General features: G+C 42.8%; 2 protein-coding genes and 1 pseudogene across 2 annotated transcripts; 2 read left to right on the top strand and 1 right to left on the bottom strand.

Moving 5' to 3' along the window:
- Positions 1 to 2,654: 2,654 nt before the first annotated feature.
- On the bottom strand, positions 2,655 to 5,468 carry LOC123084632 (cysteine-rich receptor-like protein kinase 10). The gene is made up of 3 exons (XM_044506124.1): positions 4,607 to 5,468; positions 4,055 to 4,090; positions 2,655 to 3,715 (listed from the first exon to the last, which is right to left on the bottom strand). The coding sequence occupies exons 1-3, from the start codon at positions 5,466 to 5,468 to the stop codon at positions 2,655 to 2,657; spliced, it is 1,959 nt and encodes a 652-aa protein (XP_044362059.1).
- A 4,743-nt stretch (positions 5,469 to 10,211) lies between these two features.
- On the top strand, positions 10,212 to 12,226 carry LOC123083672 (putative disease resistance protein RGA3). The gene is made up of 2 exons (XM_044505643.1): positions 10,212 to 10,526; positions 11,000 to 12,226. The coding sequence occupies exons 1-2, from the start codon at positions 10,212 to 10,214 to the stop codon at positions 11,996 to 11,998; spliced, it is 1,314 nt and encodes a 437-aa protein (XP_044361578.1). The 3' UTR covers positions 11,999 to 12,226.
- A 4,949-nt stretch (positions 12,227 to 17,175) lies between these two features.
- On the top strand, positions 17,176 to 18,230 carry LOC123084631 (putative disease resistance protein RGA3; annotated as a pseudogene).
- Positions 18,231 to 60,948: the final 42,718 nt, after the last annotated feature.

Raw genomic sequence — 60,948 nt, 5'->3', positions numbered from 1 at the left:
CCCTTAGCATTTTTGTGGTGTCCAGATTCACATCGAAGTGTTGTATACCTAAAATGAACTTTCCGAAAATATTCTTTTGAAGAGGTATTAGTTCAGTGAGTTATAGTGCAATAAACTCAAATGGAGCATATAGTGATATAGTGTTACCATTGATCAAGCAATGGGACTTACACATGAAGACCAAACGTAACTAGCACAACCATCACACAAATTTGAATATGTCAGACCCGATGACGAAGGCTCTACCACGAGCAAAACATGAGCAACACCGGATGGCCATATGTGTTAGAGAAACCATGTAGCTAGATTATTCACTCTAGTGTAAGTGGGTGACTATCCGAAATATGTCCTAGAGGCAATAATATTATATTATTATATTTTCATATTCACAATTAAGAGTTTTTATTCTATGCTATAACTGCTATGATCTAAGACAAGCTCAAGTGATGTTGATGGATCATGTTTTCTGGATCTTAGGATATTGTTACGTGTAACAATAGTCCTAAAACAACATTGAGAACATGATATTAGAAGAATGGTCATATTGAATTGACCCAAACATGTTTGTTATGCTTTGATAACATCGTCTAAAATCAATTGTTATAACATGGAGTGTTAAGGTTTGATTTAGTTTCTTAGATCATGAGAGTATCGTAGTCACTTCTTACAGTACGATGGACTTTGGGGTTGCTCAAACATCATCTATAACGCGGTGATCATAACGACAACTTACAGGCTCATCGAAAAGTTTGACAAGTGACTAGATAGCTAGAGACTGGAATTTCCTCCTCCGACAATTGAGAGATATTCTTAGGGTCCTCTCAGTGATGACATCCATCATTATCTGGCCAAATACAAGTGACTATGTCACGGGGATGCTGGAACATGTCAACGAGAAAGAAGAATAAAACCGGTAACGAGGATAATGGTATAATGAGCATGTGAATAACTCAAGAGGATATCGATACATCTTACCTCGGGTTTTGTGAAGTGAGAAAATGGAACATTACATGATAACCCAAAGGTTCACTCGAACGTCATTCGTGTACTCATAGGGAACGTTATGGACATCCGCGGTTCCGCTATTAGTTATTGAACAAAGGGGTTTCGTTCATACCTATGTTTTACCGAACCTACAGGGTCAAATGCTTAAGGTAAGCATGATCTCCTGAGTGTTAGTAGGATAGGAGTAATGACAATTTATTTTTGAAATAGGTTTGTTAATACTTGAAATAGTTTCGAGAGGAACCGGAAGGGTTTTGGAGTTTATCGGGCAATACCGGTTTACCAATAAATAATATATAGGTGAAAAATGTTTCCCAAGATATTAAATTAATAATAAAAGGTTTAATAAAAATTAGGAGGTTTTTATATTTAATTAAATATCAATAGTTCTTAAAAGGCGAAACGGTGGAGGGAGGATTGGACCGCAAGGGCCGTATAGGGGAGGCACCCCCTTTCCCCGCTTGGCGAGACCGAATTGGAAAAGGGGGAGGACTCCTCCTCCCACTCGGGCTAGCACAAGGGGAGGGGATTCCTTTCCGTTTTGTGGTGCTCCCTCCTTCCCCCTCAACCTGTATATACTAGAGGGCTTTTACACTTTTGAATTGAAGTTTTGGAGCTTCCTCTAGTCCTTTCTAGTTCTAGTTGGTCCTAATTGATCTTAGTAGAGATAGACCTAGATCCTCTTATCCTCATAATTAGAAGCCTAGTGTTTTTATAATTTCCTACCTCTAATTCTTTGGGGACGATTAGCTCTGGATGGTGAAGCCCTGATGGATCGTGAAGATCGTATGCTTGCAACTCGTAGAGAGGCCGTGTTTTTGGTTTTCCGTTCGAGCGACTGTTCGTGGGCGGTTCAAGTAATCGTTCATCTATGGTTCGAGGGACTCCAAGTACGATCCACACTGACTCGTCTTCTTCCGCTGCAACTCGAAGTCGGTAATGATCTGATGCAAATTGTTCATTGCATCTTTGTAGTGTTCCTGGTTGATCATAGAGAGATTTTTTTTATTTTCTACTACATTACCCAACACTAAGTATGCACCTTCCACTTCCACAATTAGTTTGCTTGCAGCAAATTCAAATATATCGCCACAATGTTTATGTGGATGCCCTTTATGCATCCATATTATGAAATTTTAGTGCCCATACTTAGAGCCTAAATCCTGCTTTTGTGTTTATACTCTTAAAGATCCATGCCTTTTAGCAGTTGGAGCTTGCAACACAAAGCTCATACGAACCTGAACTAATTTTGTTCTTGCTTGGATAGTAACTTGTGGACGCTGACATCAGACCGATGCTCCAGTTCATGCATACATATGGAATATGTACAATGCTGAATTTTCATTGCGCTTGTTCAATTTCTGAATGTACTCCAATGCGGGCCGCCTTCTCAAAGAGTGGAAATCATTGTAGGATCTTTTTGAATTAACGAGGCTTATATATCTGCTGAAAGAGCTGGCAACCGTTGCATGGTTTTTGAGTTCACATGGCTTATCTTCTCAAATCTGGTACTGGTAGAACTTGCGCTTTGTACCTCCATATTGTGAGCTGAACTTTCACTGAAATGATAGATAAAGTGAGTAGATCAAGTTAGTGCTAAATAATAATTTCACACAAAAACAAAGGAAGAAAAATAGGAGATAAATATCTTACACTAGTTCACAGAAGTTCTGCTTTGGTGGCATCTCCAGTTCATCTAAGCTTCTCTCAAACATTTCCAAAACTCGTGTTATAGTAGGGCGATACATAGGTAATACCTGTATGCACCATAGGCCAATTAATGTCATCTTTCTAGCTATCTCCGCAGTTTCACTTGTGATGTCACATGCCTGTAAACCTTCATCTTGAGAAAAGTGGTCATAAATCCAATCTGGGAAATACTTTTCACTAGATTTTTCAACAATTGATTTTACATTTCTCCTGCCTCCAACCATCTCCAACAACATCATTCCATAACTATAAACATCTGACTTTGTTGAAACCACTCCGAAGGTTCGAGAGTGAACTTCTGGGGCAATGAATCCAATTGTTCCTCTAGCACCACCAGTCATTGAAACCTTACTCTCTTTCGTATGACACAATTTAGCTAGACCAAAATCAGCAATTTTGGGGCTAAAATCACTGTCCAGAAGGATATTTTGAGGCTTGATATCGAAATGGACGATGCGTGTATTACAACTATAGTGCAAGTATTCGAGGCCATGAGCAATCCCGAGTGCTATTGCATAGAGCTTCTCCCATCCTAAAATTTCTTTGGGGTCCTCTGAGTAAATGAACTTATCCAAGGAACTGTTGGACATGTACTCATATATAAGAGCTCGTTTTGATCCCTCCAAACAAAACCCAAATAAGGTAACAACATTAACATGTGAGGTCCTGCCAATGCTCATAACCTCATTCACAAACTCGCCCCCATTTTCATTGGAGTCATGCAAGAATTTCACAGCAACTAAACGACCATCATGAAGTCTTCCTTTGAAAACCACGCCGTAACCACCTTTTCCAAGCTCATTGCTGCGAGAAGATGTTATCTTCATTACATCTGAGTACATGTATCGTTTTGGAGCTAGGGATCCATAGGATGCTATCATGGCCTCGTAATTATTTTCATTGTTTCTACTAGACTTGTTGCACAGGATAAACCATAGCCTTCTCCCTTTTCTATGCCATGTCAGCATATAAATACATAGGAATAGCAAGGTTGCAGCTGCTGTCAAAACTGAGAAGAAAGCATATGTTACTTCCTTGCGTAAACTAAAGGCTGTAGTATAGTAATTATGATTTGCAAGACCGTAGGTAATTTAGATTTCCCTTTATGGAAGATTGCATGGTGGCAAAAATATCAACAAAGCTAAATTCCATAAATTCTAGTAGTACGTGCAAACTGGGAGTTGCTTCTCTGAAATTTTAGTTTAGAATCAATTTTCAATGATTACAGGCATGGTAAAATTTGAAGTTACTATTTCATCATAGAAAAACACTATTAGTGGACCATTGGTATCTAAATCGTCACATATATATGAAAAGGTGACAAAAGTTTTTAGCATACCTATTAGCATAATCTTCATGACGGCCCTCTTGCTACCTGGAATAAAGCATCACATTTATGAGTAAACACTGTCTCATCCAATAGTACTATATTGGTTGTTTTTCCAAAAGAAAGAGATGGGCGTCGTATATGAATGTTCATTATTTTGCCAACGAAATATACAGAAGAAACAAATACATTGCAAAGCATTGAAGGGAAATAGAACATGAACTACATACGTGACTTTCCTTTGATCGAATACAGTGTTGACAAAAAAATTGGGTCGCATCTCTCACTTCTTTTTTGAAGAATCCATATGTCGCTAGTCATTTAAAATGTATTCCAAGTCTTCAAAATACACTCCATCTTGTCTGAGGCAGTGAGTAAAATTATTTTGTTGACGCGTTTGATTTGGTAACACAACCAATAAATCGACGTGCATAAACAACCACAATAAAATTGTTTTGTTGACGCGTTTGATGCAAAGGCAGGGGCTAATCCTCCTTTTCTTTTCCTTTTTCGAAAAAAAGGGTTTTTCAAGGCTTAAACTCTTTTGTGGGGTTGGTAGCTAGCCGATCGACTGACCTCTCGTAGCAGCCGTCGGTGCTGGAGCTGGCGCCGGTTCAGCCGCCTTGGTCTGTTGCACCATTGCGCTGCCAATGTAGAACGGGGACACTTGGGACCTCAAGGTGCACCTCGGACCAGCGATGCCCGCCGCCTCCAAATTCATGTAGTGGAACGTGGTCCACCACTTGCCCACGAGGCCTTGCAGACAGTTTCGGCACTGCACCGGCGACAGGTCCGGTGCGCATTGCGCCACCGAGTAGATATTGCGGAACCCTGGGTCGGGCCCTACCCATTGCCCCGTGGCGAAGAGCCTGGAGGAGTTGTCCACCGCATACTGCACCGTGGCGCTAAGAAGGCTGGTGACCGCCTGTTGGTATCCATGGACGTCGGTGATGGTGATGTGGGCGCTGTTATGGAGATATACCTCGCCGGAGTTGGTGGTGGGGTCGAGAAAGTCGTGGTGGTTGGATAGGCGGATGTAGCACGGGCTGTAGGAGAGGGCCACGTCCATGCTGCGGTTGCAGGCTGTGGCCGCGTCCCCACCGGCCCTGGTGATGCAGTCGTAGCAGTCGGGGGCGCTGACGTCGCCACGACAGAGAACCAGGGCCCAGGCAGTGTCCGGCGCGGCGCCGAAAGTGCCGGAGGCGAATAGGGACGGCGAGTAGGAGGCGTTCTCGCGGAGGGTGCGGAGGAGGTATCCGAGGTTGCTCTCGTATATGCTGCCTGCCGAGTAGGTGCCATTGATTGTGCCGCACTTTCTCCACGGCTGTGCTGCGGCGAGCGGAATTAGCGCGAGGAGGAGCAGCAGAGCGTGAATCTTCAATCTAGAAATTAGAGCGAGAAGATTGAAGAGAGCGGGCATATGCATGGCGGGCGGGCGGGCGGGCGGGCGGGAAGATTGAAGAGATCCAAGACGAGGGAGGAAGCAAGTATAAGAAGAAGGGCATTCCCTGCTGCTTCATTAAACTTATTTTATGTTTGTCACTTGGTTTTTGTTACTATGTTGTTGTCTCCTTGTTAATTACATTATTACATGCAACCGGCCGGCCGTCGACTCTGACTCAACTATTACGAGGTAGCTAGCTAGCTCATCTTTCAACAACGATCCACGTTGCACCTTTAAAAATCTATAGTTTGTGTAGTTGGTTGCCGTCTAGTCTTGCCATTCCATCCATTTGTCACATGCCCAATCCCGCCCATCACATGTCATTCTATCTTAACTATAAATATCACACTACTTTTAAATGGTTGAGTTTTTTTATTGGCGGGGTAAATGAGTTTTATTCCATTACGATAGGGTTATATATAGTTGAGAGACAAAAGTTCCCCACTAAAAGGTGGTCTGTATGTAGCCACACAGCAGTGTTATGCTCATGATTAATGTTAGTCGATTTACTGTTGGAATATTAGGCAAGTTCATGATTAATTCCAATAAATAATTCATGACTAGAAGAGATACTAGCATGCAATAATCTAGCAAACTAGAAGAACAGCAAGACATGCATAACAGCACCAAACACGTAACAATAGCTGTAGAAACAGACATGAACAAAGGATGTTGGACGTACTGATCGTTAGCTATTATGGGTGCGACAGTGTTGATGACGATGTTGGCGACGATCTGCTGCTGACGGCGATGAATACGACCATGAGTAGCACCGCCCCACTTGGACGGAAGACGACCCGTGATGACGAATTTGAGCAGTCGCGCACAACGCTTCCCAAAAACCTAATTCGTCCTCTCCCGGTGCAGGATCGCAAAGACGAACGGTTCCGGAGACCTGCTCTCCCACGCGCCGATGCACGCCGGCGTTTGGGATGGAGTAGACTACGATGGCGGCGCAAGTTGTGAGATGAGGCAAAACCCTAGGTGTTTTTCGGTGTGTCTCTAGCCGCAGCCGGTAGCTGTATATATATTAGGACCAGAGGCGGTATTGTGTCGCGACCACAATCCCAAACCGACTCGGTTTCTAATTCGTATACTTACCGGACAAGAAATCAAAACTTGTCTGCCAAGACATAAGAAATAAAACGGCAAAAGGAAGCTGCGCTCCTGCAAGGAGACGGACCGGATTTCGGCGGACCATTCACGCGCATGTCGCATGTACGCGCCGCCTCGCCTCGGCACGGCCAGGCGAGGCGAGGCGAGCGAGCGCGCGTGTGGTTTTCCCTTTCTCTTCTCACACACCACTTAGAGTGGTGGAGAGAACCCACTATATAAAGAGGTCCAACTCTTCTTCAACTTCCAAGGTGGGACTAAACTTAGCACCACCACTTGCCATTTTACACATGGGCTTTGAAATTTCAGAAATTGCTATGGGCCTAGCCCATTAATTCTAACAACCCCCCACCAGATCTCAAATACTCATTTAGAGATTTGCCTTCTCTCACCACTTGTTTAATATACCAGTGTTTCAGCAGAGACTGTTAAGTTGAACTTCTGCCTAGAACTTTAAGCTACATCCATTCACAACTTGACAATGGACAATGGACTATGCCTTGAATTGCTAGTTTTAAGATACCATACTCTTTCCTTACAACGGCAAGTGTGTGTTACTGATCGTTTGCATATTCGGTTTCCCTTATTACTCGAGCGAGGTTATAGTAATGTAATTGATGAGTTATGCATGCGTGCGCAGGTTCCACTATATTCTTCTGGAGATTAAGCTTGAGCGTGGACTAGTAACCGTCTTAGACTCGAGACGGAAAGATCCCAGCACCTATGCGGACATTACTGAAATGCTCAGCAAGTAAGTTCAATCGATCATTATCGCACCATAGCGGCAACTTTTTGTTCATTTCCTGATATCTCAAGTAATAATAATTATTTTCTTTGTCTTGCAGGGTTTGGAAACAGTTCACCGCAATAGCTCCGGGACTGCCGAAGGAGCTGCGATATATATACCCGAAAGTAAGTACTACTGGCTAGCTAGTTGTGCGCATCTCCCGTTGATTCTATAGCTATACTTTCATCAATGCCATTTATAATGCTTCATTATCAGTTTGATTGACCTCTATTTCTCGTAAAGTGCTTGTGGCAGGAACAAGGTAATGATTTCTGTGGATACTACGTGTGCGAGTTCATCTACAACGCGACTTTGAAAAATAAGCGGGGCTACTCTCAAAGACAATATGAAGTGCGTAAGCAATTAATAATATTCACAATTTCATTTTATTACACCATCATTTCTGTTGAGTTTCATTCATATATATGTATTAATTAACCCCCTTCTTCAAATTAGACGTGGCAGATGCGGAATGAACTCCTAGAACCAGATCGCATGAAAGCAATTCAAGAGGAATTGGCGGGATTCTTTCCTGACCACGTCATCAATAAAGCCGTAGAATACCATGTGGAAGTTGATTTCAAATGCTAGGGGACTGTAATTGAGAGATCTTATATATTGTACATGTATGTAGCCAGTAGCGTCGGACGTACATGATACGAAAACTTGTTGTTCGACCAATCTCTCGGAGAAGGAGAGGTCGATCGATCATTTCTCTCGGTATGCATGACGAACTTCTGTACTCGATGGTTCGCTTCATTTTCTTACTAGCTAGCGTGTCGAGGGCTATATGTATATAGTACGTAGCGTCGACCAATTACGGACATAAGAGAGAACACTTCTCTCTATTAATTAGCTAGCTAACACAATATATGAAACACCTAAATTAACCCCCAAAACCCCCAACCCCCCCCCCCCTTTAAAAAAAATAAAAACCCCAGCCGTTGGAATGCTGACGCGTGGATGCCTTTTGGTCCCGGTTGGAGCCACCAAACGGGACCAAAGGCCCCCCTGCCTAGGCTCGGCGCACCGGCCACGTGGAGGACCATCTGTCCCGGTTCGTGTTAGAACCGGGACTAAAGGGGGGAGGTATTAGTAACGACCCATTAGTCCCGGTTCACGAACCGGGACTAAAGCCCCTTACAAACCGGGACTAATAGGTGTTTTTCTACTAGTGTCAGTACATGATATGGCAGAAGTGATGCGATAGCGGTCCGAATTAGTTGAGCCAAGGCATGATGAAAACTGAGAGATTTTGCAGGGGTTTAGTTGAAAAAGCTCACATTGTAACTTTAAACTTTAGTCCTCACAAAAAATAAAGAGCTCTCGGTACCCACGCGGCTCATTGATGCCTCCAACTCACTCCCGTGGATGCCCGCGGTTGCCGCTTTCCTCTTGGGGACATCATTGCGGTTCTCCTCTCCGTGCCAGGGTTCCGGTTGAAAGCCCTTGTCCGTCTTGGACTTGGCAGCGGCGACGCTTTGCGCTGTTCACTCTCCTGAGAGCATTGTCCTGAACCTTAGGTATTCTAGGGCGTGTAGTGGTGTAGTTTCAAGTTTACCTATGTTAGTTTTTTTCTTTTGCATTGTAGCCACTTGTGTTTATGTTGGCCGGTCATCCCGAGATCTGCTTTGTAAGAGAGTCTCCCCACTACTTTGTATCATTCGATCGTGTACTTTAGTTTGTGCTTAACTATAAAGCGTGGCGAAGACTGTTTCGAGAGGTCTCCTACCTATCTATTTATATACATGCAGCTCGCCAGCATTGTCCACGTACACCGGACAATATATGTCCCGTCCAGTCCAATCACGCGTCTCGGGCATTGAACATGCACGAACACCGGATACGCGTTGTTGGCGGCACCCTCGACAGGCGAGCCGCTTCAATGCTGACGCCAGTGATAGGTCGCGTCCGCTCTTCAATGAGGAGTTGCTGCTCTACAGCGACATGATTGCGGGCAGCTGGCGCCGGGAGGGGGAGGTGTTTTTGATGGGCCAGGACGGTCAGAATAGGACGAAGTAGCGGTCCAGACTCCCGCAAAGCTCCCCATGTTTCTCTTTAATTTGCAGGAGAAATCGCACCCGAGCCACGCCTCGAATTGATACAAGACCATTTTGGATCGCTTCCGTGGTCCGGACTACGCAGTCCAAACGGTTACGGGAGGTTTACATATCTGTCTTGGAGATGCCATAAACGAGCTGTATAATTGCAAGCAGCGGTAGGTCTCCTATCAGAAATTGCACCTTAAAAAATTGTATAGTCTGTGTCGTTGGTTGCCGTGAGGTAATGCATGGTAAGGTAACTCTATATGAACGAGTCAACAAGGGACCCTCTCATTTGAGTCTAACTTTTGATTATCAATTTCATCAGCAAAATTTGAGCTTTGTACCATGAAAATTATACCATTAAAGTCCTTTGAAATACGAATCCAATGCTATATGACACAAGCTGATCTTATCGGTATGATATAAATAAATCTGTATAAAGAAGAAAGACTTGATACAAGCTACAGTGTCTTCATACCAACTTCTAAATTTGTACTCCCTCCGTTTCAAAATAAGTGTCTCAACAGTTATCATTTTGTAATCTAAAACGGCCGGCAGCAGCTTCATATATTGAAGACATAACAAACAAACAACTCGTAATTATTTTAAGCAACACAAAAACAAGTGGCCACATGACAGCCTCTGCAATCATGTGAGCTAGCCGCTGTATTATATTCTCAACGCTAAGACTCCCCATCCGGGGAGACATCCACTCTCGGGATCAATACCGTATCGGAGCACCGATTGATTTGAGCCACCCACCGTCGGCGACCGCCTGAGATGGGTTCCCTGCTGATGCCGCTGCTGGGCAGCGTGGCGGCCAAGGCCGGCGACATGCTGGTGGGCGAGCTTCTTCGGGCGTGGGGGTTGGACAAGGCCCGCCGGAAGCTCGAACGCCACCTCGCCGCCGTCCAGTGCATTCTGCTCGACGCCGACGCAAAGAGCCGCACCAACCCTGCAGTCCACCAGTGGGTCAAGGACCTTAAGGCCGCCGCCTACCAGGCGGACGACCTCCTCGATGGCTTCCGCTACGAGGCGCTACGCCGCCGTGCCGCCGAGATCCGCCGCCGCCACCGCTGCTCTAGAGCAGGCAAGGTTCGTCCTCGTCCTACTTTCTCTACCCACTCTTGCTGGCTCTGACTGTTTTTAGTTTGGGAGCTCCGTAATCTTACACTACCCCTGTAAATTCTTATGCGCTACAAATACATTTCTTCTTGTAAGATGGTGTTTTGTTAGACAGTAAACTTGCGGAGAGCTACTGAACATCATTACAGGCAGCAAAACAAATTGCCACGTCACTGGTGACTTCATTTACATGAGAACATAAGAGCAGGACATAGATTTACATTTACAGGCTGGCTCTGTTTTCAATCCAGGCCCCGTTTGGGAGCAGTTTAATCCTGCAAATAATTCTTGCGCACTACGTTTTCACTTGTAAGATGGAGTTTGGTTTTCAATTAAATGTTTTAATTTGGAAATGGAATCTATTCAATTTCAGTTTAACTGTTTAAGGTTTTGATTGGGAAATGGAAGCCTTTTAACTCATGTTTTATTTGTTCTCATTCCAGGTGTTGAGCTACTTCACTGCCAATAGCCCGGTTGTTTTCCGTCTCTCCATGAGCAGGAAGATGAAGGACGCCCTTGAAATCATAGATGAACTGGTTGTGGAGATGAACAAATTTCAATTCCTGCAACATAAGGAGTCACCAAGCGTTGATCATCCACAGACACACTCTCATGTCGATGAATCAGAGATTGTGGGTAGGCAAGATGACAAGGAACAAGTGGTGAAGATATTGCTCGACCACTCCAACAACAATAATGATAATAGTAATGTCATGGTGCTCCCCATAATTGGTATGGGGGGAATCGGTAAGACCACCCTTGCTCAACTTGTGCACAATGAACAAAGGGTGAAGCTTCATTTTGAGTTGGTCTTATGGGCATGTGTCTCTGACAAGTTCGTTATCGAAGAAATAGTCCGATCTATAATAGAAGTTGCCACGATGAAGAAGTGTGAATTGACCCATATGGAGGCACTACAGAAGAAACTTTGTGAAGTGTTGGGCAAAAAAAAGTATCTCCTAGTGATGGATGATGTTTGGAATGAAGATAGACACAAGTGGGATGATATGAGATCATTACTAAACTCACAGGCCGGCTCAGGTAGTGCTATAATTGTGACAAGCCGCAGCGATCAAGTTGCCTCTATCATGGGAACGCTTCCTCCACATCGCATATCTCTTCTGAATGAGGATCGGTCATGGGAGCTTTTTCAGAGAAACACATTTCAAAGGGAAGCAGAAAAGCAAGAGGAATTGATTTCAATCGCAAAGAACATTGTCCACAAGTGTAAGGGATTGCCTCCTGCTATCAAGACCATAGCCGCTTTACTTCGTTCGAAGCATCACAGTCAGTGGTTTTCTGTTCTGGATAGTGATGTCTGGAAAGATGAAATCCTCACATCTACTGCTATTGTACCTGCACTACAGCTGAGCTATGATCACTTGTCATCCGAAGAAAAAATATGCTTCTCCTTCTGTGCTCTTTTCCCAAGGATAGCCTGATGGACAAAGACATGTTAATCCAGCTATGGATGGCTAATGATTTTATTGCATCAGAAACAAGAGGCCAACACATTTTCGATGTGCTAGTTTGGAGATGTTTCCTCCAGGATGTCCAAATTAAAGAGGGTGTCTTCATCTACCAACCAACTACTTGCAGAATGCATGATCTCATGCATGATCTTGCTGGCTCCGTAGGCAAAAATGATTGCTCCAATCTACAAGAATCTTCATCACGTCAGGAAATTTGCAAGGATCCACATACACCAGTTCATTACAGCATGCATGAGGTTCACCATTTGTCACTTGATAATGTGAGTAACAATACTATTGGAGCCATGAAGGAAATTCTAGATCCCCGAGCCCGCACAATATTAGTTTTGAAAAATGAATTTGGGATTGAGATTCCTGTGAGTATGGCTAAGTCAAAATTCATGTCCTTGCGAGCATTGAAGACGTTCTCAATCAGTACACACATGACAAACTTGAAGCATCTTCGCTATCTGGATTGTTCTGGTTCTAGTATATCTGCATTGCCTGAAGGCATTATCATGTTGTATAGCTTGCAAACATTGAAGCTCATTGGTTGTAGTGAACTTAGGAAATTACCCGAAGGCATGAGGTATATGAGCAGTCTTCGTCACATCTTCCTTGTGGCGTGTCGTCGTTTGGAGCGCATGCCACAAGGTGTTAGTCAATTGAATTCTCTAAAGACATTGACGAATTATGTCATTGATAGTGATGCCGGCCGTGGAATTGATCAACTGAGAGATTTGAATCTAGGTGGTAGTCTTTCTTTGACAGAGCTGAGAAAAGTGCATAGTGCAGAAAATGCTAAACAAGGCAATTTGTCCGCCAAGCATAATTTGAAACGATTGTTGCTCAATTGGCATGGACCTGATAGCACAAATGATAGAGATGAGGTGGATAATAATGCAGAAGGAATCTTAGAGGCCCTTCGTCCTCATAAAAGTCTTGAAGCTTTACTGTTATATGATTATACCGGGGTGAAATTCTCGTCATGGATGCACAACTATACACTGTTAGAACATCTCAGCGAACTTTCTTTAGTTAGATGCAAGAACTGCAAGGATCTTCCACCATTATGGCAGTTGCCCTCCCTCATGCTCTTGCGTTTGTGTGATTTGTATAGTTTGACAAGTATGTGTGTTGGTAATGATGACACAGACAATGGGGAATCCTACATTTCTCCACCACCCTTCTTTCCTAAGTTGGAAACCATGATTCTTCAGAAGATACCTAAGCTAGAGAGATGGCACCAGGAGGTGGCAGGACAAGTAGGGGTTGTATCATTCCCTCAGCTCAAGACGCTATGGATTGTTGAGTGCCCAAGGTTAGAGACACTGCCGGAGGGACTCCTGCAGAAGTTCCCAGCCCTCGAGAAACTATCCATCAGCGAATGCCGCAACTTGAAGGAGGCCTTCTCAAGAGGAGGCGCTTACTGGGATTTCGTTGAAGCAATTCCAAAAAGATTTATTGATTGATCCCATGCACTGAATGCTAAGGTTGTGCCTGTGCCTGTGCTTGGGGATACCGGCCTCGTGGGATTATTTATACGTTTGAGGATTGATGTACTGTTGAGCTGGTTGATTATATGTATATGTTGGTCAAAACTGAAAAGCACGTGTGTGTGTGTGTGTGTGTATGTAAATCTGTTCCCACTCAAGTCTGTTGTTCCGTTGCAAAATACTTTAGCTTGACAGCTTTATTAAATTGGGCTAAGAAGTGCCATTTCATTTCTCTTGGTTACAACACCCCTGTGTGGTGCCAGGAACCACGATCCTGTCAAAATGCATGCTGTTGTGTTGCTGCAGGAAGAGATGCGTAGTACTACTACTCCCTCCGTTCGGAATTACTTGTCGCGGAAATGGATGTATCTAGACGTATTTTAGTTGTAGATACATCAATTTTTGAGACAAGTAATTCCGAACAGTGTTGCAGAGTTTTTCTTCTTTGTACAGATTGCATGGGTAATAAAACACCAAGTGCTCGCCCGGGGATGAAACAACCTGAACCAAACTACCATGGTTGCAACACACACACAAAAACAGAGGAGCCCGGATTTTCTTTAGTTTCCAGTCAAGTCTCTAATTCTTGTAGATGCAACATTTGCCTGAAGAAAAGGTCTCCTCCTCTGCTCTGTTCTGCTGCTTACTGGAATATTTAAATATTTTCCTCATTAAATCTGTGTACTTCAGTTATTAATCTATTTTGTGTCTTTGTAGATGTCATAACTCAAAACCACTTGTATCTATCTAAACAATGTTCTAAGAAAGAAAAATGAGGAGTATGGCTGCACGGATGGACAAATAGGGGTCTAAAACGGACACGCCCATGCATTGCCCGGGCGCGTCCATGGACGTTTAGGGGTCTGGATTAGCTAAGTACGGCTGTAGATGCTCTAGGTACCCAGGCTTGTTTTGCACCTCATTTGCGAGTCAATACACGGGTTTTTAGATGCAGCTATTCACTAGCGTGTGCAGACGGAAATGCCGGAAATGGAAAGAAAATCAGTAGACCACACATGCAAAGACGGAGAGCTGGGCGCATATCCGACGGGCCACACGCCCGGCTGACGCGTGAGCCGTAATCTGTCGGTTGATTTGAATCTTTTTCGTTTCTTTATCTATCTTGGTGGAAGGAGCAGAGCTTGTTTAAGATAGTACTATCAGGCTTTCAATTTTCTTTTCTGTGTACTTTGTTATAAATTCGACCAAATTCACACTTTTTTTCATAAAATCGCTTAAATTAATTTAAAAAGATTTGACTTAACACAAGATTAATCAGTCTTATAAAGCGATGTGAAGGGAATATGATGTTTTTCTAGAAAAAGTTTATTTTTCCATAGACGGTTGGTTGAATTTGGCGGTTCAAGATTGGACATCTGAGTGGCCTTTCTCTTGAAAAGTAGTTTTTGACTCACGATTGTAGTGCAGTTCTAGGGAGAAACTTCAAAAATAAGGTAAGACAGTAAACTAAGCTTCTAAAAATGCCTGTATGAGAAGAAAAAACAACCTAAACTACTAGCCGAAGACGAGGCACCGGGGCCCGTTCCCCACCATCGACCATTTGAGCGGCGGCGACAGAAGAGATGAATCCACGGGCTTGCCGATGGAGCTTGAAGTTGATGAGGACCTAGCCACCTCAGTTGCGAGGGAAGGATAAACCCTCATCGGGAACAACATTGTACTCTAACATGGCAACACTCGATAACAAATAAATCGAAGAGGGGGAAATTCCATTCAACAGGGAATACAACCTACCGTTGAAGATGTGACGCACCTTAAGATTGCCTTTTAGACAAATTTTGGCACTAATGTTCACCACTAATTAGCATTCTTATACACATTGGTTTCCATGCCTGAAGTATTTCAAACATAATGTTAACATTTGCCATGCGTTAGTTGAGGATAGGCTGTAGGCCGTCGGAGATGCTCTGATCTAGTGTCTTTTGTAGAGAGAAGAGGTCTTGGGTAGTTGGGTGCAAGGGGCCAGTACTTTTTTTTCGTGAAATTGGGGCCAGTACATGTGAGGTGGCGCCGGAAGCTAATTCGGGTGGCCGAAATAAGATGGACTGTACTACTATATTCAGAAATCTGAGTGGGTCCAGTCTGATCTAGGGTCGGTCACTCTGTCTGCACCGTACAGGTGGGCCTTGGAGTGATTAATCTGCATGGGCCGTACGTGGAATCCAATGTACATGGTCCGTCCATGTGTTCCACATACTCGCTTCGTATGTGATATACGCTAATGTCAACCGCTGTTGAAGATGGTATGTATGCGATTGAAGGGAGCGGCCAGACAGATTTTTACCAACATGGGTGACGGCATAATCTCTAGATCGATCTAGCATCTCCATCAACATAAGCATAGTGCCGGTCCTATATCCATGGACATGGATATCCATGGCTATCCGACCCGAATGGATAGGGTTTGAATATGCTTTTATATCCATGGACGGCGCCCAAACCCGACCCGATTGTTCGTGGGTTGGGCATGGATATAATCTTGTACCCATGGATATACCCAAATCCGACCCGATAGTATGATTTAATGGAAAAAAATCTGCTATCCCTGCTCCATGTTCACATGTCCCACTGCAATTTTACACTTTTTTATCTAAAACATGCATAAGAAATTACACAATCCCCGTCGTAACTTTTATAAGGTGATAATCAATCCCCTCCGTAACATACTCCAACACCCCTTCCCTTATTTTTATCTCCTTCTTAAATGACTCGTCATTCTCGTCTTTTAGAAAAATACTAAATGATCTTAGGTTGTTACTGGATGTTGATTTAACATAAGTGAAGCCTAGCCTGCCACGAGGTGAAGAATGAAAGAGTTTATGTTAATATTATGTTAAGCCTTATTTATATGTCTCGAGATGACCCAATGGATATCCAGTGGATATGGATATCCATCGGATTTGGACATGGACACAATATTTCACCCATGGATGTTTTCATGGGCGGGCAAAGACTGTCTTCATGGATATGGATATGGATTTGATATTGTTCAACCCGATCCAAACCCGACCCATTGCCATCCTTACTCACAATTACTGATTTGTCTGTTTTTTTGGGGTCATGTTTTTGGTGCTCGATTGTGTGTGTCTTAATTATGCAAAGCCCGAGTATGGCTCATCATGCTTTGTGTCCGCTTGATGCTATATTTTAAGTTAAAAATATTCTTTATCGAGAAAACTATTTACACTCAACATCTTACAACATATAAAATGCATGTGTTGAAGCCAAATTATTTGCACGAAACAGACACTTCTTTTAAGTTGAAACAAACACTTTTTTGGCAATGCTAATTAGATTGTTTCATCAGAAATCCCTTTTGGAGGCCAAGGTTTCATGAGGCCGGTTTATTAAAAAAAAGAATCAAAATTCATATTTTTCATATTTCAAAAATAAAATAAAATATAAATATACATGGATGCATAATGCACAAGTGTGTAAATTTTCAGGATGAAATACATTAAAATTAGAGCTGTGAAAAAAAAAACAAATCTGGGGCGTATAGAACCATATTATTCGAATCGTATAGAACCATTTTTATTGAGCTATAAAACATAGTCAACACACAGTTACGATAGCCACTGTGCTAGTTTACATAACAACATAAGAGCAGGACTAGATGTTTCTTTGGAAATGGAGGCGTACCTCGGCCTCTGCATCATGCTGATGTTATTAACAATCCAGAATCGTCATAAAAGTCTTACAGCTCACAAAACGGAGCAGAAAAGAGTATCAAAAAGAAAGGAAAAGTACAAGCGAACCACGTCAAGCGGCACAATGAAGATTAAAAGGATAAGCTCTCTAGACCCCTATCCTGTTATGCGAGCGCCATCCGAACCAGTTGAAGATAACCCGTGCTACGATCTCCCATTGGTTGCACCCAGTAACCAAAGGCTCCCTGGAGTCTATAGGAGTGAGTAAAGACCACGTACGGATCCAAACTGTAGCTCTGAAGATAACCTGTAAAAAAGTTAAAGTGTGTTGTCTGTTAAAAATCATATCATTCCTGCAATTTGGAAACTGAAGCTTTTCAATTCCAATTTATGGTTTTAATACTAAAATGGAAGTCTTTTAACTTTTTTTTCATTCCAGGTGCTGAGCTACTTCACCATCAACAGTCCTGTTGTTTTTCAACTTTTGATGAGCAGGAAGATGAAAGATGCCCTTGGAATGATTGATGAACTGGTGATGGAGATGAATAATTTCCACTTCCTGCAACATACCGAGGCACCAAGCATGCTTCATCCCCAAACATATTCTCATGTCAATGAATCAGAGATTGTCGGTAGACAAGATGAGAAGGAACAAGTGGTCAGGATACTGATCGATCACTCCCACAACAATAACGATAATAATAGCAACGTGATGGTGCTCCCCATAGTTGGAACCGGGGGGGGGGGGGGATCGCTAAGACCACCCTTGCTCAACTTGTTCACAATGACCAAAGAGTGGCGCATCATTTTGAGTTGGTCATATGGGTCTGTGTCTCAGACAAGCTCATAGTCGAATAAATAATCCGATCTATAATACAAGTAGCAAAGATGAAGAAGTCTGATTTCACCGAGATGGAGGCACTGCGGAAGGAACTTCGTGGAATTTTGGGCAAGAAAAGGTACCTTCTAGTGCTGGATGATGTTTGGAATGAAGATAGACAAAAGTGGGATGACATGAGATATGTGCTATGCTAACATGACGTCTCAGGCAATGCTATAATTGCGACAAGCCGCAGCGATCAAGTTGCTTCTATCATGGTCACACTTCCTCCATATCAGATATCACTTCTAGATGAGGATCAGTCATGGGAGCTTTTTCATCGAAACACATTTGGAATGGGAGTGGAAAAGCAAGAGGAATTGATTTCAATTGCTAAGAGTATTGTCCACAAGTGTAAGGGATCGCCTCTTGCTATCAATACCATAGCAGCATTACTTTGTTCGAAGCATCACAATCAGTGGTTTTCTATTCTGCATAGTGATGTCGGGAAGAATGATGTCCTAGCAACTAAGATCGTACCTGCACTACAACTGAGCTATGATCACTTGTCATCGGAAGCAAAAATATGCTTTTCCCTCTGTGCCATTTTCCCCAAGGATAGCCGATTGGATAAATACATGTTAATCCAGTTGTGGATGGCAGATGACTTTATTGCGTCGGAAACAAGAGGCTAACAAATATTTGATTTGCTAGTTTGGAGATGTTTCCTCCAAGATGTGGAGATTGACAGGTAACCGCTCTCCAGATTTCAAGATGGGTTCACCCATCAACCAACTACTTGCAAGATGCATGATCTCATGCATGATATTGCTGAATCCGTAAGTGGAAATGATTGCTCCATTCTCGGAGGATCTTCATCACATTAAGAAATCCATGCTAGTTCATTAATTGCAGCATGAGATTCGACATCTGTCATTTGATTATGTCAGTAACAATACTACTGCATCCATGAAGAAAATTCTAGCTCCTCGAGCCCGCACAATATTAGACCGAGGGGAGTCTCCTTGGGACACGAACAAGTCTCTGAGTATGGCCCTTTCAAAATTCATGTCCTTGCGAGCGTTGAAGACATTCTCAATCAGTACACACATGACAAACTTGAAACATCTTCATTATCTGGATTGTTCTGATTCCGATATATCTGCATTGCCTGAAGCCACTACCATGTTGTATAGCTTTCAAATATTGAAGCTCATTGGTTGTATACACCTTGAGAATTTACCAGAAGGCATAAGATATATGAGCAGTCTCCGGCACATCTTCCTCAATGGGTGTTTTCGTTTGAAGCGCATGCCATGAAGTATTGGTCAGCTGAATTCTCTACAGACATTGACGAGTTATGTCATTGATAGTGACGATGTAGGTCATGGAATTGATCAACTAAAGATTTGAATCAAGGCAGTGCTCTTGCTTTGACCGACTTGAGAAAAGTGCATAGTGCAGAAAATGCCAAACAAGGCAATATGTCTGCCAAGCATAATTTGAAGCGATTATCACTCGATTGGTATCGACCTCGGTCTGGACCTGAGGGAGATGTTGGATATGAAGTAGATACTAGGGCAGAAGGAATAGTTGAGGCCCTTCGTCCTCACAAAAGGCTTGAAGGTTTATGTTTATCTAATTATGCTGGTGCTAAATTGTCATCATGGATGCACAACTCTACACTGTTGGAACATCTCAGTGATCGTTGTTTGAGTAGACGCAACAACTGAAAGGATCTCCCACCATTATGGCAGCTGCCCTCTCTCCAATACTTGGATTTGCATAGAATGGATAGTTTGACAAGAATATGCGTTCGTAATGATGATACAGACAAGGGGGAATTATCTACTTCTCCACCACCCTCCTTTCCTAAGCTAGAAACCATGCTACTTTACTACATGCCTAAGCTACAGAGATGGCACCAGGAGGTGGCAGCACAAGTAGTGGTTGTATCATTCCCTCGGCTCAATGCTAGCAAGCATGCCTGAGATACTCCCTCTGCTTGAACACCTTGGCGATTCTAAGTTGAAACTGATGCTCCGTGGTTTGACAGAAGATGTAGAACAACTTGAAGAGAAGCTAAACATAATACCTTGCAGATTTATTAAGAGGCTGACTATAACAGATTGCGACTATATTTTGTAATCTGAACCATCCCAAATACAACAGAGTATATGGAACAATTTTTGTTGCCTTACAAAGCTGAACATTTCAACCAATGGAATAGTACAATGGCCAGCGGTAGAACTGAGAAACTTGAACCATCTTCGAAAGCTAGACTTGTCTAATTGTTCCAGCTTAACCGGTTCACTTCCATCAAATACCGTTATATACCATCTATATTGCACTTGTATCACCATCTCTTCGCCGAACTAGTGCACCTATACAATTTGCCATTATATTGGGTGTGTTGGGGACACAAGAGACTCTTTGTTATTTGGTTGCAGGGTTGCTTGAGAGAGACCGTCTTCATCCTACGCCTCCTACGGATTGATAAACCTTAGGTCATCCACTTGAGGGAAATTTGCTACTGTCCTACAAACCTGTGCACTTGCAGGCCCAACAACGTCTACAAGAAGAAGGTTGTGTAGTAGACATCAAGTTCCTGCTGCACCCTTTTGTGAGCCGGGTAATGTTCTATTACGGGCTCGATTTCCACCATATGGCCCCAAAATCCATTCTCCATCTCGCCTCATCATCACGGTCTACAAGGACTTCCTCCCCTGCGAGCCGCACTTTGGCCTATGGCTGAAGATCTTCGGGATCAAGCCAAAGTCCAGCAGCTCCCACCTTGCGCAGTGCGGAGGGGCATGACCAGCAAGAACCAGGGGGCCGTATGGTTCAAGGGAATCTTCATCGAAACGGTGAAGGAGTGGCATCGTGAGTGGTTCTATATCACCGAACCACTCGCCAATGGTCAGGCCGAGGTCCCTCCCTTTTCGGTTGGGCCTCCGAAGAAGCTCAGGTCTAGCAAGGAGAAGGGTGTTGCTTGTGGGAACCCAGCAATGGTGGAGGCCATGATGAAAAAGAACCTCCAGCTCACCGACATCATCAATGTCATTCTCAACCGCCGAATGATCCCACTCCAGCTTCGAGCTACCCCAATGTGTGTATAAAAGCCTAAGTACATGGGCCCCTCACCGCCTTCTTCTGCTCCACCTTGGCAGCCATGTGGACACGACTCCTAAAGCTGGCCAAGGACAAGATTCCTGAGGAGGGGAAGGACCTCTCCTTCAATCACGACTATAAAGCCCCCCCTCCCTATGAGTGCTCTAATACACAATTCCGAATACTTCTCTCGTAATAAGGGCCAGATTCTAGTGAATCGCTATGCTCGATGTTCTACAGAAGTGGTCGGCTTGGGTGCAGACAGTGCAGTGCCGAGCCCCACTACTGGAGGAGTGAAGGACCCCTCTACTCATGGCGCTCCTAGTTGAGGAGCCGCACGTGGTGGTCCCCAAAGGGCAAGGCGAGTGCTTAGGCTTGGTAGACCTCAGTCACCCGGTCCAAGGAAACACACCTCCTCCGCCCATGACGGCCACACAGAGGAGGATGAGTAAGAATATAACCCTCCCCTAAAAGACTATAGGCGGCGTCGGAGGGAGCTGAAGCCGGCATGGAGCCCAAGGGCTTGAAGGGGCTGAGGAGGACCTTAGCTAGGGCTGATGGCAAGTCGCCGGAGAGAGTCGAGCTCTCCAGCGACTCCGAAGAAGACTTCTTCGCACTGGGGAGAAAGAAGCTCGCACCTCGAGGGTAAGCCGTCATCTTTATATCCTATCCCTTTATTTGACAAGTTCCCTTAGCAAAGTTAAACGCATAAAGTGCCTTTTCTTAAATAGTCCACCAAGGGTGATCCCCAGCGGTTCATCGAGCGGTTTGCCATCCGTCCGCGGGACTCCAGTGCCCGCTACTCCTCCCCCAGTGCATGACGGGCTAGGGGAGGCGACATACACTTTGGCTCCCGAAGCCAACATGGAGGGGCCGAAGAGGTGGCCTTCATGGGCGAGGTGAAAACTTTGGCCTAACAAGACCTGGGGGAGAAGCACCGCAAGGTCCTCGAAGAGGGCCTGGGCCAGCCATCGGTCCAGCCGATATCTACTTTAGCTCCACGGCCATAGGTGGAAACCACTCGGGCTGGCACATTGGCGCCTGGGTCCGAGGTTGTCCCGCCATCCCCGCCTACTGCCCAAGGACGTGCAGGTGCGGTGTGGAGCGAAGAGTTGGAGGAGATCCTGAAGGGCTCCTCCCTTCAGGGAGAGCACCGTTCCGTGATAGGTGCGGCGCTGCAGGGTTTCTGGTCCTCCAGAGCTAGCCTGCACGAGGTTTCAAGAACCTCATAACGAGCTTCGAGGTATGCTTCTATTCTTGTGCAAAATTAGCTTATTTATTTGGGCTTATTAATTTATGTATTTGTCCGAGGACATGATATCACAACGTTCTAACAGGCTTAGTGAGTGAGCAGCCCCAGAGCCCAAAGCTGGTTTCTAGAAACCGGCCATGGGTCGCACAATGTGGAAGGAGCTTGTCATGTGATACGTCTCCAACGTATCTATAATTTTTTATTGTTCCATGCTATTATATTATCTGTTTTGGATGTTTAATGGGCTCTAATATGCTCTTTTATATTATGTTTGGGACTAGCCTATTAACCGAGGCCTAGTGCTAGTTTATGTTTTTTTTCTATTTTAGAGTTTTGCAGAAAAGGAATCCCAAACGGAATGAAACCTTAGCTATCATCTTTCTTGGACCGAAAGCAAACCAGAAGACTTGGAGTTGAAGTCAAAGACGCAACGAGGCATCCACAAGGCAGGAGGGCGCGCCTGGGGGGGGGGGGGGGGTAGGCGTGCCCCCCACCCTCGTGGGCCCCTCGTAGCTCCCCCGACCTAGTTCTTTCCCCTATATATACTCTTATACCATAGAGACATCGGGCGAAGCCACGAAACCACTTTTCCACCACCGCAACCTTCTTTACCCATGAGATTCCATCCTGGGGCCTTTTTCGGTGATCTGCCGGAGGGGAAATCGATCATGGAGGGCTTCTACATCAACACCATTGCCTCTTCGATGAAGCGTGAGCAGTTTACCGCAGACCTTCGGGTCCATAGTTATTAGCTAGATGACTTCTTCTCTCTCTTTGATTCTCAATACAAAGTTCTCCTTGATGTTCTTGGAGATATATTCGATGTAATAATCTTCCGCGGTGTGTTTGCCGAGATCGGATGAATTGTGGATTTATGAACAATATTATCTATGAATATTATTTGGTTCTTCTCTGAATTCTTATATGCATGATTTGATATCTTTGCAAGTCTCTTCGAATTATCGGTTTAGTTTGGCCTACTAGATTGATCTTTCTTGCCATGGGAGAAGTGCTTAGATTTGGGTTCAATCTTGCGGTGTCCGTTCCCAGTGAAGTAGGGGCAGCAAGGCATGTATTGTATTGTTGCCATCGAGAATAGAAAGATGGGGTTTATATCATATTGCTTGAGTTTATCATTCTACATCATGTCATCTTTCTTAGTGAGTTACTCTGTTCTTATGAACTTAATACTCTAGATGCATACTGGATAGCGGTCGATGTGTGGAGTAATAGTAGTAGATGTAGGCAGAAGTCGGTCTACTTGACACGGACGTGATGCCTATGTTCATGATCATTGCCTTAGATGTCATCATAATTATGCACTTTTCTATCAATTGCACGACAGTAATTTGTTCACCCACCGTAATACATGCTATCTCGAGAGAAGCCACTAGTGAAACCTATGGCCCCGGGGTCTCTTTTCCATTATATTAAGTCTCTTTTCCATATTATTGAATCTTGTTTACTATTTTGCAATCTTTACTTTCCAATCGATACAACAAAAATACCAAAAATATTTACTTTACTATCTCTACTAGATTTCACTTTTGCGAGTGACCGTGAAAGGATTGACAACCCCTTTATCGCGTTGGTTGCAAGTTCTTGATTGTTTGTGTAGGTATTCGGTGACTTGTACATCATCTCTTATTGGATTGATACCTTAGTTCTCAAAACTGAGGGAAATACTTACGCTACTTTGCTGCATCACCCTTTCCTCTTCAAGGGAAAACAAACGCAAGCTCAAGAGGTAGCATCATGCAGCCCCTAAGACGCTGCCTGAGGCCATCGTCCTAGAATTTCAACATTTTAATTGCGAGCTTTGTAATAAGGATTATTGCTGGTAGGTTTCGAACTCAGTTCTGTACTTCGTCTCCGAGAAGATTGTGAGGATGAACCAGAAGCTCGAGAGGTCCCAGGAGGACCTCAACCTGGTGAACCAGAAGTTCGCGTAGTCTCAAGGTAAACAATTTGGACTTGCATTTTATACGTGATACTTTGCATAGAAAAAGTTGTGATAGCTAAGGACGAGTTGTTCTAATGACAGGAGCTTTAGCCGAGGTTGAGTCGCTCAAGGCCTAGCTCAGACAAGCTCAGCAAGAAGCGAAGCAACAGAAGGCTGTAGACGTGAAGGCGTAGGAGGCCCGAGCCGTTGGGAAGGTAGCCGGGGATAAGGACCGGGCGTGGGTGCAGGAGGTTGAGGCGTGCGGCAAGCTTTAGGCGGAGGGGCAGCAAATGAAGGAGGAGCTTGAAAAACTTCAGCTTACCCATTCTGATGTCAAGACCATGGCCCGAGCTAACCGTGAGGTGCTCCGACAGTTAGAACAAATCGCCTCGGGTAAGTAATACTTATTACAGTGTGTGCTTGGCAGCAAAAGGTGTGTCAAGCTCACCCAGCTGTGGCATTCCGCAGAAGTTTTTGTGGATCTCCCGCAGAGCGTGGCAGATGCCGTTATACATTTCAACCAATTGGCGGGTCACGAGGTGGAGAGAAGGCCTTCTAGGGGCAGTTCCTGGGGTCTCCGTCATCACAGCTGCTGAATAATCGAATGAAGTAGCTGGTGGAGCTGCTCCGCATGGCGATACCAGTGATAAGACCTCCGCGTCACTCTGTGGCCTACCAAACAGCCTCTTCGTCCTCGTGATGTGCCTACGAGGGGTTGTCTCGCGTTCCCATAGATGGAGAAGGTTTGCGTGCTTTGAAGGAGCGTGCACTAGTAGAAAAGGGGGCAATGGCCCAGGCCACTTCAGCCCATTAGTCCCGGTTCAATCCGGAACCGGGACCAATGGAGCTATTTGCCCCGGTTCGTAAGCCCAGGGGGCCGGCCGGGCCACGTGGGCCATTGGTCCCGGTTCGTCCGGACCTTTTGGTCCCCGTTGGTGGGATGAACCGGGACCAATGGGCCTGGCTCCTGGCCCACCACTATTGGTCCTGGTTGGTGGCATGTACCGGGACCAAAGGCTTCCCTTTAGTCCCGGTTCATGCCACCAACCGGGACCAATGGTGCTGCCTATATATACCCCCTCGCTCGCGAGCAGAGCACTCCAGTGCTCTGTTTTTCTCTTGCCGGCGATGGGGGGCTTTGTGGTGCTCTAGCTCACCTCCTATGCACATGAGGTGTTCGATGAAATGCCCGAGCCACACTACTTAAGCTTTCTCCTCTCCAAGCTCGACCTCCAACCTCCATTTTCCTCAATATTTGTCTAGGTTTAGCGGTCCGTCACGCCCCATCCCCGTCTTCACCGCCGTCGATCACCCGCGCCGATCTCATCGCCGACACCAACGTGGTGAGCCTCTTATTCTTATCTTCTTTCTGAAAGGAAAAATATTCTTACTTGTATGTTTAGATAGATACTTGTATTATTTTCTTACTTTTATTATTGCATCTTATATAGTGCGATGGTTTTGGTATCCACCCCCGTCGGCCCTCGTCCTGTCTATGATTCGGATGTGGTATATATTATCTTTTCATAACTATTGGTTCATTTATTGTTTATGAAAATTATGCCGACCAACGTGACATAGATTTTATTTATCTAGGAGGTTGTTGAACCGGAAATTCCAACCGACCCTATTGTCGAGAGGTTAAATTTAGTTGAAGAAGAAAACAATTTCTTGAAGGAAAAAATAAAAAAACTTGAGGAGGAGAAGATGATATTGGAGTTGCATGTTGCGGATGTCGTCGATGATCACAAGATCAAGATGGATGCAATGCGCTTGAAGATGAGAAAGATTAGAAAATATGCCATTCATACCGAGGCTTGGTATCATTATGCCGTTGGATCAGTTGTTACCTTGGTTGCGATTATGATCGCATTTGTTTTCGCATTGAAATGTTTTACATAGTTTCAATGTATGGTTTAATTAATTTAGATGCTCTGCAGAGCTTTATGTTGTTAGATGAGAACGATGTATGTACTTTGGTTTTTATGTGATGATTAACTTCTATTAATTTGGTCACTTAATTATCTATTCATGATGTTCTGTAATGATTTTTGACACACTTAATTATATATAATGCACGCAGATGAACCGGCAATGGATGTACGGTGATAGACACACCTCCGAGTACATTAAGGGCGTGCATGATTTTCTCGAAGTGGCTGAGGCAAACAAGCAGAATGGTTTTATGTGTTGTCCATGCCCTATATGTGGGAATACGAAGTCTTACTCTGACCGAAAAATCCTTCACACCCACCTGCTTTACAAAGGTTTCATGCCACACTATAATGTTTGGACGAGGCATGGAGAAATAGGGGTTATGATGGAAGACGGCGAGGAAGAAGAGTACGATGACAACTATGTGCCCCCTGAATACGGTGATGCTACTGAACATCAAGATGCAACAGACGATGTGCATGATGGTGCTGCAACGGGCGAAGCTGCTGAAGATCAAGAGGAACCAGGCGATGTGCCCGATGATGATGATCTCCGCCGGGTCATTGTCGATGCAAGGACACAATCGAAAGTCAAAAGGAGAAGCTGAAGTTCGATCGCATGTTAGAGGATCACAAAAAAGGGTTGTACCCCAATTACGAAGATGGCAACACAAAGCTCGGTACCGTACTCGAATTGCTGCAGTGGAAGGCAGGGAATGCTGTGCCTGATAAAGGATTTGAGAAGCTACTGAAAATAATGAAGAAGAAGCTTCCAAAGGATAACGAATTGCCCGACAGTACATACGCAGCAAAGAAGGTCGTATGCCCTCTAGGATTGGAGGTGGAGAAGATACATGCATGCCCTAATGACTGCATCCTCTACCGTGGTGCCTACAAGGATCTGAACGCATGCCCGGTATGCGGTGCATTGCGGTATAAGATCAGACGAGATGACCCTGGTGATGTTGACGGCGAGCCTCCCAGGAAGAGGGTTCCTGCGAAGGTGATGTGTTATGCTCCTATAATACCACGGTTGAAACGTCTGTTCAGAAACGGAGAGCATGCCAAGTTGATGCGATGGCACAGTGAGGACCGTAAGAAAGACGGGAAGTTGAGAGCACCCGCTGACGGGTCGCAGTGGAGAAAAATCGAGAGAAAGTACTGGGATGAGTTTGCAAAGGACCCAAGGAACGTATGGTTTGCTTTAAGCGCGGATGGCATTAATCCTTTCGGGGAGCAGAGCAGCAATCACAACACCTGGCCCGTGACTCTATGTATGTATAACCTTCCTCCTTGGATGTGCATGAAGCGGAAGTTCATTATGATGCCAGTTCTCATCCAAGGCCCTAAGCAACCCGGCAACGACATTGATGTGTACCTAAGGCCATTAGTTGAAGAACTTTTACAGCTGTGGAATGGAAACGGTGTACGTACGTGGGATGAGCACAAAAAGGAGGAATTTGACCTAAAGGCGTTGCTGTTCGTGACCATCAACGATTGGCCCGCTCTCAGTAACCTTTCAGGACAGACAAACAAGGGATACCATGCATGCACACACTGTTTAATTGACACCGATAGTATATACCTTGGAAGCTGCAGGAAGAATGTGTACCTGGGCCATCGTCGATTTCTTCCGACCAACCATCAATGTTGAAAGAAAGGCATGCATTTCAAAGGCGAGGCAGATCACCGGAACAAGCCCGCCATGCGTACCGGTGATCACGTACTTGCTATGGTCAATGATTTACACGTAATCTTTGGAAAGGGTCCCGGCGGACTAGCTGTTCCGAATGACGCTGAGAATCACGCACCCATGTGGAAGAAGAAATCTATATTTTGGGACCTACCCTACTGGAAAGACCTAGAGGTCCGCTCTTCAATCGACGTGATGCACGTGACGAAGAACCTTTGCGTGAACCTGCTAGGCTTCTTGGGCTTGTATGGGAAGACAAAAGATACACCTGAGGCACGAGAGGACCTGCAACGCTTGCACGAAAAAGAGGGCATGCCTCCGAAGCAGTATGAAGGTCCTGCCAGCTACACTCTTACGAAAGAAGAGAAAGAAATATTCTTTCAATGCCTGCTCAGTATGAAGGTCCCGAATGGCTTCTCGTTGAATATAAAGGGAATAATAAATATGCCAGAGAAAAAGTTCCAAAACCTAAAGTCTCATGACTGCCACGTGATTATGACGCAACTGCTTCCGGTTGCATTGAGGGGGCTTCTACCGAAAAACGTCCGATTAGCCATTGTGAAGCTATGTGCATTCCTCAATGCAATATCTCAGAAGGTGATCGATCCAGAAATCTTACCAACGCTAAGGAGTGATGTGGCGCAATGTCTTGTCAGTTTCGAGCTGGTGTTCCCACCATCCTTCTTTAATATCATGACGCATGTCCTAGTTCATCTAGTCGACGAGATTGTCATTCTGGGGCCCGTATTTCTACACAATATGTACCCCTTTGAGAGGTTCATGGGAGTCCTAAAGAAATATGTTCGTAACCGCGCTAGGCCAGAAGGAAGCATCTCCATGGGCCATCAAACAGAGGATGTCATCGGGTTTTGTGTTGAATTCATTCCTGGCCTTAAGAAGATAGGTCTCCCTAAATCACGGTATGAGGGGAGACTGACTGGAAAAGGCACGCTTGGAAGAGACTCAATAATATGCAGGGACGGATATTCTTGGTCTCAAGCACACTACACAGTTCTACAGAACTCTACCTTGGTGACCCCGTATGTCGATGAACACAAGAACAGTCTGCGCTCCAAACACCCGGAGCAGTGCGATGACTGGATTACATGTGAACACATCAGGACTTTCAGCAGTTGGGTGGAAACACGTCTCAGAGGTGACAACATTGTTTGTGATGAGCTGTACTTGTTGTCCAGGGGACCATCTTCGACTGTAATGATTTGGAAAGGATACGAGATAAATGGGAATACATTTTACACGATTGACCAAGATGAAAAGAGCACCAACCAAAATAGCGGTGTCCGCTTTGATGCAGCAACCGACAAGGGAAATGACACATATTATGGTTACATAGTGGACATATGGGAACTTGACTACGGAGTAGATTTTAAGATCCCTTTGTTTAAGTGCAAGTGGGTCAATCTGTCAGGAGGCGGGGTACAGGTAGACGCACAGTACGGAATGAGAACAGTGGATCTGAAAAATCTTGGGTACACTGACGAACCGTTCGTCCTAGCCAATGATGTGGCACAGGTTATCTATGTGAAGGAGATGTCTACCAGACCGAGGAAAAGAAAAGATAAGGAAGCGAATACATCATACAATGAGCCAAAGCGCCACATAGTTCTTTCAGGAAAAAGGGACATCCTGGGAGTGGAGGGCAAGACAGACATGTCTGAAGAGTATGAAAAGTTTCATGAAATTCCCCCCTTCAAAGTCAAGGCTGACCCAAGCATCCTGATAAACGATGAAGATTATCCATGGTTACGACGCAATAAGCAAACGACACAAGCGAAGAAAAAGTGAAGACTTTCTCCCGCAACTATTATGATGATACCATGCCAACTTTGTAACAGACGAGTATGATACCATTGTCCGTTTTGTACATGCACATGCTATGCCAACTTTTTCAGAGTTCATTTGAAAACTATGAATTTGAAAACCTTGCCAACCGAAGGGCGCTCACACAGGTTTATAAGCCCGTCCCTCTACACGCCTTGTTGAGCTCACAAACATGTGATTCACACAAATTTCAAAGAATTCAAATTTGAAAACTAATGGCACAAATAGAAAGTTTATAATTTTGCTGACCTAAAAGCAAAAAAGAATTAAAAAATAAAGCAAAAAACCAAAAGAAAATAAATAATGCAAAAAACAAAACAAAAAAACTTGAAAAAAATAAAAATAGCAACAATAAGTATTTTGTTGTAAGTAGAAACAAAATAAAATAAATAAAGCAACAAAGAAAACAAAAAAAGTGTTTTCAAATTTGAAAACTAATGGCACTAACAGAAAGTTTATAATTTTTCTAAAACTAAAAGCAAAAAGAATTAAAAAATAAAGCAAAAAACAACAAAAAATAAATAATGCAGAAAACAGAACAAAAAAAACTGAAAAATAATAAAAATAGCAACAATAAGTATTTTGTTGTAAGTACAAACAAAATAAAATATATAAAGCAACAAAGAAAACAAAAAAAGTGTTTTCAAATTTGAAAACTAATGGCACTAACAGAAAGTTTATAATTTTTCTAAAACTAAAAGCAAAAAGAATTAAAAAATAAAGCAAAATACAATAAAAAATAAATAATGCAGAAAGCAAAACAAAAAAACTGGAAAAAAATAAAAATAGCAACAATAAGTATTTTGTTGTAAGTAGAAACAAAATAAAATAAATAAAGCAACAAAGAAAACAAAAAAACAAAAAAAGTGCCACCTACTGGCCCCCCACGGCCTGAATACGACTAGAAACCCTACCATGGGCCAGGATTCAAGCCCGCGGGAGGCCCAGTAGGCCCACAGGCACAGATTGCAGGTTTAGGCCCGAAAGCCTGCTTTAGAGAGGAGTTCGAGAGGGAAGGCGCACCTCACCTTATAAACAGGTGCGCCTCCCTCTCAACTAGCGAGGTGGGACTAAATATTTGGGTTCGGGGCAGCATAGGCCATTGGTCCCGGTTGGTGGCACCAACCGGGGCTAAAGGGTTCATTAGTCCCGGTTGGTTCTACGACCCGGGACTAATGCCCCCCTTTAGTCCCGGTTGGTGCCACCAACCGGGACCAAAGGCCTCCCTTTGGGCTGCTGAAAAGAGGCCTTTGGTCCCGGTTGGTGGCACCAACCGGGACTAAAGGGGGGCATTGGTCCCGGTTGATGCCACGAACCGGGACCAATGCTCTTAGTATATAAGAAAAGACTTGGCGTTTTTCAGATTCATCTCTGCAGTTGCCCCGCGCCGACGACGCCGCCAGGCTGCCCGATTCACAGCCCACCGACGCCGTCGCCGCCCGCGCCCCGTGCCATCTCCACCCCGCGCCGCCCCGACGCCGTCGCCGCGCGCCACCCCGCACCGTCGCTGTCACCTCCCCGCGCCGCCTCGACACCGTCGCCACCCCGCGTCGCGCCCCGACGCCGTCGCCGCCACTCGCCGCGCCCCTGCTCGCCCCGACGCCGCCCGCCGCTCGCCCCTGCCCGCCCCGACGCCGCCCTTGCGAGCACCGCGCGCCCCTGCCGGCCGGGACTATATGCTATTTTTTAACATGTTTTTAGATGTTTTTATATTTTTTAGATATATGTATTTCTTATGTATGTTCATATATGTATTTTTTTAGATATATGTATTTCTTATGTATGTTCATATATGTATTTATGTATTTTTTTGTATGTTCATATATGTATTTTTTTGTATGAATGTATGTATTTTTTCAATTGTAATATGCATGGTGTTTTAAAAATACAATAATTTTAGTACATTAATGTTCTCTGATTTAGTACATTAATTTTAGGTTAGTTTCATTTTTAGAAAAGTTTTATATATTTAGGAAGAAGGAAGAGAAGGAAGAAGGAAGAAGAAGAAAAAGTTTTATATATGCAAAAGTTACATTTTTAGAAAAGTTTTATATATCTAGCTATCTAGAAAGAAGGAAGAAGAAGAAAAAGAAGGAGAGGAAAAAGGAAAATAAGAAGAGGAAGAAAGGAGAAGAAGAGGAGAGGAAGAAGAGGAGAAATAAATAAGAAGAGGAAAAAAGAAGAAAAAGAAGAGGAGAAGAAGAAAGAAATAGAGGAGAAGAAGAAAAAATAGAAAATATTCTATTTTTTCTTCTTCTCCTCTATTCCTTTCTTCTTCTCCTCTTTTTTTTCTTCTTTTTTTTTCTTCGATCTTCTCCTCTGTTATCGTCGATATACCCCTCCCGATAACTTCAACATGAGGGGGGGGGTCCATATACCCCCTCCCGATAACTTCAATACGTGGGGGGGCGGGGGTCGATATACCCCCTCCCCGATAACATTAATTTCCCGTGTATGTATCTCGTCGTTGTCGATATTACCCCCTTGAAGCATTGTCGATATTATCCCAGGTCAAGGGTTCTAGGGTCAAGGGATCGAGGGTTCCAGGGTCGTCTAGGGGTCGAGGGTTCCAGGGTCGTCGAGGGTTCAAGGGGTCGAGGATCGCCGAGGGGTCGAGAGGGTTCCTAGTGTCAAAGTATTGAAGAAATCCATGGCTTCATCATTAGCCGGAAGTAACCATGGCATGATGGTACGAAGTCCTCCAAAGTTATTCTGGAATGGAGTCCCGGATAGGATAATTTGCCTTTTTGTACGAATTTCAGCAAAGGCCTTCCAAATAACGATATTCGGAAGGTTCTTGCTGAACTTTGTACCAAAAAGCGAATTATCCTATCTAGGACTCCGTTCCAAAATAACTTTGGAGAGCTTCGTACCATCATGCACCTGTTACTTTCGCCTAATGATGAAGACATGGTTTTGTTGTATCCTTTGACACTAGGCAACCTCCCGTCCCCTCGGCGATCCTCGACCCCTTGACCCTCGATCGCTCGGCGATCCACGACCCTCTACCCTACCGCGGGCGTCGATGCCCACGTCACTTGTGGGACATAGATGTAGTGTTCAATGCCGACCCCCTCCCGATTGCTTCAACACGTGGGGGGGGGGGTCGATATTACCCCCTCCTTGAAGCGTTGTCGAGGCCACCCCCTAACCCTTGAAGCGTTGTCGAGGCCACCCCAAACCCTAGAGAAGCAGCGTCGAGGCCACTAATATGTTTCCTTATTGTGATTAGCTAGCTAGTTCTACGTTTGCCACTAATATATCCATATCTGTCGTGTTTGAATAATAATTGCCATGTTGTAAATATTTGTAGAAACTATGGACGCCCCCCGAGACGAAGCACAAGAAGCGTTGTTGAGGGACATAATCGCACAAGGAAGTGATGCCGTCTGCTCGTTGATGTTTCTCAACGACAACGGTGGTCTGGAAGGAGAGGGTGAAGAAGCAGTTGGCTATGATTTACATGGCTCCGATGACCCAATGCCGGTGCAAGAAGGAGAGGGTGAAGAAGTAGACCATGAGGACGGCTCCAGTGATCACCAAACCGAGTCCGGCCAGGTATATATATTAGTTAAGCCTGTGCTGACTAGCTAATTGATGCATTCATTGTTTTGGTATGTACACATATTAATTAACTCTCATCTTTGTTCTTTTTTCTAGCCCTCCGGATCGAGCACAACTTCGGTAAAGAGACGAGGCCCGAAGAAAAAGTTGAGCTCGGAAGAAAAGTTTGAGATCATACAAATCGCGCGCGACGGCCAACCGATTGAACCCTACCGGACAAAGAAGGCATTTGTTGCTCAGTGCAGGGTTCTGGTTAGGGACAAGATCCCAATCAGCATCCACCAATGGTATAAGCCTAAGAACGAAGACCCTGAGGTGTCTTATGTCAATGATATGCAGAAAAATGATCTTTGGACTGAGCTGAAGTCAAATTTCACCCTACCGCCAGAGGATGATCCGGAGAAGCCAGTTATAGAGCCATTAATCAAGTCTTTTGCTCTGAAGAAGATGGCAGACCTATTTAGGAATTGGAAGAAAGACCTCAATAGGTATGTCGAAATAAATGAGACACTAGAATTCAAGGGCAAATATGAGAAGATCAGAGATGACTGGCCCGCATTTGTGGCCCACAAGACATCGGAAAAGAGTAAAAAGGTGTCGGCGACAAACAAGAGAAATGCTGCGAAGAAGAAGCTTCACCATCGAACGGGGTCAGGTGGCTACCTCGTAGCCCGGCCTAAGTGGGCTAAGGCTGAGAATGATCTGCTTGATAAAGGGATCGAACCAGAGACAATGAACTGGCCAGACCGTTGCCGGACTTGGTTCTTCGGGGCCGGCGGATCCTTGGACCCTATATCAGGGAAGTGCATTTGGACGGACGAACAATTGGACATACCAGTCAAGAGGCTTCAGCAATATATCGAAGCAGCGCAGCAAGGGACGTTCGTTCCAGACAGGGAGAAGGACGAGCTCACAATGGCCCTCGGCAATCCTGAGCACCCTGGACGGACACGAGGCGCGCCAGGCTCCGTTTTGTGGAAGGCTGGATTTCCGGACGCAGGGGGTTACAAAACCCATGAGAGGAGGAAGAAACTGGAGCAGAGCCAACTGCAGGCGCTGCACGAAAGGGTAATGGGGCTAGAGGAACGAGAAGCAGATCGTAGCAAACGACCTGCCAAAGCTTCCCCCGAAGCTACCCCGCCATCTCAGCGGAGAAGCAGCGTGGCTTCCACCGAGCTGCTTCAGCCAGAGCATGCCTTGACGGCTCCTGCCAGCTATCCCGTGGATGCTATCACGGATGCTAAAAATTGCCACCTTATGGCGCAATGGATGAATTTGAAGGTCAAGGCGGCTGTTGGCTCTGTTTATCCTACTAAACCCGACTCAACTTTTCACTGCCGGCCGATTCAAGAAGGATATGCTAAGGTGATGGGTGATGAAATAATGGAGGGATTTGAGGACCTCCGGCCTGACCACCCTACCGGTGAAGGGGAGTATCGGCTGGGTTCTGCTCTGAAGACTCCATGCCTATGGCGGAAGGATCTCATCAACCTGCCAAACTGGACGCCTCCGCCTCCTCCTCCTCCTCTGGTGAGTCAGGGCACTCTGCCTCCTCCACCGCCTCCTCCTCCGGCGAGTGACGATCAGGGCACTCGGCCGGCTCCTTCTCCATGCTAGTTCATTAATTGCAGCATGAGATTCGACATCTGTCATTTGATTATGTCAGTAACAATACTACTGCATCTATGAAGAAAATTCTAGCTCCTCGAGCCCGCACAATATTAGACCGAGGGGAGTCTCCTTGGGACACGAACAAGTCTCTGAGTATGGCCCTTTCAAAATTCATGTCCTTGCGAGCGTTGAAGACATTCTCAATCAGTACACACATGACAAACTTGAAACATCTTCGTTATCTGGATTGTTCTGATTCCGATATATTTGCATTGCCTGAAGCCACTACCATGTTGTATAGCTTTCAAATATTGAAGCTCATTGGTTGTATACACCTTGAGAATTTACCAGAAGGCATAAGATATATGAGCAGTCTCCGGCACATCTTCCTCAATGGGTGTTTTTGTTTGAAGCGCATGCCATGAAGTACTCGGCCGGCTCCTTCTCCGGCGCGTGGCGGCACTCCGCCCCCTTCTCCGCCTGCGCCGGCGCGCCCGAGCAGCCAGCCTCCTCCTTCTCCGCCTCGTCAGCAAGGGAGGAAGAGACCCGCCGCCGCTCCAGCTGCTCCGGCGCATCGTAGTCCTTCTCCTCCGCCTCGTAAGCAAGGAAAGAAGACATCCGCTCCGTCTGCTCTGCCGGCATCTAGCAGTACAGCCAAAGGCGGGAGGAGATACAGATTCGGTCCTTCTCTGAAGACTCCAGAGAAGTTACCGTACGAGAGGAGCGAGGAGGAAAACGCGAAGATCGCGCAGACCGACGTGGATGACTGGTTTCAAGGGTTGAAAGCAAAGAGACATCCACCTCCGGAGGAGAAGGTAGATCCGGTGAAAGCGAAGCGCACTCTGGCTGCCCTGACAAAACCACCCAAGTCTCCGCCGAAAGGCAACTATGAGCGCATTATTGGAAAGGCATTTGCCGAAGCGGAGAGGTCGGGAAGTACTAAAAGTGATCAAAGGATGAAAGAACGACGAGCTGGGAAACAAATTGCCCAACTCGGTGAACAAGTGAAGCAATCGTGCCCCCCGCTCAAGGTGCCTGCTAGCGACATCGTCGATCCGAGGATGGTGCCGGGTTATGGCAATCCTGCAGATTACCTACCCGACGATGTACATTATGATTTCTTGGAGGTGTAGATACAAAGATACGATTACGGGAAGCCTCTTGTCAAAGATGAAAGTTCTCTATCAACGATGATGCGAAGATTGCATGATTGGTACATGAAAACCTGCAAAGAGTCTGAGGGGAGGAGTACTTTGTATGTGAGAGTTAAAAAGGAGCATGACCTCCTTGGAATTGAACTGTTGCCTATTCCATTTGAGGAGTTCTATCAGCTTTTAAATCAATTGGCCATCGATAAAGCAACGGTCACCTGCTACTGTCTGTAAGTAGTACTACTTTTGTCATTAAGTCTCTCTATATAACTCAGCCCTTTCATTGCATGTATTTATAATTATCCTTACTATATTATGCAGATTGAAGATCGCCGAATTGGAGAAAAGACAAGTGGGTGATATTGGGTTCATTAACACATATCTCATAGATAAAACTGAGGTTGAATTTCGTAAAGAAAATACCGAGGCCAACTTGCTACAATCGTTGGTAATAAATGAACACAAAGATATAATACTCTTTCCTTCAACTTCAAGTGAGTGTTATTGTCTTGTGGCATATTCGGTTTCCTTATTAGTCCAGGTTATAGTATTGATGAGTTATGCATGTGTGCGCAGCTACCACTATATTCTCCTAGAGATTAAGCTTGAGAAGGGAGTAGTAACTGTCTTAGACTCCAAGAGAAAAGATCCCAAGGAGTATGCGGACATGACTAAAATGCTCGAGAAGTAAGTTAAATCGATCATTATCCACCATATCAGCAACTTTGTTAATTTCTGATATCAAGTAATTGTTTTCTTTGTGTGGCAGGGCTTGGAGAAAATTCACCAAAAAAGCTCCGGGACTACCGAAGAAGCTGCAATTTAGACACCCGAAAGTAAGTACTATATAGTAGCATATTCCACGCATCTCCTAGTGATTCAAGCGCTAGTTTCATCAATACCATTTAGCATGCTTGCTAATTATCAGTTTGATTGACCTCTATTTCTTGTAAAGTGGTTGTGGCAGGAACAAGGGAATGATTTCTGTGGATACTACATTTGCGAGTCCATCCGCCACACGACCTGTGAGCGGGGCTACTCCGACAAACAATATGAAGTGCGTAAATAAAAATATTCACAATTTTATTTTATTACCATCATTTGTGTTGAGTTTCATTCATTCATATATATATATATGTATTGACCCCCTTCTTAAAATTAGATGTTTCGGATGCGGGATGAACTCCTAGCACCAGATCGCATGCGAGCAATTCAAGAGGAATTGGCGGCATTCTTTCTTGACCACGTGATCGCTGAAGACGGAGAATACTATGTGGACCACGCATCCGTATGTTAGGAGATTATATATTTGTAAAAGATAATTATTGTATATATGTAGCCGGTAGTGTCGGATAGATATACGAGAACTTGTTGGTCGACCAATCTCTCGGAGAAGGAGAGGTGGTCGATATCACTTCTCTCTATATGCATATATGTTCATGACGATCTTCTGTTTGCTTAATTACTAGCTAGCTAGCGTGTCTAGCTAGTCCTCTCTATACGTATATATAGTACGTAGCGTCGACCAAGCACGGACAAAAGAGAGGACACTTTTCTCTATTAATTAGCTAGCTATAGCACAATATATGAAACACCTAAATTAACCCCCCAAAACCCCCCAAACCCTCCCTCCTTTTCAAAAAAAAACAAAAACAACAGCCATAGAAATGCTGACGCATGGATAGGCCACGTGGAGGCCCATCTGTCCCGGTTCTGGATTGAACCGGGACTAAAGGGTCAGGGCATTAGTACCAACCCTTTAGTCCCGGTTCATGAACCGGGACTAAAGGCCCTCACCAACCGGGACTATAGGCCCTTTTTCTACTAGTGGTGGAGGGCGTACGCCTGCGTGAAGACGCACCTCCACAAAGTTGATCTGGTGACTGTGGCCACAGGTCCTCCTGCAGACAAGCCTCGCACCGCGGAGCAATTTTATCCTGGGGTTGAGGAGGGAGCTCGGATTACCGAGGCCGTGTGTCCAGCGGACACCTTGTAGTACTAGGTAGAACTTCGGGATGCCGAAGTTATGAAATGTACAAAACTTGAGGGTTTGTGGAATGAATATGGCTTTAAATTCCTCCATATGTATTTACTACTTTAATTATGTTACCTCCTGTGCGGCCGTTTAAAACTTAAAGTGGCCAGTTGTCATCTTCTTCCCCAGTTTAGAGTATAGTGGGGGCTGATGACGAGTCCCCTGTATGGGAAGTGCTCGGCTTAGCAAGCTGGGGACTAGGACACAACACACTTCGGCTAAAATGTAAAGCCCTTCACTTAACACGGGTTATCTCTATCATCACGTTGCTTAACACAGTCTACGGATGGCTAACCATTTTGCGCCTACCAAGATAGTCAGGCTTTGGCTTTCTCCACTAAGGCGCTCTGCCAATTAACCTGGCGGCACAATCGCAGTGGTTCTACCATTAAATCCTTAGCCGAATTCATGGGGAACATCAGGGGTACACTTAGGAGCCGGGCAAGCCAACTATTGACCAAAACCTAGGTTCCAAACTGATGCATATAGAGCCAAAATCTGAGACGCCGATAACTTCGGACTTGTAAGGAAGGGGAACAAGGCCCCTTAACGGTTATATCTTGAAAGACATTCTTGTAGTGCAAAGTAAGTGCTTGAACGGAAATGTAGGCAATACCTTCAGAGCATGCTTTCTTTTATTTTATAACCCTAAGATGTTACATGTCGAGCTACTACGAGAGAAACTAAAAGATATATAATGTACGGGAGTGCATGAGGAAGAAAAGGCAGGCCGATATTGACATTAGGTTTTAGGAGCCCGGGTAACGTCCTGCCACACGTCTGCACTTCCGAGCTGTTGACCAGCTTGCCGTCATGAACGGTGGGGATTGAGTAGGACTGGTGCAGTCTCAACCCTTGATGTCTGCTAGAACTATGTCGATATTTCCCCAAAGAGGAAGGGACGATGCAGTATAGCGACGATAGGTATTTCCCTCAGCGATAAGACCAAGGTTATTGAACCAGTAGGAGAACCTCCTCACACCACGGAAACAACCCCTAAACACAAATAACAAATATTCGCAACCCAACATGTTAAAGGGGTTGTCAATCCCTTTCAAGTACGGCGCCTCAAGATAGTCAAATAATGTGAGATAAAAAGTGGTAGATAGGGTAAATAGATCGCGGAACAAATAAATTGCAGCAAGGTATTTTCTATTTTTGGTTTAATAGAAATGAAAATAAAAGCAAAGAAAAATAGATCGCAAAGGCATATATGATGAAAACAGACTCGAGGGCCGTAGGTTTCACTAGTGGCTTCTCTCGAGAAAAATAGCAAACGGTGGGAAAACAATTACTATTGGGCAATTGATAGAACTTCAAATAATCATGACGATATCGAGGCAATGATCATTATATAGGCATCACGTACAAGATTAGTAGACTGATTCCTGCCTGCATCTACTACTATTACTACACACATCGACCGCTATCTAGCATGCATCTGTTGTATTAAGTTCATGGAAAAACGGAGTAATCTAATAAGAACGATGACATGATGTATACAAGATCTATTTATGTAGAAATAGACCCCATCTTATTATCTTTAATAGCAACGATACATACATGTCGTTTCCCTATCTGTCACTGGAATCAACCACCGTAAGATTGAACCCATCACAAAGCACCTCTTCCCATTGCAAGATAAATAGAGCAAGTTGGCCAAACAAAACCCAAATATCAGAGAAGAAATATGAGGCTATAATCAATCATGCATATAAGAGATCAAAGAAGACTCAAATAACATTCATGGATAAAAACATAGATCGGATCGTAACTCAAAGTTCATCGGATCCTAACAAACACACGGCAAAAAGACTTACATCATATGGATCTCCAAGAGACCGTTCTATTGATAATCAAGAGAGAGAGAGAGAGGAAGGCATCTAGCTACTAACTACGGACTCGTAGTTCTATAAAGAACTACTCACGAATCATCGGAGAGCCACCAATGGACATGATGCACCGCTCCGTGGTGGTGTCTACATTTGGATCTGGTGTTTCTGGACTCTGTGGCGTCTGGAATTGATTTTCATCGGCTCCCTAGGGTTTTGGAATATTTGGGTATTTATTGAGCAAAGAGGCGGTGTGGGAGGCCAACGAGGAGGGAACAACCCACCGTGGCGCGCCCTAGTGGGTTGTGCTCCCCTCGGAGCTCCCCTCAGGTGCATTCCTGGCCCACTCGATGTCTTTTGGCCCAAAAAAAATCACAAAAAGTTTCGCTGCATTTGGAATCCGTTTATTATTGATTTCTGTGATGCAAAAACATGCAGAAAGCAGCCACTAGTACTGGGCACTATGTTAATAGGTTAGTACCAAAAAATGATATAAAATGACTATAAAATGATTGTAAAACATCCAAGAATGATAATATAACATTACGAAAATATCAAAAATTATAGATACATTGGAGATGTATCAGCATCCCCAATCTTATTTCCGGCTCGTCCTCGAGTAGGTAAATGATAAAAACATAAATTTTGATGTAGAATGTTGCCTAACATGTTCAACACAATTTTTTTCTTTATAGCATCAACATTTGGACTTTTATATGATTCAAAGCAATAGTCTAGTTTTGACATGAAGACTTTAATACTCAAGCATACCAACAAGGAACCATGTCTTTCAAAATATCAACAGTAAAGCAAGTTATCCCTAGCCCATTATGCTCAATCATTGATCCATTCATGAAACACACTCGAATATTAGCTACACCCAATGCTCAAATACGATCATAGTGCCCCTTAGTTGGTGCTTTATAAGAGAAGATGGAGACTCAAATTCAAAATAAAAATTGCTTAAGTAAAAGAAAGGCCCTTCGCGGAGGGAAGTAGGGATTTGTAGAGGTGCCAGAGCTCAAAGCTTACATTGAGAGATAAAAACATTTTGGGAGGCATACTTTTCCCACCAACAAAAACGACTTAGATCTCCCAACACTTTCCATGCTAGATACTTCATAGGCGTTTCCCAAACAGAAAATAAAGTTTATTCCCTTTTCCACCATTACTTTCACTTTCCACGGCTAACTGTATCCACGGGTGCCCTCCATAACAACACTTCCCAAGCAATTTTATTTGACAACATAAATTAAATTCATTTTTCATTTTGGGTCTGGGCATCCCAAATACCTTTGTCGTACTGTCATGCAATGACAAGTGAATAAACACTCATCATGAGAATAACACATCTAGCATGGAAAATATTGGCCACCCCTCACCGCCTGACGAGCGATACGAGCACACGAAAGAGAAATTTATTTTCAAAATTAGAGATGCCACATGCAGATTTGCTTAGAACGGCACAGACATACCACATATAGGTAGGTATAGTGTGCTCATATGGCAATACTGGTTTAAAGGGTTTTAGATGCACAAGTAGTGGTCATATTTATTGCAAATTGAAGGCTAGCAAAATATTGAGAAGCGACCAACCAAAAAACAAAAAATCTCAAACCCAAGCATTAAGCATAAGTAACACCGAATAATGCACCACAAGTAGGACATAAATTTCATTGCATAACTATTGACTTTCATGCTTGCATGGGGAATCACAAACCTTAACATCAATATTCTTACTAAAGCACAATTACTCATCAACATGACTCACATATCATATCGTCCTATCTCAAAACCATTACTAAGAATAAAGTTTATTTTGTCCAATGATCTTTATGATAGTTTTTATTATATCCTCCTTGGATATCTATCACTTTGGGACTATTTTCATATGTTGCTTTCGATAAGCTCAAACAAATTTAAGTGAAGAACATGAGCAAAATATTTCTTTCTCTCAAAATAATCTATGTGAAGCAAGAGGGAATTTCTAAAAAAAATACTAACTCCCAAATAAATCTAAGTGAAGCATTATAGCGTTTCTTCAAAAAAACAAAGCACACCGTGCTCAGAAAGATATAAGTGAAGTACTAGAACAAATCCATGGCTCTAAAAATTTAAGTGAAGCATAGGAGCAAGCATAGCATAATTTTTGGCTCTGGCTCTCTCACAAAGGTGTGTTCAGCAAGGATTCAACACTTAAAACACAAAGAAAAACATGCAAAGACTGATATCATACAAGACGCTCCAAGCAAAACTCATAATATGTGACGAATAAAAATATAGCTTCAAGTAAAATACCGATGGTTGTTAGAAGAAAGAGGGGATACCACTCGGGGGCACACCCAAGCTTAGTTGCTTGCTACTTCTTTAATATTATCTTGGGGTGCCTCGGGAATCCCCAAGCCTAGCCTTTTGCTAATCCTTATTCCTTAATCCATCGTAAGGTCACCCAAAACTTGAAAACTTCAATCGCACAAAACTCAACAAAACTTTTGTGAGATCCGTTAGTATAAGAAAGCAAACCACTAATATAAGTACTGTTGAAAACCTATTCATATTTTCTTTTTGCATTATATCTATTGTATTCCAACTTTTCTATGTCAAAAACTCATCAAATAAAACCATAGAATCATCAAAACAAGCATACAACGCAAAGAAAACAGAATCTGTCAAAAACAGAACAATCTGTAGCAATATGGATATTTTGAATACTTATATAACTCTAAAAATATTGAGAAATTAGGAAAACCTGACAAATTTGTATATTAAAATTATGCAAAATGTATTAACTGAAAATCACGTTTCTGTGATTTATGAAATTACTTTCATGAGTGCATAAGTTTCTGTTTTTCAGCAAGATCAAATCAACTTTCACCCAAATCATCCCAAAGGCCTTGCTTGGCACAAACACTAATTTAAACCACAAAAACACATCTAACCGGTGGTATAATTGGGTATTTTATTGAAAACTGCAAGAAAAGCAAAAAGCAAAAAGATACAAGTTGGGTTTCCTCCCAACAAGCACTATCGTTTTACGCCCCTAGCTAGGCATAACGTGTAGGATCTAGGTTTTGTCATCTTTGGTTCTAGATCCATAAGATGCCCTCATGATTGATTCATATGGTGGCCTAATTATTGTTCTAGGGAAGTGTTCCATTCCTTTCCTCAGTGGAAATTGAAATTCAATATTGCCTTCTTTCATATCAATCACTGCACCAATATTATGTAAAAATGTCTACCAAGAATAATTGGACAAGACAGATTGCAATCAATATCAAGGATAATAAAATTCAATAAGATTTTCACCCTCTGAATCATAGAGACGCCTTCTGACCAAAGTTGACTCTTCTCCAGTCCCTTTTTCATCTATCTTAATTTTATTAAACAAAGATCAATAGAAGACACGCCAATCGTTTTAATATCTTCATCACTTTTATTAAAGTAATCACTAGAAAACACTCATTCTAAAAATTCTCTTTTAGCTCTAAGCTTAGCGGTTCTTTTCTTACTTTCATCCATGGAAACATAAAGAGCTTTAATTGATTCTTCAACTTTAGGCACATAAATTTTCATTTTGAGAGTTTCTACATCATGAGAAATTCTATCAATACTTCTAGACAAATCATCAACTTTATTCAACTTTTCTTCTATCGAAGTATTGAAAGCCTTTTGAGTATTGATAAATTCTTTAATATTGTTCTCATGGTCAGAGGTGTTTCTATTATTATTGTAAGTAGGATTACCATAGGAATTGCCAGAATTATTAGAGGAATTACTAGGAAAATGCCTAGGATTAAAATTACCTCTATAAGCATTGTTATTGAAATTGTTTCGCGAGGCAAAATTCACATCTATGGCATCACTATTTTGCTCAATCAAAGTAGACAAAGGAACATCATTAAAATCAATAGGAGCACTTTTATTAGCAACCAACTTCATAAGAGCATCAACTTTTTCACTCAAAAAATTTATTTCTTCTACCAAATTGACTTTTTTACTAGTAGGAGCTCTTTCGGTATGCCATTGTGAGTAGTTTTCCATAATATTGTCTAGCAATTTAGTAGCTTCACTGCTACCTCCTGAGCACTGTGTTAGTTTTCCCTTGAAGAGGAAAGGGTGATGCAGCAAAGTAGGGTAAGTATTTCCCTCAGTTTTTGAGAACCAAGCTATCATTCCAGTAGGAGGCTCCTCAAAAGTCCCACGCACCTACACAAACAAATAAGAACCTCGCAACCAACACGATAAAGGGGTTGTCAATCCATTCAAGGAAACTTGCGAAAGTGAGATATGATAGAGATAATAAGATAAGGTAAATATTTTTTGTATTTTTATGGTATCGATTGGAAAGTAAAAGATGCAAATAAAAGTAGATCGGAAATCTTATATGATAAAAGATAGACCTGGGGGCCATAGGTTTCACTAGTGGATTCTCTCAAAATAGCATAAGTATTACGGTGGGTGAACAAATTACTGTCGAGCAATTGCTAGAGAAGTGCATAGTTATGAGGATATCTAGTCATGATCATGTGTATAGGCATCACGTCCGCAATAACTAGATCGAAACGATTTTGCATCTACTACTATTACTCCACACATCGACCGACTCATGCCTGCATCTAGAGTATTAAGTTCATAAGAACAGAGTAACGCATTAAGAAAGATGACATGATGTAGAGGGATAAACTCAAGCAATATGATATAAACCCCTTTGTATCCTCGATGACAACAATACAATACGTGCCTTGCTGCCCCTGCTGTCACTGGGAAAGGACACCGCAAGATTGAACCCAAAGCTAAGCACTTCTCCCATTGCAAGAAAGATCAATCTAGTAGGCCAATCCAAACTGATAATTCGAAGAGACTTGCAAAGATAACTAATCACACATAAGAGAATTCAGAGGAGATTCAAATATTTCTCATAGATAAACTTGATCATAAACCCACAATTCATCAGATCTCGACAAACACACCGCAAAAAGAGTTACATCGAATAGATCTCCAAGAAGATCGAGGAGAACTTTGTATTGAGATTCAGAGAGAGAGAAGAAGCCATCTAGCTAATAACTATGGTCCCGAAGGTCTGTGGTAAACTACTCACAACTCATCGGAGAGGCCTTGGAGATGATGTAGAGGCCCTCCGTGGTCGATTCCCCCTCCGGCAGAGTGCCGACGAAGGCTCCAAGATGGGATCTCGCGGATACAGAAGGTTGCGGTGGTGGAAATAGTTTTTCGTGGTGCTCCTGGATGTTTTCAGGGTACATGGATACATATAGGAGGAAGAAGTAGGTCGGGTGCGCCACGAAGGGCCCACGAGGGTGGGGGCGCGCCCACCCCCTTAGGGCGTGTCGGGCACCCTCGTGGTCGCCTCCTTTGCTGCTTGATGTCCAATCCAAGTCTCCTGGATTGCGTTTGTTCCGAAGAGATCGTTCCCGAAGGTTTCATTCCGTTTGGACTCCGTTTGATATTCCTTTTCTTCGAAACACTGAACTAGGCAAAAAAACAGCAATTCGGGCCGGGCCTCCGGTTAGTAGGTTAGTCCCAAAAATGATATAAAAGTGTAAAGTAAAGCCCATGAACATCCAAAACGGGTAATATAATAGCATGGAACAATCAAAAATTATAGATACATTGCAGACATATCAAGCATCCCCAATCTTAATTCTTGCTCGTCCTCGAGAAGGTAAATGATAAAAACAGAATTTTTGATGTGGAATGCTACCTAGCATAATTCTCAATGTAATTTTCTTTATTGTGGCATGAATGTTCAGATCCAAATGATTCAAAATAAAAGTTCATATTGACATAAGAAATAGTAATACTTCAAGCATACTAACAAAGTAATCATGTATTCTCAAAATAACATGGCTTTAGTAGGTTCATTCCCACAAAATCATATAGTTAGGCTATGTTTCATTTTCATTACAAAAAAATACTCCCATCAAGAACAACCTCGGTTTCAGCCAAGCAATTGGTTCATACTTTTTAACGTGCTTCGGCTTTTTTTCAACTCTCACGCAATACATGAGCATGAGCCATGGATATAGCACTATGGGTGGAATAGAATATGATGATGGAGGTTTGTGTTGAGAAGACAAAAAGGAGAAAGTTTCACCTTGACGAGGCTAATCAATGGGCTATGGAGATGCCCATCAATTGATGTCAACATGAGGAGTAGGGATTGCCATGCAACGGATGCACTAGAGCTATAAATGTATGGAAGCTCAACAAAAGAAACTAGTGGGTGTGCATCCAACTTGCTTGCTCACGAAGACCTAGGGCATTTTGAGGAAGCCCATCGTTGGAATATACAAGCCAAGTTCTATAATGAAAAATTCCCACTAGTATATGAAAGGGACAACATATGAGACTCTCTATATGAAGAACATGGTGCAACTTTGAGGCACAAGTGTGGAAAAGGATAGTAACATTGTCCCCTGTTTTATTTCTTTTCTTTTGTTTTGGGCCTTCCCCTTTTGTTATTTGTCCTTTTTTTCTTTTTTTCTTGGCCTTTCTTTTTTATTTGGCCTTTCTATTTTTTCTAAATTTTATTTGGGGACAATGCTCTAATAATGATGATCATCACACTTCTATTTATTTACAACTCATAAATTACAACTTGAAACTAGAACAAAATATGACTATATGAATGCCTCCGGCGGTGTACCGGGATGGGCAATGTATCAAGAGTGACATGTATGAAAAATTATGAAGGTGGCTTTGCCAGAAATACGATGTCAACTACATGATCATGCAAGGCAATATGACAATGATGATGCGTGTCATGATAAACGGAACGGTGGAAAGTTGCATGGCAATATATCATGGAATGGCTATGGAAATGCCATGATAGGTAGGTATGGTGGCTGTTTTGAGGAAGATATAAGGAGGTTTATGTGTGATAGAGCGTATCATATCACGGGGTTTGGATGCACCGACGAAGTTTTCACGAACTCTCAAGGTGAGAAAGGGCAATGCACGGTACCGAAGAGGCTAGCAATGATGGAAAGGTAAGAGTGCGTATAATCCATGGACTCACATTAGTCATAAAGAACTCATATACTTATTGCAGAAGTTTTATTAGCCCTCGAAGCAAAGTACCACTATGCATGCTCCTAGGGGAAGGGTTTGTAGTAGTTAACCATCGCGCGATCCCGACCTCCACTCATAAGGAAGGCAACCAAAAGAGCATCCCATGCAACAAATTTGTTACACAACTTTTACCATACGTGCATGCTACGGGACTTGCCAACTTCAACACAAGTATTCTTTAAATTCACAATTACCCAACTAGAATGACTGTAATATCACCATCTCTATATCTCAAAACAATTATCAAGCATCAAATTGGTCATAGCATCCAGTTCACTTCATATGATAGTTTTTATTATACCCAACTTGGATGCCCATCATTCTAGGACCAATTTTTTAACCATAGCAAATACCATGCTGTTCTCAAAGACTCTCAAAGTAATATAAGTGAAGCATGATAGATCAACAATTTCTACAAAATTAAACCACCGCCGTGCTCTAAAAGATATAAGTGAAGCACTAGAGCAAAATTATCTAGCTCAAAAGATATAAGTGAATCACATAGAGTATTCTAATAAATTCCAAATCATGTGGGTTTCTCCCAAAAGGTGTGTACAGCAAGGATAGTTGTGGTAATCTAAAAAGAAAAGACTCATATCATAAAAGACGCTCCAAGCAAAACACATATCATGTGGTGAATAAAAATATAGCTCCAAGTAAAGTTACCGATGGACGAAGACGAAAGAGGGGATGCCTTCCGGGGCATTCCCAAGCTTAGGCTTTTGGTTATTCTTGGATTATCTTGGGGTGCCATGGGAATCCCAAAGCTTAGGATCTTGCAACTCCTTATTCCATAGTCCATCAAATCTTTACCCAAAACTTGAAAACTTCACAACACAAAACTCAACAGGAAATCTCAGAAGCTCCGTTAGTGCAACAAAGAAAAACCACCACATAAGGTACTGTAATGAACTCATTATTTATTTATATTGGTGTTAAAACTACTGTATTCCAACTTCTCTATGACTCATACCCCCCGATACTAGCCATAGATGCATCAAAATAAGAAAACAACACACGAAAAACATAATCGGTAAAAAACAGAACAGTCTGTAGCAATCTGTGACTTTCGAATACTTATGGAACACTAAAACTCCTACCAAAATAGGAATTCCTAGGCAATGTGTCTACTGATCTACTGCAAAAAGAATCAACACAAAAGCACGTTTCTGTGATTTACTAAAATTATTCTCGTGCGTGCAAAAGTTTTTGTTTTTCAGTAGAATCAAATTAACTATCACCGTAGGTTATCCTATAGGTTCTACTTGGCACAAACACTAATTAAAACATAAAACCACATCTAAACATAGGGTAGATGAAGTATTTATTATTAAACAGAAGCAAAAAAGCAAGGAACAAAAATAAAATTGGGTTGCCTCCCAACAAGCGCTATCGTTTAATGCCCCTAGCTAGGCATAAAAGCGAGAATAGATCTAAGTAGTGCCATCTTTGGCAATCAATTCATATGTGGCACGCATAATGGATTCATAAGGTAATTTAACTTTATTTCTAGGGAAGTGTTCCATACCTTTCCTACAATTGGAATCTAATATTCCCTTCCTTCATATCAATAATTGCACCAATCGTTCTAAGGAAAGGTCTACCAAGAATAATAGGACATGAAGGATTGCAATATATATCAAGAACGATGAAATCTACGGGCACATAATTCCTCTTTGCAACAATAAGAACATCACTGATCCTTCCGATAGGTTTCTTAATGTTGGAATCCGCAAGGTGCAAGTTTAAAGAGCAATCATCAAAATCATGGAAACCTAGCACATCACATAAAGTTTTCGGAATTGTGGAAACACTAGCACCTAAATCACATAAAGCATAGCATTCATGATCTTTAATTTTAATTTTAATAGTAGGTTCCCACTCATCATAAAGTTTTTTAGGTATAGAAACTTCCAATTCAAGTTTTTCCTCATAAGATTGCATCAAAGCATCGACAATATGTTTGGTGAAAGTTTATTTTGACTATAAGCATGAGGAGAATTCAACACGGGAAATACAATCTATTAAAGAAAAATTATCATAAATAAATTCCTTGAAATCCAAAATAGTGGGTTCAATGCTATGTAAAGTTTTGACCTCTCCAATCCCACTTTTACCAAATTTAGCATCAAGATCTAAAAACTCCGAATCATTGGGACGCCTCTTAACTAAAGTTGACTCATCTCCAGTCCCATCATTATCAAGATTCATATTGCAAAACAAAGATTTAGTAGGGGACACATCAGTAACTTTTAGATCTTCATCATTATTTTCATGAAAACTAAAAGAACACGCTTTTACAAAGCAATCTTTCTTAGCACGCATCCTAGCGGTTCTTTCTTTGCACTCATCAATGGAAGTTCTCATGGCTTTGAGAGACTCATTGATATCATGCTTAGGTGGAATCGATCTAAGTTTCAAAGAATCAACATCAATAGAAAGTCTATCGACGTTCCTAGCCAATTCATCAACTTTAAGCAATTTTTCTTCAAGCAAAGCATTAAAATTCTTTTGAGAGATCATAAATTATTTAACACTATTCTCAAAATCAGAGGGAATCTTATTAAAATTTCCATAAGAGTTGTTGTAGGAATTACCATAATTATTAGAGGAATTACTAGGGAACGACCTAGAATTAAAGTTTCCTTTATACGCGTTGTTACCAAAATTATACCTACCTACAAAATTCACATACATAGATTCATTATTATTCTCAATCAAAGTAGACAAAGGCATATCATTAGGACCAATCGGAGCACTCTTAGTAGCAAACAATTTCATAAGTTCATCCATCTTTCCACTTAAAACATTAATTTCTTCTATAGCATGAACTTTTTTACTAGTAGATCTTTCGGTGTGCCATTTAGAATAATTAACCATAATATTATCAAGGAGTTTAGTAGCTTCTCCTAAAGTGATTTCCATAAAAGTGCCTCCCATGGCCGAATCTAAAAGATTTCTAGAAGCAAAATTCAATCCGGCATAAAAAATTTGTATGATCATCCATAAATTCAAACCATGTGTAGGACAATTGCGAATCATTAATTTCATTCTTTCCCAAGATTGGGCAACATGCTTATTATCAAGATGTTTAAAATTCATAATATCATTTCTAAGAGAGATAATCTTAGCGGGAGGAAAATACATAGAGATAAAAGCATCTTTGCACTTATTCCATGAATCAATACTATTTTTATGCAAAGACGAAAACCAAGTTTTAGCACTATCTCTAAGTGAAAATGGAAATAACTTCAATTTAACAATATCATTATCCGTATCTTTCTTCTTTTGCATATCACACAAATCAACAAAGTTGTTTAGGTGAGTAGTGACATCTTCACTAGGAAGTCTCGAGAATTGATCTGTCATAACAAGATTCTACAAAGCAGCATTGATTTCACAAGATTTAGCATCATTAAGAGGAGAAATCGGCGTGCTAAGAAATCATTATTATTGGTATTGTAAAAGTCACACAATTTGGTATTATCTTGAGCCTTCGTGACAAGCAATCCAACACACAAGCACACAAAAGGCAAGCGAAAGAGAGAGGCGAACGGGAAAGAGAGGACGAATAAAATGGCAAGGGTGAACTGGGTGAGAGGAAAATGAGAGGCAAATGGCAAATAATGTAATGCGAGGGAGATGAGTTTGTGATGGGTACTTGGTATGTCTTGACTTGAGCGAAGACCTCCCCGGCAACGGCGCCAGAAATCCTTCTTGCTACCTCTTGAGCACTATGTTGGTTTTCCCTTGAAGAGGAACAACGGCACCAGAAATCCTTCTTGCTACCACTTGAGCACTGCGTTGGTTTTCCCTTGAAGAGGAAAGGGTGATGCAGCAAAGTAGCATAAGTATTTCCCTCAGTTTTTGAGAACCAAATTATCAATCCAGTAGCAGGCTCCTCAAAAGTCTCACGCACCTACACAAACAAACAAGAACCTCACAACCAACGTGATAAAGGGGTTGTCAATCCCTTCACGGAAACTTGCAAAAGTGAGATCTGATAGAGATAATAAGATAAGATAAATATTTTTGGTATTTTTATGATATAGATTGGAAAGAAAAAGATGCAAATAAAAGTAGATCAGAAAACTTATATGATAAAAGATAGACCCGGGGGCCATAGGTTTCACTAGTGGCTTCTCTCAAGATAGCATAAGTATCACATCCGCAACAAGTAGATCAAAACGATTCTGCATCTACTACTATTACTCCAAACATCGACCGACTCCTGCCTGTATCTAGAGTATTAATTTTATAAGAACAGAGTAACGCATTAAGAAAGATGACATGATGTAGAGGGATAAACTCAAACAATATGATATAAAACCCATCTTTTTATCCTCAATGACAACAATACAATACATGCCTTGCTGCCCCTGCTGTCACTGGGAAAGAACACCGCAAGATTGAACCCAAAGCTAAGCACTTCTCCCATTGCAAGAAAGATCAATCTAGTAGGCCAAACCAAACTGATAATTCGAACAGACTTGCAAAGATAACTAATCACACATAAAAGAATTCAGAGGAGATTCAAATATTTCTCATAGATGAACTTGATCATAAACCCACAATTCATCGGATCTCGACAAACACACTGCAAAAAGAGTTACATCGAATAGATCCCCAAGAAGATTGAGGAGAACTTTGTATTGAGATTCAAAGAGAGAGAAGAAGCCATCTAGCTAATAACTATGGACCCTAAGGTCTGTGGTAAACTACTCACAACTCATCGGGGAGGCCTTGGACATGATGTAGAGGCCCTCCGTGGTCGATTCCCCCTCCGGCGGAGTGCCGGCGAAGGCTCCAAGATGGGATCTCGCGGATACACAAGGTTGAGGCGGTGGAAATATTTTTTTGTGGTGCTCCTGGATGTTTTTAGGGTACGTGGATATATATAGGAGGAATAAGTAGGTCGGTTGAGTGACGAGGGGCCCACGAGGGTGGGGTCGCGCCCACCCCCTTAGGGCACGCCGGGCACCCTCGTGGCCGCCTCGTTTGCTGCTCGACGTCCACGCCAAGTCTCTTGGATTGCGTTTGTTCCGAAAAGATCGTTCCCGAAGGTTTCATTCCGTTTGGACTCCATTTGATATTCTTTTTCTTCGAAACACTGAAATAGGCAAAAAAACAACAGTTCTGGTTGGGCCTCCGGTTAGTAGGTTAGTCCCAAAAATGATATAAAAGTGTAAAGTAAAGCCCATAAACATCCAAACTGGGTAATATAATAGCATGGAACAATAAAAAATTATAGATACATTGGAGACGTATCATTCACCCAAAGTAATTTCCATAAAAGTACCGCCCGCGGCAGAATCTAAAATATTACGAGAAACAAAATTCAATCCTGCATAAAAAATTTGTATGATCATCCAAAGATTTAACCCATGAGTTGGGCAATTCCTTAGCATCAATTTCATCCTTTCTCAAGATTGTGCAACATGCTCATGGTCAAGTTGCTTGAAATTCATGATCTGGGTTCTATGGGAAGTAATTTTTGTGGGCGGAAAATACTTATTAATAAAATCAACCTTGCACTTGTTCCAAGAATTGATACTATTGTGAGGCATAGAAGAAAACCCAATTTTTGCATGATCTCGCAAAGAAAACAAAAATAATTTCAACTTCACAACATCATTGTCCACATCTTTTTTCTTCTACAGATAGCATAATTCCATGAATGTGTTAAGATGGGATGCGACATCCTCATTAGGAGTACTGGCAAATTGATCTTTCATAACAAGATTCAGCAAAGCAGTATTAATATCACAAGACTCCGCACTAGCGGTGGGAGCAGGAATCGGGGTGGTAATAAAATCATTGTTGTTGGTATTTGAGAAATCACACAACAAGATTGCACTCCAAAACGGATCTGGCAAAAAAACGGCGAACGAAAAAAAAGGGCGAATAAAATGACAAAATTTTGTGAAGTGGGGGAGAGGAAAACGAGATGCAAATGGCAAATATTGTAAATTGCGACGAGATGAGATTTGTGATTAGGAACCTGGTTGATGTTGAAGATCCTCCCAGGCAACGGTGCAAGAAATTCCTTTTGGTGTCTACTAGAACTACGTCGGTATTTCCCTAAAGAGGAAGGGATGATGCAGTATAGCAACGGTAGGTATTTCCCTTATTGATGAGACCAACCTTATCGAACCAGTAGGAGAACCTCCTCACACCACATAAATAGCCCCTGCACACGAATAACAAATACTCACAACCTCTTGTGTTAAAGGGGTTGTCAATCCCTTTCGGGTACGGCGCCTCAAGATAGGCAGATAACGTGAGATAAAACTGGTAGAAGGATAAATAGATCGCGGAACAAATAAATTGCTGCAAGGTATTTGTATTTTTAGTTTGATATATCTGAAAACAAAAGCAACGAAAAATAGATCGCAAGGCAAATATGAGGAAAAGAGACCCGGGGGCCGTAGGTTTCACTAGCGGCTTCTCTTGAGAAAAATAGCAAACGGTGGAAAAACAATTACTGTTGGGCGATTGATAGAACTTCAAGTAATCATGATGATATCCAGGCATTGATCACGTCCAAGATTGGTAGACCGACTCCTGCCTGCATCTACTACTATTACTCCACACATCGACCGCTATCCAGCATGCATCTAGTGTATTAAGTTCATGGAAAAATGGAGTAATGCAATAAGAACAATGGCATGATGTAGACAAGATCTATTTATGTAGAAATACAGCTCATCCCGTTGTCCTTAATAGCAACGATACATACGTGTCGTTTCCCTTTCTATCACTGGGATCAAGCACCGTAAGATCGAACCCATTACAAAGCACCTCTTCCCATTGCAAGATAAATAGATCAAGTTGGCCAAACAAAACCAAAATATCAGAGAAGAAATATGAGGCCATAAACAATCATCCATATAAGAGATCAAAGTGGACTTAAATAACTTTCATGGACGAAAACATAGATCTGATCATAAACTCAAAGTTCATCGGATCCCAACAAACACACCGCAAAAAGACTTACATCACATGGATCTCCAAGAGACCATTATATTGATAATCAAGAAAGAGAGAGAGAGAGGAAGCCATCAATATACTAACTACAGACCCGTAGGTCTATAAAGAACTACTGATGCATCATCGGAGAGGCACAATTGGACATGATGCACCCCTCCGTGTTGGTGTCAAGATTGGATCTGGTGTTCCTGGACTCTACGGCGGCTAGAATTGATTTTCGTCCACTCCCCTAGGGTTTCTGGAATATTGGAGAATTTATAGAGCAAAGAGGCGGTGCGGGAGGCCAACAAGGAGGGCACAACCCACCGGGGCGCACCTAAGCCCACAGGGGCGCCATGGTGGATTGTGCTACCCTCGGAGCTCCCCTCCGGTGCATTCCTGGCCCACTGGATGTCTTCTGGACCAAAACAAATCCACAAAAAGTTTCGCTGCATTTGGACTCCGTTTGGTATTGATTTCTTGTGATGTAAAAAAGATGCAGAAAACAACAACTGGCACTGGGCACTATGTCAATAGTTTAGTACCAACAAATGATATAAAATGACTATAAAATGATTGTAAAACATCCAAGAATGATAAAATAATAGCATGGAACAATAAAAAATCATAGATACATTGGAGACGTATCAACCCTTTATACGCTTCGGACATTTACTGGCCGAGACCCTTGAACAGGTCTTGCTGGAGTCTGCTATGTGGTCTGGGCCACATTGATAGAGTCATGATTGCCGACTCTTTTACAGAGACATGTTGGTGTGAGGGCTCGAAGCCAAGTCGGTCTTTGGTAAAGCCGTTCTGGCATTTCAATGAATTTTGGCTCCTCGGTGGCCTAGGGAATCTTGAGTGCGTACTTATGCACCCTGGGGACATAGTGCCCCATCCAGAGAGGGCACGCAAGGAACCCATATCCCTATTTAGGGTGCGAGGGTAAGTGGCCGAGGTCGATTTGCGTAGCCCGCGTGCTCTTCGAAGAGCTAGTGGTGTGTTTATTGCTGCGGGCTGCCTCCTCGGATGCATGTACCTCGGCTATGAAAGCCGCGGTCTGCTCCTCGGTCCGGAGTGAGCGCTCGGTGTTACCATTGACTGTGATAATGCGGTTGGGTCCTGGCATTTTGAGCTGGAGATAAGCGTAATGCGGGACTCAATTAAAGGGTGTGAAGGCTGTCCGCCGTAAATGCGCTTGGTATTCGCTTCAAAAGAAGACGATGTCGAAGATTAACTCCTCGCTTTTGAAGTTCTCGGGCGAGCTGAAGACTACCTCCAGGGTGACCATTCCGGTACAGCGGGCTTCTTCACCTGGGATGACATGTTTAAAGGTGGTGGTGCTCGGCTTGTTGTAGGATGAGTCGTGCCCATCCTCCTAACCGTGTCCTCGTAAATGCGGTTGAGGCTGCGTCCTTCATCCATCAGGAAATGTGTTAGATGGTAACCATCGACAATTGGGTCCAGGATGAGTGCTGCCAATTTTGCCATGTCTGATGCTCGTAAAATGATTATGCTTGTCGAATGTGATCAGGTAAGCTGACCATGGGTTGACCATCAGGGCGACTGGGTCCAATGGGTAGACATTCCGAAATACAAGCTTACTCTCTCTTTTAGGGATATGAGTAATATCGATCATATTGACCATGGTTACGTGAGACGTCTCAACCGTATCTACTTTTCCATACACTTTTGCCCATGTTTTGGACTCTAACTTGCATGATTTGAATGAAACTAACCCGGACTGACGTTGTTTTCAGCAGAACTGCCATGATGTTGTCTTATGTGTAGAAAAGAAAAGTCCTCGGAATGTCCTGAAAATCCACGGAGTCACTTTTTGGAATTAATAAGAATTTCTGGGCGAAAGAAATACACCGGGGGGCCCACACCCTATCCACGAGACAGGGGGTACGCCCCCCCTATAGGGTGCGCCCTCCTATCTCGTGGGCCCCCTGGACCTCCACCGACCTCAACTCGAACTCCATATCTTCCATCTCGGGGAGAAAAAAATCAGAGAGAAACTTTCATCATGTTTTACGACACGGAGCCGCCGCCAAGCCCTAATCTCTCTTGGGAGGGCTGATCTGGAGTCCGTTCGGGGCTCCGGAGAGGGGGATTCGTCGCCGTCATCATCATCAACCATCCTCCATCACCAATTTCATGATGCTCACCGCCGTGCGTGAGTAATTCCATCGTAGGCTTCTTGGACGGTGATGGGTTGGCTGAGATTTACCATGTAATCAAGTTAGTTTTGTTAGGGTTTGATCCCTAGTATCCACTATGTTCTGAGATTGATGTTGCTATGACTTTGCTATGCTTAATGCTTGTCACTAGGGCCCGAGTGCCATGATTTCAGATCTGAACCTATTATGTTTTCATGAATATATGTGTGTTCTTGATCCTATCTTGCAATTCTATAGTCACCTATTATGTGTTATGATCCGACAACCCCGAAGTGACAATAATCGGGATACTTCTCGGTGATGACCGTAGTTTGAGGAGTTCATGTATTCACTATGTGTTAATGCTTTGGTCCGGTTCTCTATTAAAAGGAGGCCTTAATATCCCTTAGTTTCCACTAGGACCCCGCTATCATGGGAGGGTAGGACAAAAGATGTCATGCAAGTTCTTTTCCATAAGCATGTATGACTATTTACGGAATACATGCCTAGATTACATTGATGAACTGGAGCTAGTTCTGTGTCACCCTATGTTATAGCTATTATATGAGGAATCGCATCCGGCATAATTATCCATCACTGATCCATTGCCTATGAGCTTTTCACATATTGTTCTCCGCTTATTTACTTTTCCGTTGCTGCTATTACAACAACTACAAAAAACCCAAAAACTATTATCTTTGCTTTTGCCACCGTTACCTTTATTATCATACTACTTTGCTACTAAATACTTTGCTGCAGATACTATGTTATCCAGGTGTGGTTGAATTGACAACTCAACTGCTAATACTCAAGAATATTCTTTGGCTCCCCTTGTGTCGAATCAATAAATTTGGGTTGTACTTCACCCTCGGAAGCTGTTGCGATACCCTACACTTGTGGGTTATCAAGACTAATTTCTGGCGCCGTTGCCTGGGAGCATAGCTCTATTCTCTGAGTCATTTGGGATTTATATCTATTGATCACTATGAAGAACTTGAAAGATGCTAAAACCAAGATTTATCCCTCAACTACGAGGGGAGGTAAGGAACTGCCATCTAGCTCTGCACTAGATTCTCCTTTTGTTATGAGTAAGCTTGCGACACCTAAACCTGCTACTGCTATGAATTCTGATATGTAGCATGTTATTGATGATGCCACTTCTGCTATGCATTAGGTGAATTTCTGTGCGTGATACTACTTTGCCATTAGGTGAATTTCTTGATGAACAACTTGCTAGAGTTAGAGAGAATGAAATTATTGGAGATGCTATTATTGATGATAGTGATGATGAAAGTTCTCCCAGTGATTATGTACTGCCTGTTGTTCCTGAGGATTATGTTATGAATGAAGAAGCTGCTAGAGCTATCTTTGCTTGCAATGATAGATATGATCTTAAGAAGTTATTAGCTAAATGGAAGCAGCAGTCTCTTAATGCTAGAATGAAACCTGACCCTGCTTTTGCTACTTCACCTATCTGTGTTACTGATAAGGATTATGAATTCTGTGTTGACCCTGAGATTATTACTCTAGTTGAATCTGATCCTTTTTATGGCCTTGAATCTTAAACTGTTGTGGCACATCTTACCAAGTTGAATGATATAGCTACCCTGTTCACTCATGATGAAAAATCTCGCTATTTTTATATCCTTAAGATATTTCCATTCTCGTTAAAGGGTGATGCTAAGACTTGGTATAATTCTCTTGCTCCTGGTTGGGTGCATAGTCCCCAGGATATGATTTATTACTTCTCCGCTAAATATTTCCCTGCTCATAAGAAACAAGCTGCCTTGCGGGAAATATATAATTTTGTGCAAATCAAAGAAGAGAGTCTCCCAAAAGCTTGGGGGAGGCTTCTCCAGTTACTTAATGCTTTACCTGATCATCCTCTCAAGAAAAATGAAATACTTGATATCTTTTATAATGGACTAACCAATGCTTCCAAGGACTACTTGGATAGTTGTGCTGGTTGTGTTTTCAGGGAAAGAACAGTTGACGAAGCTGAATTACTATTGAATAATATGTTGACTAATGAAAATAATTGGACTCATCCTGAGCCAATTCCTGAGGAAATTCCAGAACCAATTGAGCCAACTCCCGAGCCTATTCCTAAACCCACTCCAAGAAGAGAGGTGTTTTATTTCTCAGTCCTGAAGATATGCAAGAAAAGGCAGGCCGATATTGACATTAGGTTTTAGGAGCCCGGGTAACATCCTGCCACACGTCTGCACTGCCGAGCTGTTGACCAGCTTGCCGTCATGAACGGTGGGGATTGAGTAGGACTGGTGCAGTCTCGACCCTTGATGTCTGCTAGAACTATGTCGGTATTTCCCCAAAGAGGAAGGGATGATGCAGTATAGCGACGGTAGGTATTTCCCTCAGTGATAAAACCAAGGTTATTGAACCACTAGGAGAACCTCCTCACACCACGGAAACAGCCCCTAAACAGAAATAACAAATATTCGCAACCCAACATGTTAAAGGGGTTGTCAATCCCTTTCGAGTACGGCGCCTCAAGATAGTCAAATAATGTGAGATAAAAGTGGTAGATAGGGTAAATAGATCGCGGAACAAATAAATTGCAGCAAGGTATTTTCGATTTTTGGTTTAATAGAAATGAAAATAAAAGCAAAGAAAAATAGATCGCAAAGGCATATATGATGAAAACAGACTCGAGGGCCGTAGGTTTCACTAGTGGCTTCTCTCGAGAAAAATAGCAAACGGTGGGAAAAAATTACTATTGGGCAATTGATAGAACTTCAAATAATCATGACGATATCCAGGCAATGATCATTATATAGGCATCACGTCCAAGATTAGTAGACTGACTCCTGCCTGCATCTACTACTATTACTACACACATCGACCGCTATCCAGCATGCATCTGTTGTATTAAGTTCATGGAAAAATGGAGTAATGTAATAAGAGTGATGACATGATTTATACAAGATCTATTTATGTAGAAATAGACCCCATCTTATTATCTTTAATAGAAACGATAGATACATGTCATTTCCCTATCTGTCACTGGAATCAACCACCGTAAGATTGAATCCATCACAAAGCACCTCTTCCCATTGCAAGATAAATAGAGCAAGTTGGCCAAACAAAACCCAAATATCAGAGAAGAAATATGAGGCTATAATCAATCATGCATATAAGAGATCAAAGAAGACTCAAATAACATTCATGGATAAAAACATAGATCGGATCGTAACTCAAAGTTCATCGGATCCTAACAAACACACCACAAAAAGACTTACATCATATGGATCTCCAAGAGACCGTTGTATTGATAATCAAGAGAGAGAGAGAGAGAGAGGAAGGCATCTAGCTACTAACTACGGACTCGTAGTTCTATAAAGAACTACTCACGAATCATCGGAGAGCCACCAATGGACATGATGCACCGCTCCGTGATGGTGTCTAGATTGGATCTGGTGTTTCTGGACTCTGTGGCGTCTGGAATTGATTTTTATCGGCTCCCTAGGGTTTTGGAATATTTGGGTATTTATTGAGCAAAGAGGCGGTGTGGGAGGCCAACGAGGAGGGCACAACCCACCGTGGCGCGCCCTAGTGGGTTGTGCTCCCCTCGGAGCTCCCCTCAGGTGCATTCCTGGCCCACTGGATGTCTTTTGGCCCAAAAAAATCACAAAAAGTTTCGCTGCATTTGGAATCCGTTTATTATTGATTTTCTATGATGCAAAAACAGCCACTGGTACTGGGCACTATGTTAATAGGTTAGTACCAAAAAATGATATAAAATGACTATAAAATGATTGTAAAACATCCAAGAATGATAATATAACAACATGAAAATATCAAAAATTATAGATATGTTGGAGATGTATCAGCATCCCCAAGCTTATCTCCGGCTCGTCCTCGAGTAGGTAAATGATAAAAACAAAAAATTTGATGTAGAATGTTCCTTAACATGTTCAACACAATTTTTTTCTTTATAGCATCAACATTTGGACTTTTATATGATTCAAAGCAATAGTCTAGTTTTGACATGAAGACTTTAATACTCAAGCATACCAACAAGCAACCATGTCTTTCAAAATATCAATAGTAAAGCAAGTTATCCCTAGCCCATTATGCTCAATCATTGATCCATTCATGAAACACGCTCGAATATTAGCTACACCCAATGCTCAAATACGATCATAGTGCCCCTTAGTTGGTGCTTTATAGGAGAAGATGGAGACTCAAATTCAAAATAAAAATTGCTTAAGTAAAAGAAAGGCCCTTCGCGGAGGGAAGTAGGGATTTGTAGAGGTGCCAGAGCTCAAAGCTTACATTAAGAGATAAAAACATTTTGGGAGGCATACATTTCCAACCAACAAAAATGACTTAGAGCTCCCAACACTTTCCATGCTAGATTCTTCATAGGCCTTTCCCAAACAGAAAATAAAGTTTATTCCCTTTTCCACCATTACTTTCACTTTCCACGGCTAACTGTATCCATGTGTGCCCTCCATAACAACACTTTCCAAGCAATTTTATTTGACAACATAAATTAAATTCATTTTTAATTTTGGGTCTGGGCATCCCAAATACCTTTGTCGTACTGTCATGCAATGACAAGTGAATAAACACTCATCATGAGAATAACACATCTAGCATGGAAAATATTGGCCACCCCTCACCGCCTGACGAGCAATACGAGCACACGAAAGAGAAATTTATTTTTGAAAATTAGAGATGCCACATGCAGATTTGCTTAAAACGGCACAGACATACCGC

Source organism: Triticum aestivum, chromosome 4A (genome assembly GCF_018294505.1).
Source record: "Triticum aestivum cultivar Chinese Spring chromosome 4A, IWGSC CS RefSeq v2.1, whole genome shotgun sequence".
Taxonomy (NCBI): domain Eukaryota; kingdom Viridiplantae; phylum Streptophyta; class Magnoliopsida; order Poales; family Poaceae; genus Triticum; species Triticum aestivum.
Note: the sequence above shows the minus strand (reverse complement) of the source record. Positions and strands in the feature narration are given on the sequence as shown.

Bases quoted from the DNA above. Each gene is read 5' to 3' on its own strand.
- LOC123084632 (XM_044506124.1), bottom strand. From the start codon at position 5,468: ATGCATATGCCCGCTCTCTTCAATCTTCTCGCTCTAATTTCTAGATTG. The intron at 4,091-4,606 runs GCTAGCTACCAA...GCTTTATTCCAG, and splicing joins TACGAGAGGTCAGTCGATCG to GTAGCAAGAGGGCCGTCATG. The intron at 3,716-4,054 runs GTATGCTAAAAA...CAGTTTTGACAG, and splicing joins CATGAAGATTATGCTAATAG to CAGCTGCAACCTTGCTATTC.
- LOC123083672 (XM_044505643.1), top strand. From the start codon at position 10,212: ATGGGTTCCCTGCTGATGCCGCTGCTGGGCAGCGTGGCGGCCAAGGCC. The intron at 10,527-10,999 runs GTTCGTCCTCGT...TTCTCATTCCAG, and splicing joins GCTGCTCTAGAGCAGGCAAG to GTGTTGAGCTACTTCACTGC.